Source organism: Tachyglossus aculeatus, chromosome 26, assembly GCF_015852505.1.
Source record: "Tachyglossus aculeatus isolate mTacAcu1 chromosome 26, mTacAcu1.pri, whole genome shotgun sequence".
In the NCBI taxonomy this organism is placed as follows: Eukaryota; Metazoa; Chordata; class Mammalia; order Monotremata; family Tachyglossidae; genus Tachyglossus; species Tachyglossus aculeatus.
Window position 1 is genome coordinate 59,034 of NC_052091.1, and position 60,948 is coordinate 119,981.

General features: G+C 58.9%; 3 protein-coding genes and 1 non-coding gene across 6 annotated transcripts; 1 reads left to right on the forward strand and 3 right to left on the reverse strand.

Moving 5' to 3' along the window:
• Positions 1 to 4,210: 4,210 nt before the first annotated feature.
• LOC119946170 (Fc fragment of IgG binding protein) lies at positions 4,211 to 26,251 on the reverse strand. Its single transcript, XM_038767616.1, is given in 30 exon segments — positions 4,211 to 4,332; positions 4,933 to 5,222; positions 5,341 to 5,709; positions 5,818 to 6,017; positions 6,509 to 7,082; positions 7,648 to 8,219; positions 8,733 to 9,297; positions 9,801 to 10,399; positions 10,680 to 11,253; positions 11,448 to 11,767; positions 12,135 to 12,276; positions 13,005 to 13,204; positions 13,380 to 13,962; positions 14,468 to 15,063; positions 15,340 to 15,676; positions 15,678 to 15,908; positions 16,495 to 17,096; positions 17,601 to 18,171; positions 19,472 to 19,809; positions 19,970 to 20,050; positions 20,218 to 21,492; positions 23,342 to 23,433; positions 23,672 to 23,728; positions 23,980 to 24,056; positions 24,140 to 24,200; positions 24,369 to 24,586; positions 24,893 to 25,088; positions 25,672 to 25,800; positions 25,992 to 26,052; positions 26,200 to 26,251. Coding segments are annotated over 30 exon segments (9,972 nt in total). The 3' UTR covers positions 4,211 to 4,322.
• Positions 26,252 to 28,231: 1,980 nt separating this feature from the next.
• On the forward strand, positions 28,232 to 28,369 carry LOC119946261. The gene has a single exon (XR_005456367.1). It is a non-coding gene; the product is annotated as a small nucleolar RNA SNORA7 (small nucleolar RNA).
• A 2,453-nt stretch (positions 28,370 to 30,822) lies between these two features.
• HPN (hepsin) lies at positions 30,823 to 53,979 on the reverse strand. 3 transcript variants are annotated; one of them, XM_038766886.1, is made up of 13 exons: positions 53,837 to 53,979; positions 53,355 to 53,443; positions 38,374 to 38,475; positions 38,081 to 38,122; positions 37,764 to 37,893; positions 37,397 to 37,519; positions 37,238 to 37,278; positions 35,103 to 35,268; positions 34,747 to 34,937; positions 34,454 to 34,549; positions 34,183 to 34,325; positions 31,208 to 31,372; positions 30,823 to 31,040 (listed from the first exon to the last, which is right to left on the reverse strand). In XM_038766886.1, exons 2-13 carry the CDS (start codon positions 53,368 to 53,370, stop codon positions 31,002 to 31,004), a joined length of 1,254 nt encoding a protein of 417 aa, XP_038622814.1. In that variant the 5' UTR covers positions 53,371 to 53,443; positions 53,837 to 53,979; the 3' UTR covers positions 30,823 to 31,001. The 3 variants fall into 3 exon arrangements, with proteins under 3 accessions (XP_038622814.1, XP_038622815.1, XP_038622816.1); XM_038766887.1 differs by lacking the exon at positions 53,355 to 53,443; XM_038766888.1 differs by lacking the exon at positions 53,837 to 53,979 and having other exon boundaries at positions 38,374 to 38,498; positions 53,355 to 53,437.
• A 1,668-nt stretch (positions 53,980 to 55,647) lies between these two features.
• SCN1B (sodium voltage-gated channel beta subunit 1) lies at positions 55,648 to 60,658 on the reverse strand. Its single transcript, XM_038766907.1, has 6 exons — positions 60,349 to 60,658; positions 58,603 to 58,769; positions 57,897 to 58,137; positions 56,016 to 56,157; positions 55,846 to 55,918; positions 55,648 to 55,754 (listed from the first exon to the last, which is right to left on the reverse strand). Exons 1-5 carry the CDS (start codon positions 60,386 to 60,388, stop codon positions 55,852 to 55,854), a joined length of 657 nt encoding a protein of 218 aa, XP_038622835.1. The 5' UTR covers positions 60,389 to 60,658; the 3' UTR covers positions 55,648 to 55,754; positions 55,846 to 55,851.
• Positions 60,659 to 60,948: the final 290 nt, after the last annotated feature.

Below are 60,948 nucleotides of genomic sequence, written 5' to 3' on the forward strand. Positions count from 1 at the left end.
AGCCTCCTAAAATCCCATCTCCTCCCAAAAACCTTCCACAACTAAATCCCAAACCCCCAAGCCATGTCTACCCAACAGACACATCTAGCACTTGGGAATTTATTCAGTTATCTATTTCCATCCTCAGCACCTATGTATATGAGTATATTTGATCAAACCTCATTTGACACCATCTACTTGATTTGCTTTGTTGTCTGTCTCCCCCCTTCTAGACTATCAGCCCGTTGTTGGATAGGGATTGTCTCTATCTGTTGCCGAATTGTAGTTTCTGAGCATTTAATACAGTGCTCTGCACACAGTAAATGCTCAATAAATACGATTTAATTAATTAATTAATTGATTTGATTTGATTTGATTTGATTTATCCAAGCAATATGTATTGAGCACCTGCTGGTTGCAGAACTCTATCCAAAGCACCTGGAAATGTACAGTAGAGTATGGGACACAATACTTCAAGAACTTTACAATCTAGTGAGGGAGACAGGCACTGAAATACATTACATACAGAAGAAAGTAAGTGAGTGTAAAGATCTGTTCGTGAGTACTTCAGGGTGAAGGGAGAGAGCTGTGATGGCCCAAGTGCTGACGTGGCATGGAAGAAGTACTGAGTACTGAGGTATCTGGCAGTTAGTGGGATGGGGCGGATATCAGTTGGAGAGATGGGAAATTAATCAGGAAAGGCCACCTGGAGGAGTTCAGATTTCGGTAGGGCTTTGAAGATGGGAAGGGTTATAGTTTGCCCGAGAGGAAGGGAGAGGGAGCTCCGAGCCGGAGGAAGGGCCAGAGCAAGAAGTCGTTGATGGGAGAGATCACAGTAGGTCGGCTTAAGAGGAATGAGGCGTGAGAGCAGGGGTGTAGTGGGTGGAGGGAGAGGATAGGTAGTGGGGAGAGAGCTCACTGAATGCCTTAAAGACATTGGTTGGGAGTTTCTCCTTGAAGCGGAGAGGAATGGACAACCTTGGAGTCCTTTGAGGCGTCGGGGGGACTTGCACAGAAACATTGTTTTAGAAAAATGATTTGGGCAGCAGAGTGAAGCATGGACTGGAGAGGGGAGAGGCTGGAGGCAGGGAGGTCGGCAAGAAGGGAGGCTAGTGTAGTCAGCAAGCCGGGATATGGCAAGCCCCTGGATAGGCAGGAAGGCGAGAGGCAGGGGCGCATTCTGGAGCTGCTGGGAAGGTAGAACAGAGAGTACTCAGTGACGGCCTGAATACAAGGGTTATAATAATTGATGGTAACTTTGGCTTTTGCTAAGCACATACTATGCGTCGGGGACTGCACTAACCGCGGGGGTAGATACAAGCAGCTCGAGCTGGACCTAGTCCTTGTCTCACATGGGGCTCACAGTCTCAATCTCCATTGTACAGATGAGGTCACTGAGGCCCAGAGACGTGAAGTGACTTGCCCAGGGTCATCCAGCAGACAAATGGTGGAGCCAGAATTAGAACCCATAACCTTCTGAGTCCCAGTCCTGTGCTCTATCCACTATACCATGCTTCTTCTCCGTTTGAAAGAGAGGGGAAAATCAAGGATAATGGGGAGGGTGTGGGCTTGAGCTACACCAAGGAGAGCGGTGTTGTCAGACTCACAGGAAAGTCAGAGAACAGTGAGGATTTGGGAGGGAAGAAAATAATAATAATGTTTGTTAAGCACTTACTATGTGCCAGGCACTGTATTAAACACTGGAGTAGATACATAAGCAGCATGGCTCAGTGGAAAGAGCACGGGCTGGAGAGTCAGAGGTCATGGGTTCTAATCCCGGCTCCGCCACTTGTCAGCTGAGTGACTTTCGGCAAGTCACTTAAATTCCCCGGGCCTCAGCTACCTCATCTGCAAAATAGGGATTAAGACTGTGAGCCCCACGTGGGACAACCTGATTACCTTGTATCTACCCCAGAGCTTAGAACAGTGCTTGGCACCTAGTAAGCGCTTAACAAATGCTATCATATATATACATGATAATCAGGTCCCACATGGGGCTCAGAGTCTAAGTAGGAGGAAGAACTAGTATTGAATCCCCAGTTTGTAGATGAGGAAACTGAGGCACAGAGAAATTAAGTGACTCGCCCAAGGTCACAAAGCAGGTACATGGCAGTGCTGGAATGAAGAGTTCAGGATTAGGGCTGGGAAGGAAGGGTTAGGGGAAGGAGGAGGAGGAGAAATAGGGCTGGGGAGGAAGGAAATGTTGGGGAGGAGGAGGAGAAGGAGGCCTGGTGAGGAAGGAAGGATTGAGGGGAAAAAAGAAGAGGGTCTGTTAGGGATGAGAAGAAGGATTAGGGCTAGGGAGGAAGGAAGGGTTGGGGGGATGAGGAGGAGGATTAGGGCTGGGGAGGAGAAGAAGGGCTGAAGAGGAGGGAAGCATTGGGGGTGGAGCTCTAGCCTCAGTAGAGAAATGTGGCCTTGTGGACAGAGCATGGACATGAGAGTCAGAGGACCTGAGTTCTAATCCCCACCCTGCCACGTGTCTGCTGTGTGAACTTGGACAGGTCACTTCACTTCTCTGTGCCTCAGTTATGTCATCTGCAAAATGGGGATTAAGACTGTGAGCACTATGTGGGACATGGACTGTATCCAACCTGATTATCTTGTATCTGCCCCACGATTTTAGTAAGCCTTTGAAGCTGGGGAGGATGGTGGTCTACTGTATGTGAAGGGGGAAGGAGTTCCAGGCCAGAGGGAGGAGGTGAGCAAGGGAGTCAACGGAGAGATAGACGAGATGGAGGTACAGTGAGTAGGTTGGTATTGGAGTCAAGTATGCCAGCTGGGTTGCAGTAGGAAAGCAGTGAGGTAAGGTAGGGTAAGGGTGAGAGTCCAGGTTCTCTGACGCCCAGGCTCATGCTCTTTCCACTAGGCCATGCTGCTTCTCCCTGGGATCGGTACCCTCTTAAGCACTTGCTTTTCACCCCACCCTCAGCCCCACAGCACTTAAGTCATTTATTTTAACGTCTGTCTCCCCCTCTAGACTGAGCACTCGTCGTGAGCAGGGAGTGCATCCCTTTATTGCTATAGGGTATTCTCCCAAGTGCTTAGTAACTGCTTTGCACACAGTAAGCGCTCAATAAATATGAATGAATGAATGAATGTCTCCCCCTCTAGACTGTTAACTGCTTGTGGGCAGGGAAGGTCTAACCAACTCTGCTGTATTATACCTATCCAAGTCCTTAGTACGGTGTTCGGCACACAGTAAGCGCTCAATAAGTACTATTGATTGAATGGACTTTGCCCCAGAGACCACCTCCCCTTCTCCTCTTCCCTTTGCCCCTCCCACCCCCCCATGCCTGCACTCTAAAGGGGAAGGACTGGACTGGTGGGGTGGGGGGAAACTGGGCTATGGAGCAGAGGTCTGGGGGGCGAAGGGGGCGACTGAGACAGTGGGGGTTTGTGGTCCACAAACCACTAGCTTGCCCTGGGCCCCCATCCCTCTCAAGGCCTCCAACCCTCTCAAGGCAGTAATTGGCCCCAGAGACCGCCCCCCCCCCACCGGAAACCGGGCCTCCCTGCCTCGCAGTTCCCTGTTGGGGGGGGGGGGGCGACCCATTCATTCATTCATTCCATTCAGTCGTATTTATTGAGCGCTTACTGTGAGCACAGCACTGGACTAAGCACTTGGGAAGTACAAGTTAGCGACATATAGAGACGGTCCCTACCCAACAGCGGGCTCACAGTCTAGAAGGGGGAGACCGACAACAAAACATACTAACAAAATAAAATAAATAGAATAGTAAATATGTACAAGTAAAATAGAGTAGTAAATCTGTACAGACATATATACCGGTGCTGTGGGGAGGGAAAGGAGGTAGGGCCGGGGGGATGGGGACGGGGAGAAGAAGGAGGGGGCTCAGTCTGGGAAGGCCTCCTGGAAGAGGTGAGTTCTCAGTAGGGCTTTGAAGGGAGGAAGAGAGCTAGCTTGGCGGATGTGTAGAGGGAGGGCATTCCGGGCCAGGGGGAGGACGTGGGCCGGGGGTCGACGGCGGGACAGGCGAGAACGAGGCACAGTGAGGAGGTTAGCGGCAGAGGAGCGGAGGGTGCGGGCTGGGCTGGAGAAGGAAAGAAGGGAGGTGAGGTAGGAGGGGGCGAGGTGATGGACAGCCTTGAAACCTGGGCCATGGGGGCCCCCATCAGCCTCTCCCAGATCACGGCCCTCCCGCCCCAAGGGGACGGGTCCCACACAGACACAAGAGAAGGAGGAGACGGACACACAGGCTATGTTCAAGAAGATTTTTATTGGTCTTTTCTGGCAGCCACTACCGGCCTAGGTCTTCTCTGTGATCCTCCTCGGCCTGGTTACTGGGGGGAAGGGGAGAGGGAGCCGGAGGTGTGGGGTCTCAGGCGTGGCTGGAAGAGAACGAAAATCAGCCCCTGCCCCTGGTCCCGCCCCTGGTCCTACCCCTGTCCCTGCCCTCCCCTGCCACTGCCCCTGCCCTCCTCCGCCCTCACCCAGCTGCTGACCGGTCTTTTCCCTGCCCCTCCCCTGCTCCTGCCTCTGCCTTACCCCTCCCTCTGCCCTGCCCCTACCCTGCTCCAGCTTCTGCCCTGTCCCTACCTTGCACTTGGATTTGTTCCCGTTTATTCACCCTTCCCTCAGCTCCATAACACTTATGTCCATACCTGCCATTTATTTATTTTTTTTAATTTATATTAACGTCTGTCTCCCTCTCTATACCGTAAGCTCGTGGAGGGCAGGAATCTCTGTTACACTGAACTCTCCCCAGAGCTTAGTACGGTGCTCTGCACCCAGTAGGCACTCAATAGATAGGCTTGATTGATTGATTGCTCTTGCTTCAGCCCTGTCTCTTCCCTACCCCTATTCTGCTCTGCCCCTGTCCCGCTGTGCTGTCGTCTCTGCCCCGTGCCGTCCCTTCCCCGCTCCTGCCCTACCTCTACCCGGCTCCTGCTACTGCCCTATCCCTCCCCCGCCCCTGCCCCCCTTCTCACCAGGTTAAGAAGTCCTCCGCCCTCCAGCTGTCCATCACCTCCTGCATGTTGCCCGCTTTCTTGTCCCGGGTCTCCCGCAGGTCGTCGGTCTCGTCGCCGTCGAAGTTCCCGCACGGGCCGCACATGGCGCCGGCCAAGGCATCGGGGGCCGTCACGTCCAGCTCCCCGTTGGGCTGCAGGCGCACGCGGACCCCGGCCTCCTGCTGCACCACCAAGGACCCGTCCGGAGCGCGGCCGACCCACACGCCGGCCAACGCCCGGGCCGGGAGGGAAACGGACCGTCCGTTCACCTGGAGCCCCGGGAGGCCCGGGAGAGAGGGAGCCGTCAGTTCGGAATCCGAGGCCCGAAAGTCACCGCCCCCACCTCCGGTCCCCCCCCCCCCACACTTTCCCCACGCCCCCGCCTACCCAGACGCCGGACTGCTGGGTCACGGTGACCACCCCGTCGCGGAAGAAGATGCTGCCCACGGTCACGGCGGCGGGACTGTGCCGGAGCCCGACCACCACGCGGAACCAGGGCTCGTGGCCGCGCCGGCAGGGGACCGACAGCTCAAAGTTGCCCGAGCGGACGACGGGGCCCTGGGCCCCGTCGAAGGAGGTGAATTTGTTCCCGGCGGCGAGAGAGCAGAGCCCCCGTGAGGGCCGGCAGGTCCGGGAGCCGTCGTGCAGCTCGCAGACCTGGTCGGGCCCGCAGCCCGCCGCCGCACAGCGCAGCCCGGACCCGCGCGTGCAGTCGCAGCGCTCCGAGCAGTCGGAGGACAGGAGGCTCCCGTTCACCTGGACAACGGGACGGCAGAGGGCAAGGTGCCTGTCAGGGCCCGCCCCCCGAGGGGCAGGGCCCGCCCCCGGCCCCGGCCCCGGCCCCGGCCCCGGCCCGGTCCTCACCGGGAGGTAGCGCCCTCGGTGGAGGCAGCCGCAGTCCCGGACGGGGACGCAGGCGCCGTGGGACAGCAGGAATCCGTCCTCGCACTGGCAGCCCTCGAAGCAGCGCGGGGAGCAGAAGCCGGGGGTCCACAGGGCCGCGCACGAGCCCTCGCACGAGCGCATGCACGCGGAGTAGCGGCCGTTGGAGGGGCAGCTCAGGGCTGGAGGAGGAATCAATCAATCAATCAATCGTATTTACTGAGTGCTTACTGTGTGCAGAGCACTGGACTAAGCGCTTGGGAAGTACAGGTTGGCAACATAGAGAGACGGTCCCTACCCAACAGTGGCGTCACAGTCTAAAAGGGGGAGACAGAGAACAAAGACAAACATACTAACAAAATAAAATAAATAGAGTAAGAAATATGTACAAACATATATACATATATGCAGGTGCTGTGGGGAAGGGAAGGAGGTAAGATGAGGGGGATGGAGAGGGGGACGAGGGGGAGAGGAAGGAAGGGGCTCAGTCTGAGAAGGCCTCCTGGAGGAGGTGAGCTCTCAGTAGGGCCTTGAAGGGAGGAAGAGAGCTAGCTTGGCGGATGGGCAGAAGGAGGGCATTCCAGGACCGGGGGAAGGACGGGCGGGGAAAGGGACAGAGCGACCGAGAGTGAGCAGCCGGAGAACGGGGCCGAGATTCGGCCCGGACACTCACGGCACAAGTCGGGTCTCCTCCAGGGCTGGACGGACGCCCCGACGGTCTGGCACACCACCGTGTATGTCTGCAGGCTGCGGCACAGGGCGGCCGCAGAGCCGCGCGTCTGGCACAGGTCGTACACGCACTGGCGGAAGTACTCGGACGGATTGACCCGGCCGTGGCAGTCGCGGAAGGGGCCCTGCAGGTCCCGCAGCATCCCGCAGGCCGTGGGGACCTCGAAGGGCGCCGTCTCGGCCGCGCTGCAGACCCTGCAGCCCCCCTGCCCGCAGCCGTGCACGCACTGGGCGCCGGACCCGGGCGCCTTCCACGAGGCGCCGAAGTCCTGCACGCTGGTGGTGACCGCGCCCCCGGGCAGCCGAAAGTCGTCGCTCCAGTTGCCGTTGAAGTTGCCGCAGAGGCCGCAGAGCTGGCCCCAGTAGGTGCTGGGCACGAACAGCAGCGCCAGCGCGTCTCCGTCGTAGAGGAGGCGCAGCCCCATGCTCGTCTGCAGCAACACGTTCCGGCCCTCGGCCGTCAGCCGCAAGCCGGCTCCGTCCAAGGGCAGGGACACCGCTTCCCCGTCCACAGAGGCCTGCGGGGCGGGGGGAGGGGAGGGAGACGGGGAAGGACTGAAGGGAGCTCGTCCCGAACACGTTTCCCCCCCCACCAGGCGTCCCGGACCCGCTTTCCCCCCTCGACCCTCTAGACGGTAAGCTCCTTATGGGCGGGGAACGCATCCTCTCGTTTTGTTGCGTGGTAGCCTCAATCAATCAATCAATCGTATTTATTGAGCGCTTACTGTGTGCAGAGCACTGTCCTAAGCGCTTGGGAAGTACGAGCTGGCAACATATAGAGACGGTCCCTACCCAACAGTGGGCTCACAGTCTAGAAGGGGGAGACAGAGAACAAAACCAAACATATTAACCAAATCAAATAAATAGAATAGAGATGTACAAGTAAAGCGCGTGGCGCAGTGCTCTGCACGGAGGAAGCGCTCAATTACTTTGGATTGATCCAGGGACCCAGGGGTCCCGACCCCCAACCCAGCTTCCTCTCACCCCCACCCCCCTTCGAGTCCGGCGTCCCCCTCCCCAGCCATCCCCCGGCGGCCAGGCCTCCGGCCCCGCTCCCCGACCCCGGGGGTCCGGCCCCCTCACCTGCTGGCCCTTGCCCAGGACCACATAGTGGCCGGCGACCGTGACGAGCAGGCGGGCAGTGGCTCCAGCTGCGTCCTTCTCCAGGATGACGGAAAAGTCCTGTTGGCCTTGCGCCGTCGGGCACAGCTGGCTCAGGACGTAGGAGCAGGAGCCGTGGAAGTCGAAGACGCGGCCGTCGTAGGTGATGAAGTGGGCCCCGCCGGAGGCCACACAGCGGCCACAGCCCTTGGGGTGGCAGCCCGGGACGCCGGCCTCCACTCGGCACTCCTCGTGCGGCCCGCAGCCCGGACCCTCCTGGCAGCTGACCACGCCGTTCGGCAAGCACTCGCAGCGCTGCTCGCAGCCGGAGCCCGGGTAGAAGGCCTGGCCCAGGGGGTAGTAGCGGCCGAGGTGGACGCAGCCGCACTGGGCCAGGGGGACGCACACGGTGCCGCTCAGCACGAAGCCCGAATCACAGGCGCAGCCTTCCCGGCAGCTGGGCTGGCATCCGGCCGGCCCGGAGAGGTCCGCACAGGTGGCAGGGCACGAGTCGCTGCAGAGCTCGTAGTGGCTGTTGGGGGGGCAGCTGGCGGCTGCGGAGGCCGTTGGGCGCCGTCACAGGGAGGCCGGGAGCGGGCGCCCTGGTGGGGCACCCATACCCCCCCTGGAGTCCCTCGGACACCCTCCCGGTGGCCCACTCTGTCCCTGGCAGGGCCGGGCCGGGAGGGGCGGGGCAGGGAGGGGCAGCGCGGGGCACAGCAGAGCAGGGCAGGGCAGGGTAGCGCGGGGCACAGCGGGGTAGGGGGATCAGAGCCAGGGATCGCTCGGCAGCCAGGAGAGCAGCAGCAGCCGGCCCCAACCGTGTGGGGGACGCTGACCTGTCCTCCTGGAGGGCCCTCCCCACCCTGCACTGAGCTGCCCCTGCGAGCTAGAGGAGAGTCTTGAGAGGAGGGGCGTGGGAGGGGGGCTGGATGGTCGAGGGGGAGGCGGATGGACGGGATGAATACAGGGGGCGACGCTGCGAGGGACAGACCGGCAAGCGGAGGGACGGAGAGGGCGGGCAGGCGGATGGGGAGGACAGACAGGGGGAGGGAGGGGCCACTCACGGCAGAAGTCCGGCCGTCTCCACTCTTCCAGCTCGGCCCCCGCAGCTTGGCAGGCGGTCACGTAGGCGGCCACGGCCGAACACAGAGCACCGGGGTGGCCTTGGGCTTCGCAAGCGTCCAGGAGGCAGGAGGCGAAGAAGGGGCTGGGGTCCACCAGGCCGTGACAGGCGCGCAGGGGTCCGTCCGGCTGGGAGATGACCCCGCAGGCCTCGGGCCCGCGGTACTTGTCCTGCTCCTCCTTGCTGCAGACCGGACAGCCGCCGGGGCAGGAGGATGCGCACTCGGGGCCCCCGTCCACCTGCCAGCTGTTTCCGAAGTCGGAGGGGTCGAGGGTGGGCGTCCCGTTGGGCAGCGTCAGGTCGTCCGCGGGGTCCCCGTTGTAGTTGGAGCACAAGCCGCAGAGCGAGTCTGAGTAGGAGCTGGGCGCGGACACCCGGACCAGGCTGTCCCCGTCGAAGGTCACCTGCAGCCCGAAGGCTGTGGCCACGACCACGTCCTGCCCGCTGATGTAGGCCTGGAGCTGCCCGCCGAGCTGGAAGGGCAGGTCTACAAACACGCCATCCACCTACGGGGCCCGGAGAAGAGCGACGTTCAGGGCGGAGGAGCTGCCCCCGCCGCCTGCCCCTGCCCCACCCCCAGTCCCCTGCTCGACACGGGCCGCTGTCACCTCCGTGTCCCCCCATGGCCGGTGAGCCGTCCCCTGCCGCCTGGGTACCCCGGCCCCCGGGTCTCCCCCCCCCCCCCCCCCCCCGAGCCCCCAGTCCTCTCCGTGCTCAAGCTCACGTCCTCCGGCCTCCCTGTCCTTCTACCCTCCAGCGCGTCAAACAGTGCTCTGCACATAGTAAGCGCTCAACAAATGCCATTATTATTATTATTACCCTCCACGTCCCTCTGCCCCAAGTGCCCCCCTTACCTCCCCGCACTCACCCCGCCGTCCTGCCGGCCCCCGTGTCCCCCTCCTCTCCGCAGACAGAGAGAGCGAACCCTAACCCTAACCCCCCCACCGTCCTCCTGTCCCCCGCGCCCCCCTCCTCCGGGCGGAACCCGCTCCGCTCCTCGCGGACGGACCTGCATCCTGCGCGGAAACTCCTGGCTGAGCGCGAAGCTGCGGTTGTAGACGTGGAGCGTGGCGGTGCGGGTGTAAGTGACGGCCCGGCTGGCGCGGTGCCTGTTGGCCACCACCACCCGGAAGGGCTCCAGGCCCGGGCGGGGGCGGCACAGGCCGCTCAGCAGGTAGTCGCAGCCGCCCTGGAAGTCGTAGCGGCGGCCGTCGAAGGTCACGTAGTGCGGGTCTCCGTAAGCCTGGCAGACGGCGAGGGCGGCCGGGTGGCAGCCCAGGCCCCCGTCCTGCACGGAGCAGACCTCGCCGGGCCCGCAGGAGGCGGCGCCGCACAGCAGCTCGGCGCGCTCCGGGTCGCAGCGGCAGCGGGTCCGGCACGACGCGTCGGCCCAGAACTCGGCGCCCGGCGGGTAGTAGGTGCCGTTGGCCGAGCAGCCGCAGCTGCCCAGGGGCAGGCAGGCCGCCCCGCTCAGCACGTGCCCCGCGTCGCACTGGCAGCCCTCGGCGCAGGGCTCCGGGCAAGGGGACGGCGGGGTCCGGTCGGAGCAGCTGGAGGGGCACGAGGAGCCGCACAGCTCGTAGTGGCTGTTCTCCGGACAGGGCAGAGCTGCGGGGACCAGGCCGGGACGGGGACGGGGTCAGCGAGACCCCAGGGTGCCCGGAGCGGTGGCGGAGGGGCGAGAGGCGGGCGAGGGGAGGGCCAGAGGAGGGAGGAGGGCGAGGGGCGGGCACCGGGGGAGGAGGGAGTGGGGCGGGCACCGGGGGAGGAGGGCCGGGGGTGGGAGAGGCCACTCGGGAGGAGGTGGGGTGTGTGGGGGGGGGGGTGGGTGGCGCGGGGGGAGGCAGGGGCACCCGTTCCTCCCCGGGCCCGGCCCCACCCCGCTCACCACAGCCGGCGCCAGGCCGCCAGTCGCCGAGGGAGACGCCTTTCTGCTGGCAAGCGGCCGCGTAGGCCGCCAGCGCCTGGCACAAGATGTCCTGAGCGCCGCCGCCCAGGCACACGTCGTAGATGCAGCCGTCGAAGAAGCTGTCGGGGCTCACGACGCCGTGGCAGGCCGCGAAGGGGCCGTCGGGGCTGGCCGTCAGGACCCCGCAGTATCTGGGGTCCTCGTACTTCTGCTTCTCGTCGTCCGAGCAGGTGGGGCAGTGCCCCTGGCACTCGTCCCAGCAGAAGGGGTCTCGGTCGGGCACTCGCCAGCTCCCGCCCCAGCTGGGGATGGAGGTGGCCAGCGTCCCGTTGGGGTAAGCCATGTCGTTGACCTGGTCCCCGTCGAAGTTGCCGCACAGCCCGCACACGGCGTCGTGGTAGCTGCTGGGCAGGGTCACCTCCACTTTCCAGTTCCAGTCGTAGGTCACGCTCAGCCCGAAGGCCGTGTTCAGCACAGCCTTGCCTGGGCCCTGCTTCACGGTCAGCTGGCCTCCAGCCAGGGTCACCGGCAGGGTGGTCCGCACCCCGTTCACCTGGGGCGGGGGGAGAGGTGTCGGGCGGCGGCCGGGGAACGGGCCTGGCGGCCCAACCTCCGCTCACACTCGGCCGCCCTCGCCCCCGCCGACCCGCGCTCCCCTCCCCCTCCCCCTCCCCCGACCCCCGCGGCCCCCCGCGGCGCCCCCCGACGCCGCCCCGCCCTCCCTTCCCTCCGCTTCCCTCCACGGACCCGCGCTGCGCCCAATTCCCCCTTGTGCACGGAGACGTTGAGGCCGTAGACGGAAACGGTGACGGAGCGGACGTAGGACACCGAGGGGTGTCCCCGGTTCTCGTTCTTCGTGGTGACGGCGAAAGCCGGGAGCCCCGCGGCCCCGGGCCCGCACGGGGCGGCCAGCAGGTAGCTGCAGGTGCCTTGGAAGTCGAAGGCGCGGCCGTCGAAGGAGTGGTAGTGCGGGTCGCCCCACAGCCAGCAGGTGGCGCTGTAGTCCGGGACGCACACCCCGCCCTGGCAGGTCTCCTTGTCCCGGCAGGTCACGTCCCGGCAGGGGTCTGGGGGAAGGCGGGCGAGCGGGGCGTGTGTGCGTGTGTGTGTGTGTGTGTGTGTGTGTGTGTGTGTGTGTGTGAGAGAGAGAGAGAGAGAGAGAGAGAGAGTGTGCGTGGGGGGGGGGAGGGAGAGCGGGGAAAGGGGAGGAGACGGGGAGGGAGGATGGAGACAGGGAGAGGAGAGGGTGGGGAAAAGGGAGCAATGGGAAGGAATGGAGAGAGATGACAACGTTGGGGGTGGGGGGGTGAAAAACCCATGTATGTCAAGATTAAGCCAGGCACTCCGGCCCCAGCCCCTCCCCGCTTCCCCCTCACCCCCCCCCCCCACCTTCTCCACAGGTCCCAGACCCGCCCCCAACCCCCAGTGCCACACCTCGGGAGGTGCAAGTTAAGGTGCCATTGATGGCCTGGCAGACGTGGTCACTGGGGCAGCTGTGAGGGCGGCAGGCGAGGCCCTGACCCGGGTGACAGGTGCACATATCCTGGCAGTTGTTCACCAGGACGTCCTCGTTGGGCTGTGGGGACGGGAGCCGGGCCGCGGAAGGGGTGAGCACAGGTTTGGGGAGAAATCAAGCTCAGCCCAGTAGCGATAATGACCCGACCCCCCCACCCACCCACCCAACCCGCTTACATTCCTTCACAGAAGAGTCTTCCCCAGGGCCACCCCGCGGGGGAGTCTCCCCGAGTCTCCCTCCAAAACTCATCTCCCCCACCCCTACCCCTGCTGGAGTCTCCTCTCGTCCCTCTCCACAGAGTAGTCTCCCCCAGTCCCCCAACAGAGGAGGCGCCTCAAGTCCCCCTCCAGAGAGGAGTCTCCCCCAGTGACCCACCCTACCAGAGGAGTCTCTCCCAGTGCCCTCCCAGCAGAGGACTCTCCCCAGGTCTCCCCCCCTCCCCAAGAGAGGAGTCTCCCCCACAGAGGAGTCCCCCTCGGGTCCCACCTCTGAATAGGAAGCAGTGTGGCCTGGTAGAAAGAGCACGGGCCTGGAAGCTAGACGACTCGGGTTCTTGTCCCGACTCTGCCACTTGCCTGCTTGTGTGATCTTGGGCAAGTCATTTGCCTTCTCTGCGCCTCAGTTTCCTCAACCGTAAAATGGGGATTTAATAGCTGTTCTCCCTCCTCCTTCGACTATGAGCCCCACGTGGGACAACCCGATTAACTCGTTCCTACTCCAGCGCCTGGCCCGTGGTAAGTGGTTAGCAAATACCGCAGTAAATAAATAAGGGTCTCCCGGGGCCCCACCTCGTAGTATCTCCCGTCCTCGAAGCATCCGCAATCCTGCAGCGGGATGCAGGTGGCCCCGGCCGCCAGGAAGCCGGGGTCACATTGGCAGCCTTCGGAGCAGAAGTCGGGGCAGTTCGGGGGCTGGTCCAGGGCGGCGCAGGTAGTGGAGCAGGAATCGGCGCAGAGCTCGTAGTGGCTGTTGGCGGGGCAGCGCATGGCTGCGGGAGGCGGAGGGCGGGAGGGCGGGCTCAGAGACGGACCGGAGCGGGAGCGCCCCTGCTCCCCTCCCGGCCCCCTTCTGCATCCCCAAGCTCCCAGCCCTCCACCCACCGGCTTCCCCTCCTCCCACCCCGCCACCCAGCTTTCCCTCCCCCAGCCGCCCGGGCGACTCACGGCAGAACTTGTCATTGCGCCACGGGCCGACGGTTACGCCGGCGGCCTGGCAGGCGGACACGTAGGCGTGGACGCTGTCGCACAAGATGCTCTCGTTCCCGCCGCCCAGGCATAGGTCAAACACGCAGTCCTTAAAGTAGCCTTCGGGGTTGACCACCGCGTGGCAGGGCGCCAGGGGACCTTGCTGGTTGGTCAGCAGCCCGCAGTAGCGGTTCTGCTTGTAGGTGTCCTCCAGGGCAGGAGGGCAGGTCTCCGGCGGGCAGGGGCTGCCCCCCGGGCAGGTTGAGGTGCAAGAGGACCCGGCCACCGGCACCTCCCAGGAGGCCCCGAAGGTCGTGGGGTCGCTGACCGTCTGGCCGTCAGGCAGCCGGAAGTCGTCGGCCGCCACCCCGTTGTAGTCGCCGCAGAGGCCGCAGACCTGCCCGTGGTAGTTCCCGGGGACCTCGACCCGGACGTAGTAGACGAGGTCGTAGGTCACACGTAGTCCAAAGTCCGTCTTGATGACCACGTCGGCGCCTTGCTGAGCCGCCTGGACTCTCCCGCCAGCCACCGACACGGGGAGTTTCAGGGAGACGCCGTCCACCTGGGGGTAGTGCGGGGTCAGAGGGGACCCCTCTCTCCGGCCCCGGCTCTTGAAACTCCTCCCTTCCCCCACCTCCCCAGCGCCCCCCCGGGCCACGTGGTTCCCCGATCCCCTGGATTCCCAGACCCCGATGGTCGAGGCCTCAGGCCCTCCCACTCTGCCTGGCCCCACCGGCCCCTGGACCACAGCGGCGACCCCCTCGGCCTCCTTGGGCCCCCACCCCGTTCCCCCGCCTCTCCGCTCCAAGATTCCCAGGTCTTCCGGGCCCCTGGGCCCCCGGTCCTAGCCCCGGCACTCGCTTCCTCTGCCCCCTCCTGGTCCTGTTCCCCTCCCCCCCCTTCCCCCCGTCTCGCTCCCTCTACCCCCTCCTGGTTCTGCCCACCGCCCCCCCCCCCCGTCCACTGGAGTCCCCTGGCCCCCGCTCCCTCTGCCGCCCCCCCCCGGTCCCGCCCCCCCCCACCTCGTCCCCCCTCATCCCCTGGTCCCCGCTCCTCCCGGGCCTCACCTTGACCACTCCTCCCTGGTTCTGCTCCAGGACGAGCCGGACTCCGGCTGTCTGCAGGGCCACCAGCCGCGTAACGCTGACCTTCCCGTTGCCCCACTTGACGTTCTGCACGAAGACGGCGAATGACTGCAGGCCGGGCCGCTCGCCGCAGCTGCGGGCCAGCACGTAGGTGCAATCCCCCATGAAATCGAAGCGCCGCCCGTCGAAGCTGGTGTAGTGAGGGTCGCCCGAGGCCGAGCAAGTGGCCGAGCCCACCACGACGCAGCCCCAGGCCCCGCCGGAGAGGCCGCACTTCTCGTGGGGGCCGCAGGAGGCCGGGGAGCAGGTCAGCTGTCCCCCGGCGGCGCAGGAGCACCGCTGGGCACAGTCCGGGCCGGTCACCAGCGAGGTGCCGGGCGGGTAGTAGGAGCCCTGCAGCGAGCAGCCGCACTGGGCCGGCCGCACGCACGTCTCGCCGCTCAGCAGGTAGCCGTCGTCGCAGGCGCAGCCTTCCTGGCACTGGGAGCCGCAGCCCCCGGGCACCAGCTGGGTGCCGCAGCTGGTCGGGCAGCCGCGGGCACATAGCTCGTAGTGGCTGTTGGCGGGGCAGGACAGAGCTGCGGGGGACGGGGGGGGCGGGGAAGCGGGAGGCAGAGTCAAGCTCCGCCCCACCAGACAGTGCTCCCTCCCCATCCCCCACCGGTGCTCCCTCCCCATCCCCCACCAGTGCTCCCTCCCCATCCCCCACCAGCACCTCGACTGCAGCGGCCCCCGCATCCCGCGCCCCGGCCCCACGCCCCTCCCTCGCCGGCCTCTTTCCCTCCGGGCCCGAGTGCCTCCCGCCGCTCGGCCCCCGCCCCCGGCCCGGCTCCCCGCAAGCCTGCCCTACTCACGGCAGAAGGTGTCAGAGCGCCAAGCTGTGACGGTGGCCCCGGCGGCGTGGCAGGCGGCCACGTAGGCGGCCACGGCTTCGCAGACCACCCCCGGCCGGCCGGGCAGCAGGCAGGTATCATAGACGCAGTCCTGGAAGACACCCTGCGGGTCCACTTTGCCGTGGCAGCCGCGGAACGGCCCATTCGCGTTCACCAGGACGCCGCACTGCTTCCCGCTCTGCTGCTGCTGACCCATCAGGGTGCTCAGGTCCGGGCACGGGCCAGGGGTCGTCTCGCTGCAGCCCACCACCGTCTCCTCCCGCCAGCTCTTCCCGAAGGCCGTGGGGTTGGGGGCGGGCGCCCCCCCCGCGCAGGGTCAGGTCGTCTTGCGGGTCGCCGTTGTAGTTCCCGCACAGCCCGCACAGGGCCCCCTCGTAGCTGCTGGGAGCGCGGACGGTGACCCGCGCGTTCCAGTTGTACGTGACCGTCAGTCCGAAGTCGGTCCGGATCACGGCATCCTCGCCCTGGCGGAAAATGTCCACGCGGCCGTCCGCCGTCTGGTGGGGTGGGTACTGCAGGAGGCCGTCCACCTGGACGGGGAGGGGCGGGGGGGGACGGTCAGGGAAGGGGGCGGAGCTGAGTCCCCAGCCTGAACCTAACGAGGTCCGCGGCGCCCGCATCCCCGCAGACCCTCGCATTTACTCGTGGCTCCGCCCCTCCTGCCCAGGAACCCCCAGGAACCGCCCAGGCTCGGGGTCCCCCGAGATCGGGTCCGCCCAGGCTCGGGGTCCCCCGAGACCGGGTCCGCCCAGGCTCGGGGGTCCCCCGGGATCGGGTCCGCCCAGGCTCGGGGTCCCCCGGGATCGGGTCCGCCCAGGCTCGGGGTCCCCCGGGATCGGGTCCGCCCAGGCTCGGGGATCCCCCGGGACCGGGTCCGCCCAGACTCGGGGGTCCCCCGGGATCGGGTCCGCCAGGCTCGGGGGTCCCCCGGGACCGGGTCCTCCCCGGGGTACCCTGGGACTTTTGTCCATCCAGGCCTGGAGTCCTCCGGGACCCATCGATCCAAGGGGGTCTCCGGCTCCCCCGGGGCGGATCGGTCCAGGCTCGGGGTCCTCCGGGACCGGGTCCGCCCAGGCTCGGGGTCCCTCGGACCGGATCCGCCGTGGCCCGACTCACCAGGACCCTGCCGGGATGTTCCCTGCGGACGGCGATCTCGTGGCCGTAGACCTTGACCCGCACGGCCCGGGTGTAGGACACCGTCTGGCTCCCGCGATGCTCGTTCTCCACGAGCACCTGGAAGTCCCGCAGGCCGGGGCTGGACTGGCACAGGCCGGCGAACAGATACACGCAGGTGCCCATGAAGTCGAACTTGCGGCCGTCGAAGCTGACGTAGTGCGGGTCCCCGGAGGCCGAGCAGGAGCCGAATCGGATGGGGTAGCAGCCGCGGAGCCCGTTCTGCACGGTGCAGCGCTCCCCTTGCAGGCAGCCCTGGGCCTGGCACGACACCTGGCCCGTCTTCCCGTCGCACTGGCAGCGTTGCTGGCACCGGTCGTCGCCCCAGAACTGTTCGCCGGGGGCCAGCGGGCGGCCCTGGTGCACGCAGCCGCAGTCGGAGCGGGCCACGCACCGGCCGCCGCTCAGTACGAACCCCGCCAGGCACCGGCACGTCTCTACGCAGGGCAGCGAGCAGTTGGCGGCCGGCGCCGTCTGGTCGCTGCACGTGGCGGGGCAGGCGCTGCCGCACGCCTCGTAACGGCTGTTGGCCGGGCAGGAGAGCGCTGGGAGAGGGGAGAGGGGAGCGGGGGCGGAACGGGCGGCCATCAGGGGCCCAAAGGCGCCAAAGGGGCCCCGCCTCCGCTCAGTCCCCCCGTTCCCCGCACTCTCCTCCCACCCCCCCGCACTCCCGGCCCTCGCACTCGCACTCTCAGACCCGGCACTCCCGGGACCCTCCCGGTGCCCCCACGCCCCCGGCCCTTTGGACTTCCCTAGGGGTTAGTACAGTGCTCTGCACGCGCTCTGCACACTGTAAGCGCTCAATAAATACGATTGAATGAATGAATGGATGAATGAACGAACGAATGGACTCCCGACCCTGGCATCCCTAGCCCCTGCACTGCCGGACCTGGCACTCCTGGCCCCACCTTCCCGGGGGCCCTTCGCCTCCTCCCCGGTCCCCGCACTCCCGGCCCTGTCCCCCCTCTCCCCCCGCCCCACCGCCAGAGCCATCTCTAGAGCCCCTCGCCTCCTCCCGCACGGCCCGCATTCCGGATCCCAGCACTCACGACACCCCGCCGGGGTCCTCCAGTCGCTGACGGGGGCTCCGGCGTCGCGGCAGGCCTCCGCGTAGGCCGCCAGGCTCTGGCACAGCACGGGCCTGTCCCCCTCGCTCACGCACAAGTCGTAGACGCAGTTGTCCAGGAAGCGGTCGGGGGCCAGGACGGCGTGGCACTGGCCGAAGGGCCCGTCGGGCAGCTTGAGCAGGCCGCAGAGCCGGGGGCCGCTGTAGTGCTGGACCTGGCCGGCCGAGCAGGTCGGGGCCCCGCCGGGGCACTCGTCCCAACAGAAACGGTCCCCGTCGGCTAACTTCCAGCTGCGCCCGAACTCCACCGGGTTGGCGGCCGGCGCGCCGTCGGGAGTGGCCATGTCGTCGCTCGAGTTCCCGTTGTAGTTCCCGCACAGGCCGCACACCTGGGCCCAGAAGCTGCTGGGCAGCGTGATGCTCAGCCGGTGATCCCAGTCGAAAGTGACCCGCAGGCCGAAGTCGGCCTCCACCACGCCGCGGGTCCCGCTCTGAAACACGCGCAGGCGTCCGTCGTGCAGCGAAACGGGCAGCAGCGAGCGCTGGTTGTTGATCTGCGGGGCGAAGGAGATGCGGGCGCGAGGTGGCGGGGCGGGTGGGGGGGCACGAGAGCGCGCTACGGTTAGGAGAGGCGGGCAGGGAGAGGGGGACGGGTGGGGGCTGCCGTTGGGGTTGGGAGTTGGGGGGGAAGGGTGGGGGCTGCCGTTGGGATTGGGAGTTGGGGGGGAAGGGTGGGGGCTGCCGTTGGGGTTGGGAGTTGGGGGATTGGGGTTAGGGCTAGAACTAAGACCTAGGGGCTACGTTTAGGGGTTAGGGGTTAGGACTGGGGTTAGGGTTTAGGGGTTAAGTGCTAAGAGTCGAAATTAAGGTTAGATTTGGGCGGGGTTAGGGTTTAGGAATAGGGTTAGTTACCCCCTCTTCAAAGCCTTATTGAGGACACATCTCCTCCAAGAGGCCTTCCCTGACTAAGCTCCCCTTACCTCTTCTCCCACTCCCTTCGGCGTCGCCCTGGCTGGCTCCCTTTGTTCGTGCCCCTTCCCAGTCCCACAGCACTTATGTACGTATTGGAAATTTATTTATTTGTATTAATGTATGTCTCCTCGCCTCTAAACTGTAAGCTTGTTATGGCCGGGGAATGTATCTGTTAATTGTTGCATTGTACTCTCCCAAGTGCTTAGTACAGTGCTCTGCACACAGTATGTGCTCAATAAATACGATTGAGTGAATAAATGAATCAATTTAGGGGTTAGGCGTTAGACATTGAGGTTAGGGTTAAGGTTTCGGGTTCAGGTGTTAAGCGTTGAAGTTAGGGTTAGGTTCGGGCGGGGTCAGCAGTGGCCACGAAAATTTTGCAGGTGAAAGAAGTTGGGTTAGCGGCCCGAGGCTGGGGCCCTCTTCCTTCCTCCCTCTCCCTTCTTCCTCCCTCCTCTTTCCTTTCCTCTCTCCTTTCTCCCTCTTCCCTCTACTTTCTCCATCGTCCCTTCTCCCTCTTCCCTCTTTCTCCATACTTCCTCCCTTCTCCCTTCTCTCACTCTCTCTCCCTTCTCACTCTCTCTCCCTCCTCTCTCCGTTCTCTCTCTCTCTCTCTCTCTCTCTCTCTCTCTCTCTCCCCCTCTCTCTCTCTCTCTTTCTCTCTCTCTCTCTCTCCCCCCCCCCCTCCCGCTCCCCGCCCCCGACCAAGAGAGGTAGGGCGCGGCTATCTCCAGCCCAACCAGGGGGTCTCCTCGTCCACTTCCCCGACTTTCCCCGGGGAGAAACTGCGGCGGGAGGCAGGGGCAGGGGGCAGGGGGCGGGGGGAGGGCTGTCCAGAATTGGGGCGGACAGGTCCGGAAGCCCGCACGGTCCCGCACTCACGCGGGCGAAGCCGTACTCCCCGCGGGCCAAGGAGACGCTCTGGCTGTAGGCGCGGACGGTGACGAGGTTCACGTAGGACACGCGCTTGTCCCCGCGGTGGTCGTTCTTGGCCTCCACGCTGAAGGCCGGGAGAGACTCGTCATCCCCGCACATCTCGGCCAGGGTGTAGGTGCAGGTCCCCATGAAGTCGAATGCCAAGCCGTCAAAGGTCGAGTAGTGCGGGTCGCCCTCCGCCCGACACGTGGCGCTGGAATCAGCCACGCACGAGGGTTTACCGCTCACCAGCTCGCAGTGCTCTTGCGGCCGACACTGGGGGTTGCACCGGACCTCGGAGGTCACTGCGGAGAGTTCAAAGGTCAGCACTTAGAGGGAGGGGAGCCGCCGTTTAAGCGCGAACACTGGGTTGGGGAGAAGCTGAAGAAGAGGAGGAGGAGGAGGAGGAGTTGGGTGGGAGGGCGAGGGGGAGGCCGGGATCTAGCGGGTCCGAGCCGTACCCACTCGGGGGAGAAGCTGGTGGGGGCGCGGGGAGAGGGGCGGGGAAGCGAGTGTGGCAGGCGATCCCGTGGGTCCGAACTCTCCCTGAGCAGGGGAGAAGCTGAGGGGGGGGGGGGGCGGGGAGAGGGGAGCTTGGGGCAGGGAGAAGGACCACAGAGGGTCCGAACCCTCCCTGTCCACAGCCTCCTCTCTCCCTCTCCCCCTCCGTCCGTCCTTCCGCCCGCCCGTCCGTCCGTCCAGTCCTCGCTCACCCTCGCCACAAGCAGCTCCCGTCCCGAATCCCATCGCCTGGGCCAGGCCGATGGTGAGCAGGCCGAAGGTTCCCTGCGCGATCCGCAGAGCGTGGTTCCGGCCGGCTGTCCCGAGCTCGACTTCGGCGTAGGAGTAGTCGCTCCCGAGCACGGTGGTCCACGGGCTCCTGGGTCCCAGGGTCTCCCCGTCCAAGGTGACGCCGGCCACGTCGGCCGAGGGGGCCACCAGCACGGCCAGGTTCTGGACGCCGGGCAGGCCGGCCGCCACGTAAGCCGAGCAGTAGCTGGTCACCGGCGGGACCAGGGCAAGGTAGGGGTCGTAGGTGAGCGTTCCCTTGGCGCCGCCGGCCCCGAAGAGCAGCACCTGGATGCCGGCGCTGGCCCGCAGCAGCAGCGGCCGCGCGAGCCGCACCTCGAAGGCCACCACCTGGCCGGCCTGCAGGACCTGCGAGCCCGCAGAGCCGCCGTGCACGAACCGCAGCTCGGTGGTCGGCGCCGCCGCCACCACGTAGGCCAGGTCGTAGCGGGCCTGGAAGGAGGCGGGCGGCACCACGAACGTGGTGCCCCAGGAGGCCGTGGGCAGCAGCTGCTCCGTCACGTGGTTGCAGCTCGTGTGCTTCTGCACGCACGTGTTGCCGGACAGGACGGCCACGGGGTGGTTCGCCGTCACGCGGGAGCCCGACAGGTCGGCCGTGCTCTGCACCTGGGCCACGCCGTAGGGGCCCAGAGCCACGGCCAGGCGGCTGCCCGCCGGCTGGAAGGTGCCCCGGAACGTGGCCGACCCCGTCAGCTGCACGGCCACCGAGGCGCCCGCGGGCCCGGCCACCACGGCGAACTGGCGGAAGTGCTTGGCCGAGCTCCCGGGCGGCGTCAGCACCAAGTACTCCGTGCCCAGCGCCGCCAGCGGGAACACCTGCGTGGCCTCGGCCGTGTTGGGCTTGGCGTTGACCGCCAGCACCGCCACGTCCTGGCTGGCCCGGATGACCACCGCCCGCTCGGACACGTCGCTGCCGGTCACCTCGGCCGAGGCCGGGATGACGAGCGTCTCCGTCTGGCCCGGGGCCACGGTCACCCGGAACTCGTCGCCGGACGCGTGGCTGGACACCGAGACGTCGGCCGCCGCCTCCAGGCTAGTGATGCGCAGGCTCAGGTTGGCCGCCGAATAGCCCAACTGGTAGTTCTGCATGAACGCCGTCACGAACTCACGCCCCACGGCGCCCGCGGCGTCCCCGGGGCCCCGGGCTCCCGCCAGCGCCTCCACCGCGGCCGCCAGCCCTGCCGGCAGCGAGACACGTCCGTCACCCCGAGGACCGGGGGCGGGGAGGCCCCAACCGGCGGCCCGGAGGGGAGGCCCGGAGAGGGAGGCGGGCGCGGTGGGGGGCCGGGGGGGGAGAAAGGAAGGAAGGAGGAGAGGAGGGAGGGGGCGGGGAGGCAGGGGAACCGAAGGGAAGGGAGGAAGAGGGGCTGGGGGAGTGAAGGGAAGGGAGAAAGGGAGGTGGGGATGGGAGAAAGGGAGGTGGGGATGGGGGAAAGGGAGGGAGACGGGCTGGGGGAAGAGAAGGAGGGAAGGGAAGGAGGTGAAAAGGAGGGAGGCCGGAGGGAGGGAGGGGGGGAGAGGGATGGAAGAGAGAGGGAGCGGGATGGAGGCGGGGTCGTAGGAGGGAGGGTCGGAAGGAGACGGGGATGAGAGGGAGGGAGGAAGGCAGGGTGGGAGGGAGGTGGGAGAGGGACATGAATGGGAGGGAGGGAGGCAGGATGGGAGGGAGGTGGGAAAGGAACGTGGGTGGGAGGAGGGAGGTGGGAGTGGGAGGAAGGGAGATGGGGAGAGAAGGAAGGAGGGAGGGAGACGACGAGGGCGGGATGGAGGGAGGAGAGAGTGGAGGAAGGCTGGCCGTGAAAAGAGGAGGGGAACGAGAAGCGGAGGAGATGGGAGGAGGGAATGAAGCGGGAGGGGCGGCTGAAGGACGGAGTGACGGAGGGAGGGGCCGGGGGGTAATGGAGAGAGAGGCGGTGGGGTAAGAGAGAAGAGCTGAGTGGGGAGCGGCGAGAGACCGGGGGGCGGGTTGGAGAAAGACAGGGCAAGAGGCAAGGACGGGGAAGGATGGGGCTGCAAAGAACCGAAGGGAGGTGGGAGGTGGGCGGTGGGCGAGGGCCGAGGCGAGAAGCATAATAATGACGGTATTTATTAGTCGCTTACTTTGTGCCAGGCACTGTGCTAAGCGCTGGGGCGGTTACGATTAAATCGAGGTGAATACGGTCCCTGTCCCCTGTGGGGCTCACAGTCTCAATCCCTACTTTATAGATGAGGTAACTGAGGCACAGAGAAGTGAAGTGTGTTGCCCACAGTCACACAGCAGACAAGTGGCGGAGTCGGGATTAGAACCTACGACCTATTGCCTCCCAGGCGCTCCCAGCACTACACCGTGCTGCTTCTCTCCAGGGAAGGAGAGCGCGCGCAAGCGCCACTGTGTGTGTGTGTGTGTGTGTGTGAGAGAGAGAGAGAGAGAGAGAGAGAGAGAGAGAGAGAGAGAGAGAGAGAGCGACGGGGAGAGGGAGATTGAGGGCAGGGAGGGAGGGATGGGTTGGGGTTAGGGTTCGAGTGAGAGAGAAGTGTTAAGGTTAGGAAGAGACGAGAAGGTAGGAATAGGGAGAGGGGATAAGGTAGGGTTAGGGAAAGGGGGAGGGCTAGGGTTAGGGATGGGGGGAAGGGTTAGGACTAGGGTTAGGGAGAAAGTGAGGCAAGAGCGGACTGGCGGGGCTGAAGAAAGGGAGGGAGAAGATTGGATTTTGGTGCGCGGTGAGAGGGAGGGGAGGAGAGGAGAGGAGGGAGGAAGGGAGTGGGGTGGGAGATAGGGAGTGAGGTGGAAGGTTGCCGGCCAGCTGAGGCGGGGTGGGCAGGGAGTGGGGCCTGGAGAGGAGGGGAGGGGAGACCGACTATTCTAGACTGTGAGCCCATTGTAGGTTAGGGGCCGTCTCTCTATATGCTGCCGACGTACTTCCCAAGCGCTTAGTACAGTGCTCTGCACACAGTAAGCGCTCAATAAATACGATTGAATGAATGAATGAATGAATGAATGGCACAGCTTCTGGAACGGAGGAGGCGCTGTCCATTCTGAAATCTGACTGTCCGTCTGTCTTGGCGGGTCTGGGGTCTGCCTGCCAGGGGTCTGACTGTCCAGCTGTCCTGGGGTCTGTCCATCCACCAATCCATCTGTCCTGAGGTGGGGGGGGGTCTACCTGAGCCCGGAGTCTGGGATCCGCTTGTCCAGGGGTCTCTCCCCGTACCCAGAATCTTGGATTCGTCTGTTTGGCAGTTTGTCCGTCCGTCCGGAGATCCGTCTGCCCTGGGGTTTGTCCGACCGTTTGTTCTGGGGTCTGTCCAAGCCCAGGGTCTCGAGTCCTTCTGTCTTGGGGCTTGTGGATCTATCCCGAGTCCCCACTGGTGGCTACTTACCGAAAAGGACGGCAGCCCCGGCCCACAGCGACCACCTGGTCCCCGGCGCGACCATCTCTGTACGGGACACAGGACGGGACAGAGCGTTAGTCCCCGAGGGTCCCCATCCCCCTGCGTCTCTGGCCCCTGTCGCCGTGGGCGCCCCAGCCCCTCCGCTGCCCCCCAGCCCAGGTCTACTGCACAGCTCCTATCTTCTGTCTCTGAGGGGACGGGGACGGGGGTCCGGAGGGCTTGGGAGGGGGCCAGGGAGAGCGGGAGCCAGGGCCGGGGGGGACTCGGCGGAGGGGGAGGAGGGAAGGCGTCGGTACAGGATGCCGGAGTGTCGAGAGGGGCGGAGGGCGGATTTGAGCAGAGAATGGCGAAGGCGTCGAGGGGCGAGTCGTACCTGCAGGCGGCCGGGTTTATCCCGCAGCGGAGCGCGACAGGTGTTTTATAGAGCAGAGCCCCAGGGCGTCACACCTTGGATACCTGCCACCCCCTGGACACCTGCCACTCCCTGGACACCTGCCAGGGGGGACGTTGGCACTTCCTAGAAGGAGCGACGGGGCGGAAGGGCGGGAGACGAGGGCAGCGCAGAGCGCGGGGGGGGGGGGGGGTCGGGGAAGCGTGGGGCGGGGGCGGCAGAGTGGGCGAGGGAAGTGCCGGTGGGGGGCGAGGGGAAGGGGGGAAGGGGCGACAGGGTGGACAAGGACAGCACGGGGGGGCGGGAGGGCGCGGGGCGGCAGAGTGGGCGAGGGCAGCGTAGGCCTGGGAGGGGTGGTGGTGTTCAGCGGCGCGGGAGAAGCAGAGAGCATAGGAGCCGTGCACGAGAGGGGTGTCGGACGTGGGGGGTCGGAGGAACTCCGAGCAGGGGAGGAGGTTTTTGGTCCAGCGCAGGGCGTTGGGGCTCTCGGGGGCGCTAGGGGGAGGGAGAGGCTGGAAGAGTGCAGAACCGAGGGCGGCGGGGGGGGGGGGGGGGGGTCGAACAGCTGCAGAGTGTGAGGGGAGAGGGGATTAGGCAATCAACTGCGCGGCGAGGGGAGTGTCGGGGGGCAGCGCAAGCCAAGGAGATTTGTTAGTGTAGGGCCAGCGGTGGAGGGGATTGAGGCAGCGCAGAGCGAGGGCTGGAGGGGATTGGGGCAGCGCAGAGCGAAGGGTGGAGGGAGTCGGGGCGGCGCAGAGCGCGGGGTGGAGGGGTTTGGGGTAGCGCAGAGAAGGGGGTGGAAGGGGTTGGGGCAGCACAGAGTGGAGGCGGGTGATGTCAGGGCAGCGTAGAATGGGAGGTGGAGGGGGTTGGGGCCACGCAGTGGAGGTGCCGGTTGGTGGGTGGAATCGGGCTGGTGAGCTGGAGAGGGTGTAACCCCGGGGGGCGGACGGGGATGGGGTTGAGGCGGCCCACTGGAAGTGTGGGTTGATGGGTAGTGTAGAGCCGGTGAAGCTGGAGAGGGCGGACCGGGGCGGGAGGGGAGGGGGGCGGTGGCGGGGCCGGGGGCAGAGCAGGGGGCTAGAGCGGCGCAGGGCTGGGGAGGGAGTGGGTTGGGGGCAGCCCAGTGTGGTGGGCGGGAAAATCGGGGACAGCGCCAGGCTGGGAAGGGGTCGGGCAACTCAGAGCGGGGGCGCAGAGGGTGTGTGAAGCGCAGAGCTGAAGGGTGGCCGATTCGGCAGGGCAGGGCAGGGCAGAGAGTGGATGTGGCAGGGGGCGCCGACAGCTGTGGGGGGGGGAAAGCGCGGGGGCCGGGGGGGGGCGAGGGGTCAGGTCGGAGGCGTCGGCCCTGTTTGCCATTTGGGCCCCCGCCCTCTTCCCCAACAAAAGTTCCTTCTCCGGGCGCTCACTCCGACACCCCTACATCCGGGTCCTGGCAGCTCCCCAAGTCCAGGCGCTCTGCCCACCAGCTCAAGGACCTCGGCCTGCCTCGGCCCCTCCGAACTCCCGAATCCCTGATCCCATTCCTCCTCCCCCGCCACCCCCGGATCCCCTGCCTCCTCCCCTCGCAGGCATCATGTGATGGGAATGAGAGCACCAAATAAAGCGTCCCGGCGCCCTCGGCTCCAGGCTGGTGGGTCTGTAGGCCTGTGGCTCTGTGGATCTGTGGATCTGCTCACGGAGAACGAGGAGCCAGGCCGACCCTGGAGCCAGGCCGCCGTCGACGCTTGGACGGCAACGTCAAGAGCCTGAACCCTGGGGCTTGGCTGGGGTGGCGGTGACTGTGCCCGGGACCTGCCCCTGCCCCTGCCCCAGTCATCAGCCCCTGGCCCCGGGCTGACCGGGCCTGCGGCCCGATTCCCTCTGTCCCCATTCTGTTGTTTGGTGTCCAAAGCCCTGGCCCTTTAACCCCATCACCTCAACGCCCCCTCCACACAAAACGGGAGGTGAGGGGGGATGCGGGCGCTGGAGGTCGTGTCTGTGTTGGAGTGGGGGGAGGGACACCAGAGCTTCAGCCTCCCGTTCCGGGACCCTCCCCACGGCTCTCCCCACGACCTTCCTCCCAGCCCCGGCCGCCTCTTCCCGGGAAACTCCTTGCTGTTAACCAGCTGGGGAGAACAGATACCTCCACGCGAAACGCCCGCCAGCTGCCGCTCCAGCCCCACCCTCACTCCCATTATCTCCTGCACTCTCCCGCCTCAAGCCCAACTGCCACCCCACTATGCCTGGGGGCACCGTCTCTCTCTCCGCCCTAGCCCGACTCCCACTCCCATTATCTTTGGGGGCACCCTACTTCCCCCCACCTCTGCCTCAGCCCAAGACCAATCTCCCCCCTTGGCCTGGAAGCCGGGGCGAGGAGGGACCAAGCAGCCGGTTTTCCTTCAAACCCTGGGGGGATCAGACACCGAACCCCAGTCCTTTCAGCACCCCCTCTCCCCACGCCGATTCCAATGGAGAGAAGCCCATAAGGGGATAAAGGTTTTTAATAGCAAAAGTCAATAAGAAGGGTATCACGAGAGAAACCAGAGGGGTGTGGGGCGGGGGGCGCGGGGGGCACCGGAGGCTGCCCGCGGCTCCCGCAGCTACCGCTCCGCGGCAGCTCCGTCGGCAGGCGCCGGGGAGACGTTCTCTGTCGGCCCCTGCTGGCCCCAAAGCGAGGCAGCCCCCGGCAACGAGGGAGGGTGGAATAATAATAATTAATAATAATAATAAAATAATAATAATAATAATAATAGCATTTGTTAAGCGCTTACTATGTGCAAAGCACTGTTCTAAGAGCTGGGGGGATACAAGGTGATCAGGTTGTCCCACGTGGGGCTCACAGTCGTAATCCCCATTTTACAGATCAGGTAACTGAGGCTCGGAGAATCAATCAATCAATCGTATTTATTGAGCGCTTACTGTGTGCAGAGCACTGGACTAAGCGCTTGGGAAGTACAAGTTGGCAACATATAGAGACAGTCCCTACCCAACAGTGGGCTCACAGTCTAAAAGGGGGAGACAGAGAACAAAACCAAACATACTAACAAAATAAAATAAATAGAATAGATATGTACAAGTAAAATAGAGTAATAAATATGTACAAACATATATACAGGCGCTGTGGGGAAGGGAAGGAGGTAAGATGGTGGGGATGGAGAGGGGGACGAGGGGGAGAGAAAGGAAGGGGCTCAGTCTGGGAAGGCCTCCCGGAGGAGGTGAGCTCCCAGTAGGGCCTTGAAGGGAGGAAGAGACCTAGCTTGGCGGATGGGCAGAGGGAGGGCATTCCAGGCCCGGGGGATGACGTGGGCCGGGGGTCGATGGCAGGACAAGTGAAGTAACTTGCCCAAGGTCACACAGCAGACATGTGGCGGAGCCAGGATTCGAACCCATGACCTCTGGCTCCAAAGCCCGGGCTCTTTCCACTGAGCCACGCTGTTTCTCTAGAAGCGAGAGGGAGCACCGCGGAGCCAGGCCCGGACGGAGGATGGAAGCCAGAGCACCGCGGCCAGAGACATGAGAGGATGAGGCAGTGAGAAATTGGCCGCAGGGGAACTGAGAGAGCGAACGGCCCGCTCCTTCCTTCCTTACCTTGCAAATCCGTCAGCACACTTCACTCCTCTAACGCCGACCAACTCACTGGGCCTCGATCTCATCTATTTCACCACTGACCCCTTGCCCACATCTTCTCTCTGGCCTGGAACTCCCCCCCCACCTTCAAAGCCTTATTAAAGTCACATCTTGTCCAAGAAGCCTTCCCCGACTAGGCCCTCATTTCCCCTACAACCTGACCTTTTTGTGTGGCCTATTCACTTTGGATGGGTACCTTTGAAGCAGCTAATATTCACCCTCCTTCAGTCCCACAGCACTTAGGTATAAATCAACAACAAGAATAATAATATTTGTTAAATGCTTACTATGTACCAAGCACTATAGTAGATACAGGATGATCAGGTCTCACATGGGGCTCTCAGTCTAAATAGGAGGAGAACAGGTATAGGATCCCCATTTCACAAATGAGGGAACTGAGGCACAGAGAAGTTAAGTGACTTGCCCAAGATCACACAGCAGGTGAGTGACAGAATTGGGATTAGAACCCAGGCCTATGATTTCCAGGCCTGTACTCTTTCCACTTGGCCATGCTGCTTCCTTAATTTATTTATACTAATGCCTGTCTCCCCGTCTCAGGGTCGTACCTGGAGAGTTTCGAGCACTCTACCAGTCTTGACTACGGGAGGGAGAGTCATGCAGAGGTATACCAATTCCATTCCTAGCTTAGGCAGTGGCTAGCGAGTGGAAGGCAATCTTTTACAAGTCAAAACTCACCTGTGCAGGGCAGCAGCGGCATGGGAGAGAGTCGAGGGTGGAGACAAGTTAACTGAGAGGAAGGAGGCAATGGTAAATCACTTTCATATTTTTACCACGAAAACTCAATGGATACACTACCAGAACGATTGCAAATGTAGGTGGGGCATCATGGGAGAGATGCGTCCGTGGTGTCGCTATGGGTCGAGATAACTCGACAGCATAAGACAAGCAACACAGCAATGGCTGTCTCCCCCTCTAGACTAAGCTCTTTGCGGGCAGGGAATGTATCTACCAACTCTGTTGAATTGTACTCTCCCAAGCACTTAGTATAGTGAGTGCTCTGCGGGCACTAGCCATTCAATAAATGCCACTAGATTGATTGGTTACTAGTGGGAGAAGGGTGTGGGTAAGTAGGAGGGAGAGAGCTGATCAAATGCCTTAAAGCCAATGGTTGGGACTTTCTTTTTGATGACAGGCGGACATGGCAATGCTTGGAAGTTTTTGAGAAGCACCAAGTAGCTTAGTGAAAAAAGTATGAGTCTGGGAGTTTGAGGATCTGGGTTCTAATGCTGGTTCTGCCGCTTGCCCACTGTATGACCTTGGGAAAGTCATTTCGCTTTTTGGTCAATCAATTGTATTTATTAAGCACTTACTGTGTACAGAGCAATGTATTACACACTTGGGAGAATAAAATATAAAGGAGTTGGCAGACAATGTCCCCTATCCACAAGAAGCTTACAGTCTAGTGGGACAGACATTAAAATAAATTATGAATATGTACATAAATGCTGTGGGGCTGATAATAATAATAATAATAATAATAATAATAATAATGATGGCATTTATTAAGCACTTACTATGTGCAAAGCACTGTTCTAAGTGCTGGGTGATGGTGGGGTGAATAAAAGGTTGTTTAGTTGAAAGAGCTCAGGCCTCGGAGTCAGAGGACCAGGTTCTAGTTCCAGCTCTGCCAACTGTTTGCTGTACGACTTCACGCAAGTCATCTAACTTCTCTGTGCCTCAGTTATCTCATTTGCAAAATGGAGATTCAATCCTACTCCCTCTTACTTAGACTTTGAGCCTCATGCGGGGCAGGGACTGTGTCCAACCTGATTACCCCAGCAGTTAGAACAGTGCTCGGTACATAGTAAGCACTTAACAGGTACCATTATGATTATTATTATCATAAAGGATACAAATTCAAGTGCAAGTGTGATGCAGAAAGAAGAGGGACTGGGGAAAATGGGGGCTTAGTTGGGGAAGGCCTCTTGGAGGAGATGTGATTTTAATAAAGCTTTGAAGGTGGGGAGAGGGGTGATCTGTCATTTATGAAGGGGGAGGGAGTTCCAGGCCAGAGGTCGGACACGGGCGGTGGGTTGGCAGTGACACAGACAAAATCGTGGTACACTGAGTAGATTGGCTTTAGAGGAGCCAAGTGTGTGTGCTGGGTTATAGTAGGAAATCAGGGAGGCAAAATAGGAGGGGGTAAAGGGATTGAGTGCTTAAAACTGAAGTAAGTTTCTATTTAATGGGAAACCACCAGAGGTTCTTGAGGAGTGGGGAAAGATGGACTGAATGCTTTTTAGATAAATGATCCAAGCAGCAGTGTGAAGTATGGATTGAAGTGGGGTAAGACAGGAGGCAAAGAAAACAGCAAGGAGGCTGATGCTGTAATTAAGGCAGGATAGGATAAAAATAATAATAATGATGGCATTTGTTAAGCGCTTACTATGTGCCAAGCACTGTTCTAAGCACTGGGCTAGATAAAAGATAATCAGGTTGTCCCACATGGGGCTCACAGTCTTAATCCCCATTTTACAGATGAGGTAACTGAGGCACAGAGAAGTGAAGTGACCTGCCCAAAGTCACACAGCTAAGTGGCGGAGCAGGGATTAGAACCCATGACCTCTGACTCCCAAGCCCATGCTCTTTCTACTGAGCCACGCTGCTTCTCAGGATACATGCTTGGATCAACGTGGTAGCAGTTTGGATGGAGAGGAAAGAGGATTTTAGCGATGTGATTTGGTGACAGATTGAATATGTGGGTGGAATGAGGAAGATGAGTCAAGGGTAATGTCTATTGGCTTGTGAAGTAGAGACTGGAGGTGCCATCTACAGTGATGGGGAAGTCGGAGGTAGGACAGGGCTTGTTCCTCACTTTCCTCATCTGTAATATGGGGAATCAATACCTGTTATTCCTCCCCCTGAGACTGTGAATGCCATTTGGGACAGGATCTGTGTCTGACCAGATTATCTCCTGACCTGAAGGCCCCCCACTACACCATGTTCTCAGGCTACTGAGAACACTCCACCACCCTCCTCCCTCCCCCCCCCCCACCCCCCGTCACCTCAGTGACCCAACTCCTGAGCCCCCATAAACATCCACCCCCAGGACTCAGGTCCCCAAGGATGTCCCCTGAGCTGGCAGCTGGTTGGATCGGAACGAGCACGTAGAACAAGCCCTGATTCATACCAGTTTTATTATTCAAAGTTAACCATTTACAGGGAATTGGGGGTGGGGGAGGAATCTGGCCAGGGGGTTCACCAGCTATTTACAGGAGGGTATCGGGGAGCAGCAGCAAGGGATGGGCTGGAGAGGAGCTCAGCCCCCGGGAGCCAGAGGCACAGTTTGTAGGGGAGTCAGAGCTGAACTTTCATCCCAACGTCCTCAGCATGAGCCTAGGGGACAGAAGCAAAGGGTGGGGAGGGAGAGGGGAGGAGTCAGAGCTGAACTCTTCTTCACATGAGTCTGGGGGAGAGGATCTGGGAGAGGGGAGTGGGAGGGGAAGAGGAGGCAGGGGAGCGAGGGGTGCGAGCAAGGTGGGAGGGGCCGGTGCTCTCAGTACCTGCATCGCGTGGTGGATCCAGTCCCGGAATTCACTGACTCTGGTGTAGACTCCGGGTTTCTGTGCCAGGGCACAGCCCATCCCCCAGCTGACTATCCCACACAGCCTCCAGCGCAGAGTCTGGGAGAGTGTGTCCTCACACACGAGAGGCCCCCCGCTGTCCCCCTGTCAGAGTGAGCGGGAGGGGAAACAAGTGGGCTGAGGCGTACAGGGCAGGGAGTAGGAGCAGGGACTAGACTGGGGATGGGGCCAGTCATCAGTCAGCCACTCTTCAGCCAACTGGACTTATTGAGTGCTGACTGTGTGCATCATCATCATCACCATCAATCGTATTTATTGAGCGCTTACTATGTGCAGAGCACTGTACTAAGCGCTTGGGAAGTACAAATTGGCAACATCTAGAGACAGTCCCTACCCAACAGCGGGCTCACAGTCTAAAAGGGGGAGACAGAGAACAAAACCAAACCTACTAACAAAATAAAATAAATAGAATAGATATGTGCAAGTAGAATAAATAGAGTAATAAATATGTACAAACATATATACAGGTGCTGTGGGGAAGGGAAGGAGGTAAGATGGGGGGGATGGAGAGGGGGACGAGGGGGAGATCATCATCATCAGTCGTATTTATTGAGCGCTTACTATGTGCACAGCACTGGACTAAGCACTTGGGAAGTACAAATTGGCAACATCTAGAGACAGTCCCTACCCAACAGTGGGCTCACAGTCTAAAAGGGGGAGACAGAGAACAAAACCAAACATACTAACAAAATAAAATAAATAGAATAGATATGTGCAAGTAGAATAAATAAATAGAGTAATAAATCTGTACAAGCATATATACATAGATACAGGTGCTGTGGGGAAGGGAAGGAGGTAAGATGGGGGGGATGGAGAGGGGGAGATCATCATCAATCGTATTTATTGAGCGCTTACTATGTGCAGAGCACTGTACTAAGCGCTTGGGAAGTACAAATTGGCAACATCGAGAGACAGTCCCTACCCAACAGCGGGCTCACAGTCTAAAAGGGGGAGACAGAGAACAAAACCAAACATACTAACAAAATAAAATAAATAGATATGTACAAGTAAAATAAATAGAGTAACAAATATGTACAAACATAGATACAGGTGCTGTGGGGAAGGGAAGGAGGTAAGATGGGGGGGATGGAGAGGGGGGCGAGGGGGAGATCATCATCATCATCATCAATCGTATTTACTGAGCGCTTACTATGTGCAGAGAGCACTGTACTAAGTGCTTGGGAGAGTACAAAATCACAGACACATTCCCTGTCCACAATGAGCTTACAGGTTAGAAGGGGAGACAGACATTAATAGAAATAAATAAAATTATGGATATATACATAAGTGCTGTGGGGCTGGGAGGGGAGATGAATAAAGGGAGCAAGTCAGGGTGACAAAGAAAGGAGTGGAAGAAAAGGAAAAGAGTGCTTAGTCATGGAAGGCCTCTTGGAGGAGATGTGACTTCAAGAAGGCTTTGAAGGTGGGAGAGTCACAGTCTGTTGGATGCGAAGAGGGAAGGCATACGGGCCAGAGGCGGGATGTGGGCGAGGGATCGGCAGAGAGATAGACGAGATCAAGGTAGAGTGAGAAGGTTGGCATTAAAGGAGTCAAGTGTGTGGGCTGGGTTGTAGCTGGAAAGTAGCAAGGTGAGGTAATAATAATAATAATTTTGGTATTTGTTAAGCGCTTACTATGCACCAAGCACTGTTCTAAGTGATGGGATAGATACAAGGTAATTAGGTTGTTCTACGTGGGGTCCTCAGTCTTAATCCCCATTTTACAGATGCAGCACTGAGGCTCAGTGAGGCACAGGGAAGTTAAGTGGCTTGCCCCAGGTCACACAGCAGAAAAGTGGCGGAGCTGGGATTAGAACCCTTGTCCTCTGACTCCCAAGCCCGTGCTCTTTCCATTAAGTCAAGCTGCTTCTCAAGTAGGAGGGGGCAAGGCTATTGAGTGCTTTAAAGCTGACAGTAAGGAGTTTCTGTTGGATGTGGAGGTAGATGGGCAAACACAGGAGATACTGGAGAAGTGGGGAAACATGGCCTGGATGTTTTTGTAGAAAAATGATCCAGGCAGTAGAGTGAAGTATGGATCAGAGTGGGGAGAGGCAGGAGGCAGGGAGGTCAGCAAGGAGGCTGATACAATAACCAAGGAGGGATAAGATAAGTAATTGGATAAATGTGATAGCAGTTTGGATGGAAAGGGCAGATTTTAGCAATGTTGGGAAGGTCAAACTAACAGGATGAAGTGATGGATTGAATATGTGGGTTGAATGAGAGAGAGGAGTCAAGGATAACACCAAGGATATGGGCTTGTGAGGTAGGAAGGATGGTGGTGCTGCCTACAGTGATAGGAAAGTGAGGGGAAGAACCGGGTTTAGGTGGGAAGATAAGGAGTTCTGTTTTAGATAGGTTTGAGGTGACAGCAGGACATCCAAGTAGCGATGTCTTGAAGGCAGGAAGAAATACAAAACTGCACTGAGGGAGAGAGGCCAGGGCTGGTCCCTCAGTAGATTTGGAAATCTTCATAGAGATGTTAGTTGAAGCCATGGGAGTGAATGAGTTCTCCAAGGGATTGGGTGTAGATGGAGAATAGAAGGGGATCCAGAACTGAACTTTGAGGGACACCCACAGTCGGGGAGCGAGAGGCAGAAGAGGAGCCCGTGAAAGAGACAGAAAGAGCAGCCAGAGAGATAGGAGGAGAACCAGGAGAGGACGGTGTCAGTGAAGCTGAGGTTGGATAACGTTTCCAGGAGAAGGGGGTGGTCGACAGTGTCGGAGGCAGCTGAGAAGTCGAGGAAGATTAGGATGAGTACAGGTTGTTGGGTTTGGCAAGGAGATCATTAGTGACCTTTGAGAGGGCAGTTTCTGTGGAGTGAAGGGACGAAGCTGGAAAGTGGGGGCAACAAAGCGGGGGGGTAAGGGACACAGGCAAGGGCTTGGGGGCCACACCTGGCAGGCGTCGATGCCACCCTCAGTGAAGCCGGCACACAGCATCTTGGGTTTGACCTGAGCCCCGTAGAAGCCCGGGCTGGTGCAAACTGCGTGGCTGAGGACCGGCACTCGGGCCTCCTGGAGCACGTCGGCCTGCTGCCCTGAGGATGGGGGTGGCGGTGAGTTGGGAGTACAGACCCCTACAGCCAACGACTCTGTCCCTACATCTGGGGGTGGGGCAGGGCAGGGCAGCACCACCCCTTGTCCCGTCCCCCAGTGGAGAGCTCACCATAATATTGGGTGTTTCCCCAGCCCGTCACAGTGCAGACTCTGCCCTCCTCCACCGACTGGCCGGCCGCAGGGAGACACACAGGCTGGATGAACTCTGCAGTTGGGGGAGAGGAGGAGGGGACACACTAACCTGAGCCCCGACCCGAGGGGTCCAGATCGGCCTGAGCCTCTGCCCGGGGTGGGGGGGTGAGCTTCCCCGGAGGCGGGTGGGGTCAAACACACTGGCCTGTGCCCCGGTCCGGCATCCCCCACTCCACCCGCCTCGCCACCCCAATCTCTGGCCGGGCACACCAGTCAAGGGCAAGGAGTCAGACAGGCGGACCAGGGCGATGTCATTGCTGCTCTCCTCGCTGTTGGGGTCCTGAAAGGGCCTGTAGCCGCCGTGGTAGACCACCGCCTGGACTCCCAGCTCCAGGCCCTGCTCCGAGGTCTGCGTCACAGCCCCCGCCACCACTCGCCACCGAGCCAGAACCCGATTTCTCCTGGTGGGGGCGGGGGAGGGGAATGAGGGAGGCTGTCAGGGGAGGTGTCACGGGGAGTCCCAACCCTACACCTCCCTCTTCCAGCCTTCCGGGATCTGCAGCTGCCCCCCACCCCCAACCCATCCCACTCCCCACGCGTCCGCCTCCTCCCAAAGGGTCACTCACTCAGGGAAGCAGTGGGCAGCGGTCAGCACCCAGTCTCCGGCCAGCAGGGAGCCCCCACACAGGTGTGTCCCGTCATAGCGCAGACTCACCTGCCACGGCCAGCGGCCCAGGCTGGCATCCTGCCCTCCCACGATCCGGTCCACGGGCAGCTTTCGCCGACCACAGTCTAGAAGCACAAGTATCACGTGGTACCCCTAGGACTCGTGATCGGGGCACAGCAGGGTGACTCAGCCACAGCTGTGGCCAATGATCTGGTCACAGACGTAGCCACGGTCCACAACTTGGCCACAGATAAGGCCATAGGCAGCCATGGACACAAACACACACACGCGCGTGCGCACACACACAGGGACTCTCCAGGATGTAGGCAGGGCCCTCTGCATATATGAGCATCTGTACACGCAGACAACCCTGACACATCCAATACACAGACTCATGGGTAGACATGGAATGAGAGATAGAAAAAGGAACCAAACCATGTCCACCTACCAGGAAAGAACACATTACATAAATACATACATAAAGAGAGCCTTTGACTCCATGAAATGCATGACACAAAGCCCCTCCCTAGATGCACCACCCCAGCCCCTCTCCCAGACAGCCAGAGCCACAGTGTCTTCAGCCCCCTCAGTCCCACATGTGCAGGTGCCTTGTCATCCTCCAGGCTCATAGGAGCCACCGCTGATGGTGAAACCCAGCTGTGGGGGGGTGTGCTTGGAAAGGCCAAAATGGCCTCACTGCATGCAAAAAAACTGGATCCTTGGTGTTGACAATGCTAAGCACTTTTTGTCACTTTTGCCTCACTTTCTCTCAACCCTTAGCATAAGCTTCTGCTCCAAAAGAGCTGCTCGTTCCTGGGCCGTCGTGGTCCATCACGGGCCGGGCTGGTCTGTGACTCCTGGCATTCAGCTGCAGTGCACCACTGTCAGAGGCTGGCGGTACTGTGTCTTCCTCCTTGCTTTTGCTCTCCTGGTTTCTGCTCCATATTCAGCAGCTCTTCAGATACCCGGCTGGCATTCATTCTCCTCCCTTGTGTCCCACCCAACACAGCTCTGTTGTAGCGAGTGTCGCTGGGAGGCTCAGGGGGAGGCCGAACTCGGCCCCAGGACTGCGTGACCCTGCCCTGACACTCGGCATCTAGTTTGGCCCATAAGCAACACCAGAGGCAGTGGTGAGGAGCTGCAGGGGGCTCTGGCATAAGGTCCAGGACCCTCAGCTGTGGAAGAGGTGGGGCACCCTACGGCTTGGAAACACACCTTTAGTTTCGTCTGGAGCTCACAAACCCCCACCACTGCTACCGTCACTCAGTCTACCAGTCCCCAGAGGAAGTGCTGGCCTTCATAACTCAGTGTCTTTTTCTTTTGGTTTGCTTTTTGGGGTATTAAGCACTTCCTATGTTCCAGGCACTGTACTAAGCACTGGGGTAGATTCAAGGTTGGACAAAGTCCATGTCCCCCATGGGGTTCTCAGTTTTAATCCCCATTTTAAAGGTGAGGTAACTGAAGCACAGAGAAGTTAAGCGATTTGTTCAAGTCACACAGCAGACAAGTGGCAGAGCTGGGATTAGAACCCAGGTCCTCCTGAATCCCAGGCCCGGGTTCTCCCACTAGGCCACACCACTTCTCTGTATTCTTCAGACTTATCATTTGTCCATCACTCCTGCCTGACTGGGTGAAGTGGTTTACCTTTGCACGTCTTCTTGGGTGTTTGGGTCATTAGGCTGCAGTCAGTTGCCAACAGTCATTCTGTCATGACTGTTTCTAGGGCTTTGGATGATGCTCGAAGAGCAGTGAAGCTTATTCTCACACCCGCATCCTGCTCTCTGGTTGCATCATCCAGTGAGGCCATATTGAACAAGTTGTACGGGACCTGGCCCGATCAGCCTCACTCCGCTGGTGATGGGGAATGGACCGGACAGGGCACCCTCGGCTCCGACCTGCCCAGCCAGGCCGTCAGGAACTTCTCAGGGCAGCCAAATGGACTGCACGTATAAATGTGCACCCCCACCCGCCACCCTCCACGTACACCCCCAGATGCCCCCTCTGATCTCCTTCCCATATTTACCCCCAAAGCAAGGGTGCGCAGGAAGGGTCGGGCCCAGGGGTGCAGAGGGAAGCCTGGATGGCAGCTCCTACCTTGACAGAGAACAGCCAGGAAGCGGCCAGCGGGACAGTCACTGTCGGGGGTGGGGGTGGAGGGGAGGGAAGGAGGTGAGCGGAGACCGAGGGCACCCACCTTCCGCCTCACAACCCAGTCCTCTCCCACATGCCAGCACCCCCCGGTGTTCCCCTCACCATAGGGCCACAGCATCCAGCAGGCTCCCAGCAGTGGGCAGCCGCTCCTCATCCACACAGAAGTATCCTGATGTGCCGTTGGAGCCGGATGTCCGGACGTCCAGCTCCTGGTGAGTCAATACCCTGCGGGGGTGGGAATCTAGGGTCAGGACAGCGTCCCAGTCCCGGCCTCACCCCCGGCCCCACCTCCAGCGCCATCCCCGGCCCTGCTACCTTGTGAAACCCAACCCCAGGTGAGTCGATGCCCAGCAGAGGCGGGGGCAAGGTAGCACCGTCCCATCCCAACACCCCAATCCAACCGGGCCCCAGACCCACTCCCACAACCCCTGCTGAGCCCCTGCCCCACGTCCCACCCCGGCCCAACTACCTGGCGAAGCCCATCTCCTCACAGCCCAGGGCAGCCGCCTGTGCATTCAGTTGGGAGGAACACAGCAGCCGCCACTGCGCCTTGGCCGCGTCGTACACTGCCAGGCGCAAGTCCCCGGGGCTGACCTGCACTGTGGGACCGGGGCAGGGGTCAGAGGTCAGAGTGGGTCCCACAGGAAGTCACAGGGGGGATGGGAGGGAAGCCGAAGCATTTAGGATGGGGGTCTCAGGCCCTGAGTTGGATGCTCAGTAAAATGCCCTACAAACAGTAAATGCTCAATAGATGGTACAGATTGATTGATGGTAACAGACACTCACCAGGATACAGCCCATCACCTGAGCCAGGCAGTACCACAGCCACTGCAGAGAGATGGGCACAGGTGAGGGGGAGGCCAGGGGGCGGGGGGGGGGCCAGGAGGGTGGCACGAGGAGGGTGACTCCCAGGAGGGTGGCACGGGGAGGAAGAGTCCTGGGGCGAGGGGTGATATAGGGAGGGTGGCATGGAGAGAGCAGCAAGGGGAGGGGGAGGGGAGGGGAAGGTGAGGGAAAAGGAGTTCCAGGGGTCATGGGAGGAGGGAGGGGTGGAAGGGGACACGAGTCCAGGCTCTCACCGATGACCCAGCTCATGACTGCCACAGTAGCCAGCACCACGAGGGCCCCGATGAAAACAGCCGTGATCCTGAGCGGTGACCACGCTCTCCCCGATGGCCGACCTAGGGTACACACCCAGTCCGCCCTCCAACCCTAGTACCCCACAATCCTGACCCCCGGCCCCCAAGTCCCCAACCCTCAGGCTCCCAGATCTTGACTTTATGGCCTATCACAGGCAACAAGACTGCTGGGCCCAGGCCCCAGACCCCCCAGGCCCCTAGCCCCCCGGAACCCCAGACCCCCAAGCCCCAAGGTCCCCAGCTCCCCGGGCCCCCGGCCAACACTTCAGAACCTTGTGTTCATGTCTGGGAAGGTGAAGGCGGGAAGGAGAGGGGAGGGGAGGGAAGCGGGCGGCGGGAGGAGCACCTATAGGCCTCTCCCCATCTCACTAGGGCCGAAGAGTTCTGAATGCCCCACCTCAGGGGAAGGAGAGGAAGGAAGTGGAAGTCAAGGAAGGGGAAGGAGTTAAACAAAATAACCAAAATACATAGGAGTTAACCAAAATACGTACTGAGTAATTGATATGTACTCTGGGTAGAGGTTTGTACTAAGCTCTTGGGAGAGTTAGTAGATATGGTCTCTGCCCTTGAGGAGCTTACAGTTTAGTTGGGGAGACAGATCTCAAAATACAATATTTTTTATTGTATCGTCCCCCTCCCCTTCACAGGGGCCTGGACTGATGTGGCGGCCAGAGAGAAGGCACGAGAAAGAGAAGCAGCATGACCTAGTGGTTAAAGCGCGGGCTTGGGAGTCAGAGGACCTGGGTTCTAATCCTGGCTCTGCCATTTGTCTGCTGTGTGACCTTGTGCAAGTCACTTAACTTCTCTGAGCCTGTTACCTCATCTGTAAGATGGGGAGTAATACTGTGAGCCCCATGGGACCACGGACTATGTCCAGCCTGATTAGCTAGTCTCTACCTCAGCGCTTACTATCCTGCCTAGCACATGGTAGGTGCTTAACAATTACCACAAGAAGAAAGAGCACAAGGTGTAGGTGCCTCTAGAGGAATGGAACAACTGAGCTGGGGTGTAGTGGGATGGGAGTGAGGATAAGTAGTGGGAAGAGAGCTGATCTTGCTAAAGCCAATAGTCAGAAGTTTCTGCTTGATGTAGACATGGCTGGGCAACCGTTGGAGGTTTCTGAGGAGTGAGGAAATGGGCTCAGAATGGAGGTTGAAGAAAAGAATCAAGGCAGTGGAATGCAGTACGGAATGGAGAGGGGAGAGGCTGGAGGCAGGGAGGTCTTGCAAGAAGGCTGATGCGGTAGTTGGGCTGGGATATGACAAGCAACCCGACTATTGGGCTGGAGAGAAAAGGGCAGATTCTGGAGTTGGTAAGGAATAAGCAGAAGAATTTGGTGACGGATTGAATATGAGGGTTGAAAGACAGAGAGGAGTCAAAAATAGGGCAGGGAACAGATCTAACAACTCTGTTACATTGTACTCCCCCAAGCACTTAGTACAGTACAGTATGGATTACCAGGAGGCCAGTACAGTCCGGTCCAGCCCCCCCTCCCTTCTGCACCTTCCCCCCTCCCCCGACTTCTCCCCTTACTTCTCTTTCCCCTCTTTTTCTCCCTTCTCCCCCCCGCCAAACTTTTCTCCATCACCCTTCCCTCTTTTTTCCATCCCTTTCTCATCCTTCCCCCCTTAACTATCTTGCCCCTCTTTCTCCCTTCTCCTTCCTTCCCTCCCTTCTCCATTTCTTTCCCATCTTTCCCCCCACTTATCTTGCCCCTTTCTCCCTTCTTCCTCCTTCCCTCTCTTCTCCATCTCTTTCCCACCTTTCCCCCTTACCTCTCTTGCCCATCTTTCTCTCCCTTCTCCCTCCTTCCCTCCCCCCAACTTCTCTTCTCCCTCCCCTTCCCTCTCTTCTCCATCGTTCTCCCCTTTACCTCTCTTGCCCCTCTTTTTCTCCCTTCTCCCTCCTCCCCCCTTCCTGCCCTTCTCCATCCCTTTCCCACCCTTCTCCCCTTACCTCTCTTGCCCCTCTTTTTCTCACTTCTCCCTCCTTCCCTCCCCTCAACTTCTCTTCTCCTTCCCCTCTTCCCTCTCTTCTTCTCTTTCCCTCCCTTCTCCCCTTATCTCTTTTTCTCCCATCTCCCTCCTTCCCACTCCTCTTCTCTCTCTTCTCCCTCCCTTCCCCTTTTGCCTCTCATTCATTCAATCTTATTTGTTGAGCACTTACTGTGTGCACAGCACTCTCTTCACCCTCCCTTCCTCCCTCCCCACTTATTGATGATGATGATGATAGTATCTGTTAAGTGCTTATTATGTGCCAAGCACTATTCTAAGTGCTGGAGGCAATACAAGGTAATCAGGTTGTCCCACATGGGGCGCATAGTCTTCATACCCATTTTACAGATGAGGGAATTGAGGCACAGAGAAGTGAAGTGACTTGCCCAAAGTCACACAGCTAACAAGTGGCAGAGACGGGATTAGGACCCGCGACCTCCGAATGTGAGTTCAACGTGGGACAGGGACTGTGTCCAACCCAATTTGCTTGTATACACCCCAGCGCTTAAAACAGTGCCTGGCACACAGTGAGTGCTTAACAAATACCATTATTATTATTATCACAGTACTCTGCACATAGTAAGTGCTCAGTACATACAGCTGATTGATAGATAATACCAAAACTGGTGGTTTACAAGACAGGGAGGATGGTGGGGTTGCCAACAGCGATGGGAAAGTTAGGAGGGGAAGAGGATTTCAGAGGACAGATGAAGAGTTCACTTTAGGATAGGTTGAGCTTGATGTGTGGGCAGATATCCAGAAAGAGATTTCCCGGGAGGGGATATTGCGATTTCGCATGTGAAGTTGCAGAGGATGAGATAGGTTGGGGTTAGTGAGGTAGATTTGGAAGCCATCCACATAGAAGGGCTAGTTGAGGCCATGAGAACAGATGAGCACCCCACCCCCCCTTTCCCCAAGGGAGCGGGTGAGGATGGAGACATGAAGGGGACCCAGAACTGAGCTTTGAGAGACCCCCCCAACACACAGCCATGCTGTGGAAGGCAGAGGAGCTGTTGGCAAAAGAGACAGAGAGGGATTGGTGAGAGAAGTAAGAGGAGAACCATGAGAGGAATGTCAGGGAAACCATGGGTATATAGTGTTTCCAGCAGAAGGAGGTGGTCCACAGTGTCACAGGCTGCCAAGACACCAAGGAGAATTAGGACAGCATGCAGTCCATTAGATTTGGCAAGGAGGGGTGACTTTAAAGAGAGCAATTTTGACCAAGTAGGAGAATGGGGAAGCCAGATAGCAGAGGGCGAGGAGAGAAGTGGAGGCAGGGACTGTAAACGGTGCATTCTAGGACTTTGAACAGGAATGACTGAAGGGAATCAATCAATGGTATTTACCGAGCATTTACGATATGCAGAACACTGTACTAAGCACTTGGGAGAGTGCAGCAGAATTGGTAAACAAATGCCCTGCCCATCAGGAGCTTACAGTCTAAACGGGGAGGCAGACTTTAACAAAAATAAATTACAGATATGTACATAAGTGCTGTGAGGCTGAGAGTGGGGCAAATATCAAGTGCTGAAAGGGTACAGATCCAAGTGCACAGATCAAGGAGATAGTAAGGAAGAAGGCGTGAGAAGATAATAATAATAATGACGGTATTTTTTAGTTAAGTGCTTACTATGTGCCAGACACTGTACTAAGTGCTGGGGTGGATAAAAGCAAATTGAGTTGGACACAGTCCCTGTGCCACGTGGGGCTCACAGTCTCAATCCCCATTTTATAGATGATAATAATAATAATAATAATGGCATTTATTAAGCGCTTACTAGTGCAAAGCACTGTTCTAAGCGCTGGGGAGGTTACAAGGTGATTAGGTTGCCCCTCGGGGGGCTCACAGTCTTAATCCCCATTTTACAGATGAGGGAACTGAGGCACAGAGAAGTTAAGTGACTTGCCCAAAGTGACACAGCTGACAACTGGCGGAGCCAGGGTTTGAACCCATGACCTCTGACTCCAAAGCCCGGGCTCTTTCCACTGAGCCACGCTGCTTCTCCAAGATGTGGTAGATGTGGTAACAGGGGCACAGAGAAGTGAAACAACCTGCCCAAGGTCACACAGCAGACAAGCAGTGGAACTGAGATTAATATTAATAATAATAACAATAATAATGATGGCATCTGTTAAGCAAAGTATTTGTTAAGTGCTTACCATGTGCCAAGCACTGTATTAAGCACTGAGGTGGATACAAGCAAATCAGGTTGGACAAAGCCCCTGTCCCACATGGGACTCGCAGTCTTAATCCCCATTTTACAGATGAGGAAACTGAGGCACAGAAAAGTGAAGTGACTTGCCCGAGGTCACACAGCAGACAAGTGGTGGAGCCAGGATTAGAACCCATGATCTTCCATGACTTTCTGACTCCGAGGCCTGTGCTCTATCCACTATGCCATGTTTAACAAATACGTCATTTCTTATTATTATAATCCAACTATGGGCCAAGCAAGTACTAAGCACTGGGATAGGTACAAGATAATCAAGTCAGACACAGTCCCTGGTTCACGAGGTGTAAGGGGAAGGGAGAACAGGTGTCAGATCCCCATTTTACACATAAAGAAATGGAGGCACAGAGAAGTTAAGTGGCAGTTCTGGGATTAGAACGAGGTCTTCTGACTCCCAGGCAGTGAAGGGGGTAAAGTGACAAGAGGTCTCTGTGGGGGACAGGACAGGTTTGTGGAGAGGAAGCATGTGGGAGTGAAGGCAGATGTAGTGGTTATGGGCCAAAAGTGGCATTTTGTTTCTGGTAAGGGTAGAGATTGTACAGTGACTGCTGAGGTCCGGAGTGTGTCCCCTAGTTGGTGACAGATCTGGTGGGGCAGAGCTGAGGAGCCAGAGGAAGCCGGTGTCTGGAAGGGCATTGAGAATGTCCACCTGGGCCGCTGGAGGACCCATGCCAGGGTGGAGAAGGAGAGAAGGAATGTGAAAAAGGCTTCCAAACTTCTCAGAAACCTGGAAGGGGTCATCGGAGGCAGTAGATGATGCTGTTGGTAATTGAAGTGGGTGGGAGGGATGGATGAGGTGGACATCAGGGGAGGGTTAAAAGACAGACAGAAGGGGTGGGACTGTGAGAGAGCAACACTGGAAAGCAAGAGGCAGGCCAACTCCTCCTTTCCCAGTGAGTCTGGGGAAGTGGGAAAAAGTGAAGCTCCCCCAGAGAGATTGGAGGAGGGGACAGGGTAAAATCCCCTGCAGGGAGCCAAGTCTGGGTGGTGGACAGAAAGACCAGTGATGGGGTCAGAAGCAGGGTGAGGATGAAGGGGTGTCTGGTCTGTCCCCCCAACAGGAGGAGTGAGAGTTTTTATTAAGCACTTACTGCACGCCAAGCTCTATATAAGTACTGGGAGAGAGTACACAGTTGGGAATTGGACAAGGGCCCTCTGCCCCTCAGCAGGCTCACAATCTAAGGATATAAATGGGGAGAAAGGCCTGGAGACAGACACATCAGGAGTGATAAGACTGACACTTGGTACTCCTCCTCTGCCTCCCACCCTCTAACTGAGGGACTCCCTCAAGGCTTCCTTCAATTCTCCAGCTCTACCCATTCCCTTGGAGAGAACTAGAAAACTCATTCACTCCCCCAGCTTCAACTTCCAGCTCTACGCAAATGATTTCCAAATCTACCTCTCCAGCCCCGACCTCTCCCCTTCTCTGCAGTCTCACATTTCCTCCTGCCTTCAGGACAGCTCTACAAAAATGTCTCCCCAACACCTCAAACTATAACTGTCCAAAACGGAATTCATTCATTAATTCACTCAATCAAATTTATCGAGAGCTTACTGTGTGCAGAGCACGGTACTAAGCACTTGGGAAAGTACAACTCAGCAATAAGGAGACAATCCCTGCCCACAGTGAGCTCCTCCTCTTCATACCCAAACCTGCCCTCTCCGTGTCTTTCCCATCACTGTAGACAACACCACTATCCTCCCTGCCTCACAAGCCCATAAACTTGTCATTATCATCTCTCTCATTCAACTCACACATTCTATCTATCGCGGATTCCTTTCAGTTGTACCTTCATGTTGTTGCTAAAATCCACCCTTTTCTCTCCTCTCCATCTAAACTGCTACTATGCTGGCTGGTCCCAGGACTTATTATATAATAATAATAATAATATCAATAATAATAATGGTATTTGTTAAGCGCTTAACATTGTGCCAGGCACTGTACTAAGTGCTGGGGTGGATAAAAGCAGATCAGGTTGGACATAGTCCCTGTCCCACGTAGGGCTCACAGTCTCAATCCCCACTTTATAGATGAGGGAACTGAGGTCAGAGAAGTGAAGGGACCTGCCCAAGGTCACACAAGAGACAAGTAGCAGAGCCAGAATTAGAACCCATGACCTTCTGACTCCCAGGACCGTGCTCTATCCACCACGCCATGCCGCTTCTCTATATCCCACCATGACCACTGCATTGGTCCCCTGCTGACCTCCCTGCTTCCCTCCACTCCAGTCTTACTTCACTCTCCTGTCCAGATCATTTTTTCTGAAAAAGCATTCAGTCCTCATCTTCCCATTCCTCACGACCCTCTTGTGGTTTCCCATCCACCGCCAGATCGAACAGAAATTCCTTACCCTCAGACTTGAAGCATTCAACCAGCTCACTCCCTCCTATCTTACCTTGATGATTTCCTACTCCATCCCGGCACACTCACTTGGATCCTCCAACGCCAACTGTACCTCGGTCTCATCTATCTCACTGCCGATCCCTCGCCAACATCATGCCTTTAGCCTGGAACTCCCTCCCCTTTTATATCTAATAATAAATATGATTGATTGATATCTGACAGATCACCATTCTCCCCACCTTCAAAGCCTTATTAAAATCACATCGCCTCCAAGAGGCCTTCCCTGATTAAGTTCCCATCTCCCCTATTACCTCTCCCTTCTATGTCACCTATGCCCATAGAACTGTTACCCTTTAAGGAATTGATATTCACCCCACTCTCAGCCCCACAGTGCTTATGTACAAATCCATAATGTACTTTAATGTCTCTCCCTACAGACTGTAAGCTCTTTGTGGACAGGGAACCTGTCTACCAACTCTGTTGTTCTGAACTCTCCCAAGTGCTTACTACAGTGCTCTGTTAGTCCGGTGCCCTGAACTCAGTCAAGCAATGAATCAGTGGTACTTACAATGGTATTTACTGAGCACTGACTATGAACAGAGCACTAAAGTAAGCGTTTGGGAGAGCAGGCTACAACAGAATTAGCAGAAAAATTCCCTGCTCATAATGACCTTACAGTCTAGAGGAAGTAGTCAGGGAGAGGGTGAGAGGATCAGTCCATCACGACCTTGGCAAGAGGGGTGGTAGGAGTTAGTGTTTATTAAATACCATTGATGAATTGAGACAGTAAAACACAACACATACAAATACACACAATAAAAGCAAAAATAAGCAGGATGCTGTGGCTGAAGGACCTGAACGTCAGGCTCGGAGTTGAAGACTCAGGCAGCCTCCAGTGCTTGGCAGCCTTTGGCTGGGATTGTGAGGCAGGTCAGGGAGAGGGGAACGGTCAGAGGGGGAAAGGGGGAGGAGGAGGACTAGGACATCCATTTGTCTGTCAATCAATCAATGGTATCTATTGAGCGCTTACTGTGGACCAGCACTGTTTTAAGTGCTTGGGAGAGTGCAATACAATAGAGTTGATAGGCACTATCCCAGCCCTGCCCTTACAGTCTGGAGGGTGAGAGAGAAATTAAAATCAATTCCAGAAAGAACTGGCAGAGGATATAAGGATATCAATCAATTGTATTTATTCAGCGCTTACTGTGTGCAGAGCACTGTACTAAGCGCTTGGGAAGTACAAGTTGGCAACATATAGAGACGGTCCCTACCCAACAGTGGGCTCACAGTCTAGAAGAGGATATAAGGATATATACATAAGTGCTGTGGGGCTGAAGGTGGGATGAAAATCAAGTGCTTAAGGGGTACAAATCCAAGTGCATAGGTGACACAGAACGCAGAAGACAAATAATCAACTGAACGTATTTATTGAGCATTTACTGCGTGTAAAGCCCTGTACTAAGGGCTTGGGAAAATACAATAATCCAGAGTTGGCAAATATGTTTCTACCCACAAGGAGCTTACAGCCTAAAGGAGACAGATATTATGAAATCTCTCACCCCTTCCCTCCTCCCCGCCTTAACTTTATTCATTCATTCATTCATTCAATTGTATTTATTGAGCACTTACTGTGTTCAGAGCACTGTACTAAGCGCTTGGGAAGTACAAGTTGGCAACATATAGAGACGGTCCCTACCCAACAGCAGGCTCACAGTCTAGAAGGGGGAGACAGACAACAAAACAAGACATATTAACAAAATAAAATAAATAGAATAGTAAATATGTACAAGTAAAATAGAGTCATAAATACGTACAAACATATACAGGTGCTGTGGGGAGGGGAAGGAGGTAAGGCGGGGGGAGGGGGAGGGGGAGAAGGGGGAGAGGAAGGAGGGGGCTCAGTCTGGGAAGGCCTCCTGGAGGAGGTGAGATCTCAGTAGGGCTTTGAAGGTAAGAAGAGAGCTAGCTTGGTGGACGTGCAGAGGGAGGGCATTCCAGGCCAGGGGGAGGACGTGGGCTGGGGGTCGATGGCGGGACAGGCGAGAACGAGGCACAGTGAGGAGGTTAGCAGCAGAGGAGTGGAGGGTGTGGGCTGGGCTGTAGAAGGAGAGAAGGGAGGTGAGGTAGGAGGGGACGAGGTGATGGACAGCCTTGAAGCCTAGAGTGAGGAGGTTTTGCCTGATACGTAGGTTGACTGGTAGCCACTGGAGACTTTTGAGGGGAGTAACATGCTCAGAGCGCTTCTGCACAAAGACAATCCGGGCAGCGGCGTGAAGTATAGATTGAAGTGGGGAGAGACAGGAGGATGGGAGATCGGAGAGGAGGCTGATGCAGTAATCCAGTCGGGATAGGATAAGAGATTGAATGAGCAGGGTAGTGGTTTGGATGGAGAGGAAAGGGCAGATCTTGGCGATGTTGCGGAGGTGAGACCGGCAGGTTTTGGTGACAGATTGGATGTGAGGGGTGAACTAGAGAGCGGAGTCCAGGATGACACCAAGGTTGCGGGCTTGTGAGACGGGAAGGATGGTACTGTTGTCAACAGTGATGGGAAAGTCAGGGAGAGGGCAGAGTTTGGGAGGGAAGAAAAGGAGTTCAGTCTTGGAACTCACCGCTCACTCATTCATTCATTCATTCAGTCGCATTTATTGAGCGCCTACTGCGTGCAGAGCACTGTACAAAGCACTTGGGAAGTACAAGTCAGCAACATATAGAGATGTTCCCTATCCAACAACGGGCTCACAGTCTAGAAGGGGGAGACAGGCAGCAAAACAAAACAGATGAGGGAACTGAGGCCCAGTGGGTAATTATGGTAATAATAATAATGACAGCATTGGTTAAGCATTTACAATGTGCCAAGCACTGCTCTAAGGGCTGGAAGTAGATACAGGGCAATCAGGTTGTCTCACGAGGGACCCACAGTCTCAATCCCCATTTTACAGATAAGGTCACTGAGGCCCAGAGAATAATAATAATAAATGATGATGGTATTTGTTAAGTGCTTACTATTTCCCAAGCACTGTACTAAGCGCTGGAATGGATACCAGCAAATCAGGTTGGACAGAGTCCCTGTCCCACATGGGGCTCAGTCTCGATCCCCATTTTACAGATGAGGTTGCAGAGGCCCAGAGAATTATAATAACAATGATACATAGTGATGGTATTTGTTAAGCGCTTACTATGCAACAAGCACTGTTCTAAGTGCTGGGGTAAATACACGGTAATGAGGTTGTCCCACGTGAGACTCAGTCTTAATCCCCATTTTACATATGAGGTCACCAAGGCCCAGAGAATAATTAGAATCAATAATGATGGTATTTGTTAAGTGCTTACTATGTTAGTGCTGGGGGTAGATTCATTCATTCAATCGTATTTATTGAGCACTTACTGTGTGCAGAGCACTGTACTAAGCGCTTGGGAAGTACAGTTAGACAACAGAAAGAGACAATCCCTACTCAACAACGGGTTCACAGTTTAGAAGGGGGGGAAGACAGAAAACAAAACAAGTAGACAAGCATCAATACCATCAGAATAAATAGAATTGTAGCTATATACACATCACTAATAAGATGATGATAAAATTAATAGTAATAACAATAATAATAATGGTATCTGTTAAGCGCTTAAGTATGTGCCAGGCACTGTACTAAGCGCTGGGGTGGATACAAGCAAATCAGGTTGGACCCAATCCCTGTCCCACGTGGGGCTCACAGTCTCCATTCTCATTTTCCAGACGAGGTCACTGAGGCCCAGAGAAGTGACGTGACTCGCCCAAGGTCACCCAGCAGACAAATGGCCAAGCCGGGATTGGAACCCATGACCCAGCGTGGCTCAATGGAAGGAGCCCGGTCTTGGGAGCCGGAGGTCATGGGTTCAAAACCACTCTCCACTGGTTCCTTCCCTTCTGCCTTCAAACATGCCCACGTCTCTCCTATCCTAAAAAAAACCTCTCTTGACCCCACCTCCCCCTCTAGTTATCGCCCTATCTCCCTCCTACCATTCCTTTCCAAACTCTTAGAACGAGTTGTCTACACCCGCTGCCTCAAATTCCTCAATGCCAACTCTCTCCTTGACCCCCTCCAATCTGGCTTCCGTCCCCTACACTCCACCGAAACTGCCGTCTCAAAGGTCACCAATGACCTCCTTCTTGCCAAATCTAAAGGCTTCTACTCTATCCTAATCCTCCTCGACCTCTCAGCTGCCTTCGATACTGTGGACCACCCTCTTCTCCTCAACATGCTATCCAATCTTGGCTTCACAGACTCTGTCCTCTCCCGGTTCTCCTCATCTCTCTGGCCATTCATTCTCAATCTCCTTTGCGGGCTCCTCCTCCCCCTCCCATCCCCTTACCGTAGGGGTTCCTCAAGGGTCAGTTCTTGGTCCCCTTCTGTTCTCTATCTACACTCACTCCCTTGGTGAACTCATTCGCTCCCACGGCTTCAACTATCTTCTCTACACGGATGACACCCAAATCTACATCTCTGCCCCTGCTCTCTCCCCGTCCCTTCAGGCTCGGGTCTCCTCCTGCCTTCAGGACATCTCTATCTGGATGTCCGCCTGCCATCTAAAACTCAATATGTCCAAGACTGAACTACTTTTCTTCCCTCCTAAACCCTGCCCTCTCCCTGACTTTCCCGTCGCTGTTGATGACACTACCATCCTTCCCGTCTCACAAGCCCGCAACCTTGGTGTCATCCTCGACTCCGCTCTCTCGTTCACTCCTCACATCCAATGTGTCACCAAAACCTGCCGGTCTCACCTCTGCAACATCGCCAAGATCCGCCCTTTCCTCTCCAACCAAACCACTACCTTGCTGGTTCAATCTCTCATTCTATCCCGACTGGATTACTGCATCAGCCTCCTCTCTGATCTCCCATCCTCCTGCCTCTTCCCACTTCAGTCTACACTTCATGCTGCTGCCCGGATCATCTTTGTGCAGAAATGCTATGGACACGTTACTCCCCTCCTCAAAAATCTCCAGTGGCTGCCAGTCAACCTATGCATCAAGCAAAAACTCCTCCCTCTCGGCTTCGAGGCTCTCCATCACCTCGCCCCCTCCTACCTCACCTCCCTTCTCTCTTTCTACAGCCCAGCCTGCACCCTCCGCTCCTCTGCCGCTGACCTCCTCACTGTACTTCGTTCTCGCCTGTCCTGCCGTCGACCCCCGGCCCATGTCCTCCCCCTGGCCTGGAATGCCCTCCCTCCGCACATCCGCCAAGCTAGCTCTCTTCCTCCCTTCAAAGCCCTTCTGACAGCTCATCTCCTCCAAGAGGCCTTCCCAGACTGGGCCCCCTTTTTCCTCTCCTCCTCCCCATCCCCCCTGTATGTTTGTACAGATTTATTACTCTATTTATTTTACTTGTACATATTTACTATTCTATTTATTTTGTTAATGATGTACATCTAGCTTTATTTCTATTTGTTCTGACTACTTGACACCTGTCCACATGTTTTGTTTTGCTGTCTGACTCCCCCTTCTAGACTGTGAGCCCGTTGTTGGGTAGGGACTGTCTCTGTTGCCAAACTGTACTTCCCTAACAGTACAGTGCTCTGCACACAGTAAGCGCTCAATAAATACGACTGAATGGATGAATGAATGATATTAAAATTAATATCTTACCATCTAAGAGGGAGACAGGTATTAATTTCAATCAAATCAATATTAAAATGAATTATGGTTGCGACCCTAAGGGCTGTGGGGCTGAGGGTGGGGGGAATAAAGGGTACTGACCCAAGTGCAATGGTGAGGTAGAGGGGAGAGAAAAATGGGGATAAGGGTTTAGTTAGGGGAGGCCTCTTGGAGAAGATATGATTTTAATAGGGCTTTGAAGAAGCGTAGAGTGGTGGTCTATCAGAAGTGAAGAGGGAGGGAGTTCTAGGCCAGAGGTGTGACATGAAAGAGGGCTTGGTGCAAGACAGAGCTTGAGGTCCAAGCAGCAGTTTGGCTCTGGAGGGGCAAAGTGAGCAAATAGGGAAAATGAGGGTGTAGGGAAGGCCTCTTGAAGGAGATGTGATTTTAATAAGGCTTTTGAAAACTTCCCCTCTGGACTGTAGCTCATTATGTACAGGGAATGTGCCTGTTGTATTCTCCCAATCACTTGGTACAGTGCTCTGCACACACTATGCCCTCAATAAATATGACTGATTGATTGAAGGTGGGGAAGGTGATCATCTGCCATATATGAAGGGGGTGGGAGTTTCAGGCCAGGAGGAAGACGTGGGTAGGGGTTGGCAGCAAGATATATGATACTGAGGTATAGTGAGTAGGCTGTTATTAGAGGAGCGAAGTGTGTGGCTTGGGTTGTAATATGAGTTCAGCGAGGTCAGGTAGGAAGTGGGGAACTGATGGTAGGAGTTTATATTTGATAGGCAACCACTGAAGGTTTTCAAGAAGTGGGGAGATGTGGACCACCTGTCTTTCCTTCCTCCAACTTTTTGTCACTTGCCCATGCTTTGGGGTCCAATCTGAGGATCATCATCACCATCGTCATTATCATAATAATGCTATTTGTTAAGAGCTTACTTTGTGCCAAGCAATGTGTTCAGCATGGGGTAGATACAAGACAGATCAGCCGCAGCCCCCGTTCCATAAGGAACTCTGGGTTTAAACAAAAGAACAGGATCCCCATTTCAGAGATGAAGAAACTGAGATAGAGAGCAGTTAAGTGATTTGCCCAAGATCACACAGCAGACAAGTGGAGGAGTTGGGATTGGAACCCGGGTCTTCTGACTCTCAGTGCTCTTTCTATTGAGCCTTGCTGCCTCAGTCTGTCTGTTTGCCCTCCACAGTCTGTCTGGGTGAGTGGGTGCACTTAATTCACTATGGTACTTATTCTCCCCCACAGCCCCCCCAGAAACTCCTACCTGCTCCTGGATGAAACACAGTCCTAGGCAGGGTAAGGGTGGGGGGAAGCCCGGGGTTGGGCGCCGGGGGGGGGGGGGGGGTGCTGGGGCCTCAGCTGCACAAGGTCCAGCAGCAACCTGGTTAATGGTTAACAGACTGAGGAGACCAAAGGGGACAGAGCTAAAGGCCCTGGGGGGTGTTGGGGGAGACCTGAAAGGTCATGAAATACTAGGTGGCCAATCCTGGGAGGGGAAACAGGATCAAAGGGCCAGTGGGAGGGATGCCAGGGGAGGACACATAGGCAGGGAAGTACCAACTGTGTGGCCGGCCAGGGGGGTGGCAAGGGAAGGAAGCTGGTGGGGGCGGGGGGAGTGGCAAGGGAGGGAAGACAGGTAGAGCAGTAACAAAGAGCCAGCTGGTGGTTGGGGGCTGGAGGGGACAGACAGGTAGGGAAGTACCAAGGGGGTGGTCAGGGGGGAGGCTGGAGGGGATAGACAAACAGGTAAGTACCAAGGAGGTGGTCAGGGTTTGAGCATTTGAGAGGACAGATGGGGTAAAGGGGAAAATGGGGGTGACACTGTCAGGTGCTGCCCACAGGGCCCTGTGGACTTTCGTGCCACCTTTCCACACCTTTTGTGTACTCAGAACCTCCCACAGCAGCTCTCTGTGCACGGATTTACCGACCCAATTATTTAAGCACTAACTCATGCACATATCCATTCCTTCCTTCTCCTACCAAGATTATTTCAATGGCTGTCTCCCAGGCTAGACTGTAAACTCCTTCAGCCAGGCCTACTATTTAGTGCAGAGTACTAAACTGAGCTCTTGGAAGAGTAAAAATTGATTGACTGCAGCAGGAAACATCATCGAAACCCAGAAAGGTTTATGTAACTTTATAGATATGCCTTCCTTGAGGGGAGATTCAGGGACCAAAAGGGGAGAGTCAAGGAGGCTTGGATGGTCCATCCTGATTTACTGGGGGAGAATCGGGGCTGGAGAGGGGAGAGTCAGAAGTGTTGTGTGGAAGGTGTTGCAGAGAAGCAGCGTGGCTCAGTGGAAAGAGCACGGGCTTTGGAGTCAGAGGTCATGGGTTCGAATTCCGCTCTGCCACGTCTGCTGTGTGACCTTGGGCAAGTCACTTAACTTCTCTGAGCCTCAGTTACCTCATCTGTAAAATGGGGATTAAGACTGTGAACCCCACATGGGACAACCTGATCACTTTGTATCCCCCCCCCAGCGCTTAGAACAGTGCTTTGCATATAGTAAGCGCTTAACAAATGCCAACATTATGAAGGTGTTAGATCACTGGGAGGAGAGAGTCAAGAATACAGGGATGGAGAGGGGAGAGTGTTGGGCGGTTCCTCACTGACTATGAGGGGTGCCCAGGAACGTCAGGGGGTCACCGTGGAAGACACAGACCTGGACCGGACAAGCGTGGGGAGCCAGCGGCGGGAGGGGGGAGCGGGAAGCAGGGAGAGCAAGCGGGGGGGGGAGGGGGTGGACACACTCACTGTCCTTCTCGGCCATGGCCCCGCTGTTGGTTAATGATTCCGCGAGCGAACGGTGGGGCAGAACGGCCCGGGGGAGCCGCCAGAGGGGCCTAGGGAGTGGGGGGGGGGCACTGAGTCAGGAGGGCAAGGTGCCCCTTGGGCGCAGCCCGCCGGCCTCCCTCCCCGCGCTGTCCAGCAGTCGCCAGCCTTCATCCAGGGCTTTCGGTCATCTCGGACCGGGACACGGTTACAGGCTGGGAGGGGACTCTGAATGAGGGTTTGGACCTTTGGGTCCGCAGAGGGAACGGGCCCAGAGGGGCGGTTGAGGGGGGCCGGGGGAACGGAATAGATCCGGCTGGAGGGGAGCGAACAGGAGAGGGAGCGGGAGGGGGTTGCGGGGGTGGGGAGGGAGGAGGAGAAGGACGACGACGACGAGGCCGTCCGCGGGAAGGGTGCTGGCCTCGGGGGCTTTGCAAGGGCGCGGAGGGCTGCGGGGTCCTTACCGATGACTGCCCGGAGGGGCCTGGATCCCGCGTCCTAGGGGACCATCCGGGGCCGGCGGAGAAACATGGTGGTGGGCCGCCGGGGGCTGGGGAGCTCGGCCAGGGCGGCCACCCAGGCCCCTGCAGTTGGGGGCTTTGCACACCGACTCACCTGAGCAGGAGGAAGGGGCGGGAGCGGGGGAGGGGCCTGTCCCGCGGCCCAATGGGGACAAATGCTGCCCCGGGGGCGTGCGGGAGGGGTGACCGGACAGGGAGGCGATAGAGCCAGCAGGGAATGTGTTTATTGTTGTGGTGCACTCTCTCAAGCGCTTAGTGCAGTGCTCTGCACTCAGTAAGCGCTCAATAAATACGACTGAATTGAACTGAAAGTCTGTGTGTCCGTGAGAACGTGCGTGTGCACACAACTGTGCAAGTGTCCTCCCGGCGTGTAGTCCGAGCCGGCTACTAGTGTTTGCCGGTGCCAGGCTTGGGAGGGTGGTTGGCGACGGGGCCGATGGGCCCCGGGTTGCGGCTGTGGGGGGCCGGTGCCGCTGAGTTTCAGCTGTCGGGGCGATGGGGTCGGTGTCCCCGAATTCTGGCTGTGGGAGCAACGGGGCCGGTGTCCCCGAGTTCCATAGTGGGGCGATGGGGTCGGTGCCCCCGGTTCCCGGAGCAAAGTCTTCGTCTCCCTCCGGACCCGCGCTTCCCCGGGGCCTCCGACCAGGCCCGAGAGCTTCCTCCCAAGCGGTCGGAAGGGTCCCAAACCTAAATCAGGCCTCTCTGACCCGATGTCCCTGCGCAGCCTGCAAGCACCCATCCTGCCCCAGTCCCACTTACCCCAACTCCGCCCACAGTCCCACATGGGAGTGGCTGAAGGTGTGTGTCCCCGACACAGTGTGTGACTCTCCATCTGGGTGTTTTCCCTCGTGCCCAGGACTCAGTGGACGCGAGCCCAGTCCCATCTCCCCGTCCCATTCAGCACTTCACTTCTGCTCTCTGCCTTCTCTTCCGATAAACAGACACAGACATAGACACAAACCCACCCCGACCCCCCCCCCCCATATATGGGTATATATATATTGGACAGTATATACATAGAGATTCATAGTATAAATCTATGTATATACTCGACAGGCCCGAGGGGAGAGACCCCGACAGCGCCCGACCCCAACCTCAGGCCCAGCCTGAGAGTCACCGACGCTGAGTGCGGGAGACGGAGAAGCGGCGGGCCGGTCCGGTCCAAGAGTCTTTATTTCCCCGGCCAAGTCGGCCCCATTGGGGCTGGGCCAGAGCCAGGGTCAAGGGCTGGAGTCCCGCACAGGAGGAGCTGGGGTGGGGGCGGGCTGGGGGCTGGCAGAGGCAGGGCCAAGATAAAGATGCGGGAGAGGATTGGGCTGAAGGCGGGGCCGAGCGGCGAGTTGGTTGTCTCAGAGGCGGGGCGAGGCTCCACCAGGACGCAGGTGTCCGATCGCCGAGTCCCCCGGCTCTCCCTGCCGGACCGTGGGGCGGGGGGCTGGGCCTGGGGTGACCCCGACCACGGGCTCAGCGTGGTGGCCGGGCTGAGTGGGTGGGTGGGTGCGTGCGTGTCCGAAGCGGCGCGGGTGCAAATCAGTGCGAGGGGCGTCCGGGAGGAGGAGAGGGGGCAGGGGAAGGGCGGGACCTGTCGCCCCCTCCCCAGTTCGGCCCGGCCCGGCCCGGCCCAGGGAGGCAGCGAAAGCGGCAACGTATTGCTTTTCCATCATGCATTGTGGACGGGGCGGCAGGATCTTCGGGCCCCGGTTAATTAGAAGGAATAATTTCGGCGGCGCCCACCTCCCCTCCCCTCCCCTCCCCTCCTCTCCTCTCCTCGCTCCCCCGACCAGAGCTGGGGACGCTCCCCGGATCCGGGCCGATGGAGGCACACGGACTCCCTCCCATCTCCGGAGCCGGGGTCTGGGGCCTGGAAGAGAGGCAGGGGTCATTTCAGCATCCAGGCGCCACCAGACGTCCCCACCCCGCCCCCCGCTTCCCCGGCCTCCTGCCTTGCTTACCCTGAGCTATTCAGCCACCTGCACGCCTGTGCAGTTATCTTTGCTCTCCGACGTGATGGCCAGGTACTCCGAGCTGTGGGGCCCAGAGGTCAAATATCAGTGGTCACAGATTCCCGCATTGCTCCCGTCGCCCGCCGGGCTTCTATCCTAGCTCCCCTGACCCCACTCACGCATTCTCCTGAGCGGCAGCCTCAGTGGCAGCGGCGATCTTCTTATAGCAATACACCATCTCGGCCACCAGCCAGATGGTCAACACGACGATGAGCACGTACATCATGATCTCCGACACGATGGACGCCGTGTCCCTGTTGGCTGTGGGGTCGGGGGGGGCCAGGGGGGTCAGGGGGACCGGGGCATGCAGGGGGGACGGGGCAGGAGCGGAGGGGCATCTGGGAGGGTCAGTGAGGGCACCAGAGGGGCCAGGGTCAGGACGGGGCCACACTCAGTCCTCCAGGTGACCCCATCCCCCGGCCCCCAGTCCAAACGTGGAGACCCTGTGGCAGTGAGAACAGGCGGGATGAACGAGCACACAGATGGAGGGGCGGGGAAAGAACCAAAGACACCCGGACGTCGTCGTCCAGGCTGGTCCACATGGGCAGGGGCTGTTGACCCTTGAGTGACTGCTCCATTCTCCCCGCCGCCCCCACAGTGCCCAGTCCGAGCTATCGCCGACAGCAGCGCTGGGGCGGATCCTGGATACCCTCCTGGCACCCAAATCCTGGTTAGGGCTGAACCAGCCAACACCCCGAAGTCATCTTTCTCTCTCTCCACCCCTGACTCTCCACCAGGGACCCAGCACGGACCATCCAACACTCCCACCCATCTCCTCTCCATCCCTGACTCTTCCCCAGCGATCCGCCATGGCCCATTCAACACCCCTGACTCTCCCCCATTGACTCAATAAGAACCAACACCCCTGACTCTCCCCAGCATGAACCACCCAACACAACAGCCTCCCCCAGTGACCCAGCATGAGCCACCCAATACCCCTGATTCTCCCCTCTCCAACCCTGACTCACCCCAAGTGACCCAGCAAGGGCCACCCAACACCCCTGACTCTCCTCCAGTGACCCAGGGCAGAAGCTCATTCAGGGACTTGTCCAAACCTTTCTGAGGCCTGCTGGTAGCCCCGAATACTCAGATCTCTGTGGGGCAGATTCCCCGAGCTCACTTCCCCTCTGCACTAGGGGATTGTATTGTACCTATACTAATGCTTAGCCCAGTGCTTGGTCCATGGTATGCACTTAACAGATGCTATTATTACTGTTGTTTTTATTACTGTTATTAATAACAATAATAAATGATGGCATTTAAGCACTTACTATGTGCCAAGCACTGTTCTAAGCCCTGGGATAGATATAAGGTAATCAGGTTGTCCCGCATGGGGCTCACAGTCTTAATCCCCATTTTTACAGATGAGGTAACTGAGGCACAGAAAAGTTAAGTGACTTGCCCAAAGTCACACAGCTGACAAGTGGTGGAGCCGGGATTAGAACCCACGACCCCTGACTCCCAAGCCCGTGCTCTTTTCACTAAGCCACGCTGCTTATTATTGGGGGGAAGAATTGTTTTCAGCTGTCTGTTCTGTGCCTGCCTCCCTCTGGGTCCCGGAAGAGACCCCCTTGGTCTGGTCTGGTGGGGAGGGATTGGGGGAACTGCTATCCTGGAGTCCAACCCCTACTTGGCTCTGCAAGGTCCACCCCTGCCCCATCAGCCTGTCCTCACTTGGACGCAGCTCCAGCCCCCGGATGAACCAGGAGGCCTTACCCCATCCCCCTCCGGCTCCCTCCTGCCCTGCCTGAACCTGCCGAGAAAGGCCAGCCACGGGCCAGGAGCAGGGGATCACAGGCCCGAGTGTAAACAGAGCTGGAGAGACAGAATGCCACAGACTGGAGGGCAGAAGCAACAGACAGAAAGGCGGGTGGGCGAGTGCCAGTGTGGGCCCCGGGCCAGGGCAGGTGGTGGTGGAGGGGTTGGAGGTGGGGGCAGGAATCCACGAGGCCAACCCGGGGGGAGGACAGAGGCCGACGGCCCTCTGCGGCACGGCTAACCTTTGTCCACCACTTCCAGGTGGACCCTTTTGGTGATGGTCGTGTTGAACTCGTAGTTGTCGAAGAACAGCAGGCGGTAGACGTGGCACTCATAGTCGCCCGAGTGATTGTAGGTGACGTTGGTGATGAAAATGGATAAATCCTGCAGGTCGCGGCCCCCGCGGCTTCCGTTCCAGACCACGCGGCCCTCGAACCGCTCATCCTCCTCCAGCTGCAGGACCTCGTTCTCGTAGCGCAGAATCTGTGGGCCCAGCTGCTGGCTGCTGCCCCCGTCCCCGCTGCCCCCTCCTGCCCGACCCCCAACCGCTGCCCTCCTCCCCACTCCCAACCCCTCTGCAGGCTCCTGCCCGGACCCTAACAGCAGCTGCCCTCCTCCCCTTGACGACCTCGCTGTGCTTCCTCCCTTGCTGTCCCCTGCCCCGGCCTCAACCCTCCCTCCTCCAGGCCCTGATGCTCCTTGAGTCCACTGCCCCCTGCCCCCAAGCCCACTGCCCCCTCCCCCTGGGCCCCTGCCCCCACCGCTCCTTTCCCCCAGCCCCGTTTGCCCTTCCTCCCTCCACCCCCAGCCAACAGCCCTGCCACTCCTGGCCCCCAAACCCCTGGCCTCTAGCCCACTACCCTCCCCACAAGCCAACGGCCCCACTTCCCTCTCCCACCAGTCCCGCTCTCCCACCTTCCGGCCGCATCACCCCATGCTGTGTCCCACCTTGACAAACTCTTCCGTCCCCTTCTGGCGGAAGGTCCACTCTGTGAAGGCCTCGGCCACCGTCTCACTGCGCCGCTTGCAGGAGATGCACAGGATCTTGAATGTCATCCCGTACACGGCCTCCGTCTCCGAGTCCACCTCCACGCAGCCCCCCTGGACTGCAGCCACTGGGACAGGGAGCAGGGGGAGGGGGGTGGTCAGTCGAGCCCTGGGGAGTGGTGGGGGCAGGGGGAGGGGTTTCTTCCTGGAGCCTTTCCCATATGAAGGAGGGTGCCTCGGTGTGTGTGTGTGTGTGTGTGTGTGTGTGTGTGTGTGAGTTCATGTGTTCTTGGAGCTCTGTGTCTATGTGTGCATGATTGTTTTTGTGTAAGTATGTGTTGGAACGGTGTGCTTGTGTTTGTACCTGCATGTTTGTATGTGTGTGTGTGTCCTTGGGTCTCTGTGTTTAATAATAATGGCATTTATTAAGCGCTTACTATGTGCAAAGCACTGTTCTAAGCGCTGGGGAGGTTACAAGGTGATCAGGTTGTCGCACGGGGGACTCACAGTCTTCATCCCCATTTTCCAGATGAGGTAACTGCGGCCCAGAGAAGTTAAGTGACTTGCCCAAAGTCACACAGCTGACAATTGGCGGACCCGGGATTTGACCCCATGACCTCTGACTCCCAAGCCCGGGCTCTTTCCACTGAGCCACACTGCTTCTCACTGTGACACTGTGTTTGTGTCTTTGTGTGTCTGTGTGGTTGTTTGCGAGTTTAGGCACACCGTGAGTTTGTGAGTTTATGCACACGGTGAATATGTCTGTGTGTCTGTCTGCCCCAGGGGTCGGGGGTCTCTCTGGTTGTGGCAGATGGAGACAGTCTAACAGATTCCAAACCGACCAATGACTGCTGGGCCTGACGGCCTGGTCCAGGGGGGACGCTAAATTGTCCCCGTCTCCCCAAGACTCCTGGGGGTGGGGGTGGGGAGGAATGCGGTAAAACTCCCTTGGCAGCAGCAGCAGCGGCCGGGGCCGTGTCCCGATCCCGCCTGAGCTCGAATCCGGCCCGCGCTTTCCCGCTCACTGTCTCCCCTCGCCCTCAGGTGTTTTCCCCCCCCGCCGCCGTCCCCGCACCAACACCCGAGCGCCCAGAAGATGCGGAACCGGATTTCTCCTTTCCAGGCTCGGGCTCTGCGGATTCGCCTGCACCCGCGGGAGCGGCGAAGAAAATCCGGCCTGGAGTTTCAGCTCCTGCCACCGGGGCACCGGCAGGAAAGAGTCTGAACTGGATTCTCCTCCTCCCGTGGAGATCAAAGACACATCGTTCCCGGTCCCCCGCTCCTCGTGACTTCCTTAGGTCCTCGTTGACCCCTAGGCCCTCTCTCACCGCCCCCCCCCCCCATCGTTCTTGCTGACGCCCGCAACTCCCCGCTGCCATCAAAAACTCCCTGCTGACCCCTAGGTCCTCGCCGACCGCCCAACCCAGTTCTCGCTAGCCCCCAAACTCCCCGCTGATCCCTAGATGCTGACTGCCCCCCCCCACGTTCTCGCTGACCCTCCCAACTCCCTGCTGACCCCTGGGTCCTCTCTAACTGCCACCCCCGCCCCCAGGTTCTCGCTGACCTCCAGGGCCACCCTGCTCCCCCCAAGTTCTTGTTGACCTCCAAGCCACGCTGACCTCCTCCCCTCCCTCCCCCCCCCCAGGATCATAATGACCCCCAGAGCTGGGCTGTCCACCTCTTTCCCCTCCTCCGCACCCTACTAACCTAGCACGGTGACCACCAGCAACCCCAGCCACGGGTCCATGGCTGGGGGCGGGGGGGGGCCCGGGTCGGCGGGCTCAGCCGGGCAGCCGGTCCGGTCCTGTCCTGGGCACTCGGCACGGCGCCGCCCCCGGCCCGGTATTAATAGCCGCGGGAAGGAGGGAGGCGGAGGCGGAGGCGGCGGCGGCGTGGAATGTCCCCGGGAGTCACCCGAGTGGCCAAAGCGGCGGTGCAGCTGCTCCGGCTCTGGTTCCGGCCCCGACGGACAGACCCTCCGGCAGAGTGTGAGTTTGTGTGTGTGTGTGCGTGTGTGTGTTTGGGCCGGGGGGGGGGGGGGAACGGGCCCCCCCGCTCCGGTTACCGGGGGGCGCTCAGCCCCGGCCCCCAGCGTCCGGGCATCCCAGCTGCACCAGCTTGTCTGGCTTCGGCGCCGCTTCTCTGGTGGCGGCCGGCGGGCCGGGCCCCGAACCCCGACCCCGGAGCTGGGCGCGCCCCCGGCCCGCTCGCCTCTCCGCCGGCCCGGGCAGCGCGGCCCAGATGTGGAGGCGGAGTCAGGGCTGGCGGGCGGGCGAGCGGGCAGGGGGGGCTCGGAAGCCTCGCTCC

What these genes read in the sequence shown, in the direction of transcription:
- HPN (XM_038766886.1), bottom strand. An exon ending in CTGGATGCTGTGGCCCTATG is followed by an intron (nt 37,279 to 37,396) that starts GTGAGGGGAACA and finishes CACCCCCGACAG; the next exon opens with TGACTGTCCCGCTGGCCGCT. An exon ending in GCTGCCCACTGCTTCCCTGA is followed by an intron (nt 34,938 to 35,102) that starts GTGAGTGACCCT and finishes CGCCCCCACCAG; the next exon opens with GAGAAATCGGGTTCTGGCTC.
- SCN1B (XM_038766907.1), bottom strand. Translation starts at nt 60,388, where the DNA reads ATGGACCCGTGGCTGGGGTTGCTGGTGGTCACCGTGCTAG. An exon ending in GCTGGTGGTCACCGTGCTAG is followed by an intron (nt 58,770 to 60,348) that starts GTTAGTAGGGTG and finishes TCCCTGTCCCAG; the next exon opens with TGGCTGCAGTCCAGGGGGGC. An exon ending in CCTGGAAGTGGTGGACAAAG is followed by an intron (nt 56,158 to 57,896) that starts GTTAGCCGTGCC and finishes CCGACCCCACAG; the next exon opens with CCAACAGGGACACGGCGTCC.